The sequence below is a fragment of the Chelonia mydas genome, chromosome 8, assembly GCF_015237465.2.
Source record: "Chelonia mydas isolate rCheMyd1 chromosome 8, rCheMyd1.pri.v2, whole genome shotgun sequence".
Classification (NCBI taxonomy): Eukaryota; Metazoa; Chordata; order Testudines; family Cheloniidae; genus Chelonia; species Chelonia mydas.
This window is the reverse complement of record NC_057854.1, coordinates 10,852,564-10,909,317: the sequence shown is the minus strand read 5'-3', so window position 1 is coordinate 10,909,317 and position 56,754 is coordinate 10,852,564. Positions and strand designations below refer to the sequence as shown.

General features: G+C 44.5%; 1 protein-coding gene across 11 annotated transcripts; it reads left to right on the top strand.

The window, feature by feature from the left end:
- Positions 1-946: 946 nt before the first annotated feature.
- On the top strand, positions 947-47,730 carry SMAD5 (SMAD family member 5). Of its 11 annotated transcripts, XM_037906770.2 has the most exons (10): positions 23,324-23,475; positions 28,418-28,479; positions 35,447-35,544; positions 36,657-36,740; positions 36,840-37,207; positions 38,503-38,754; positions 39,450-39,569; positions 40,371-40,592; positions 43,325-43,581; positions 44,681-47,730. In XM_037906770.2, exons 5-10 carry the CDS (start codon positions 36,949-36,951, stop codon positions 44,822-44,824), a joined length of 1,254 nt encoding a protein of 417 aa, XP_037762698.1. In that variant the 5' UTR covers positions 23,324-23,475; positions 28,418-28,479; positions 35,447-35,544; positions 36,657-36,740; positions 36,840-36,948; the 3' UTR covers positions 44,825-47,730. The 11 variants fall into 11 exon arrangements, with proteins under 11 accessions (XP_043409077.1, XP_037762698.1, XP_037762697.1 ...); XM_037906769.2 differs by lacking the exon at positions 35,447-35,544; XM_037906767.2 differs by having other exon boundaries at positions 36,657-37,207.
- The last annotated feature ends 9,024 nt before the right edge of the window (positions 47,731-56,754 follow it).

Genomic DNA, 56,754 nt, shown 5'->3' with positions numbered 1-56,754 from the left:
TTATTGTAATTGTTAAGGGTTCATCCTCGATTCACTTAGTCCCGTGAATAATTTCACTTACTGGTGTAAGTGTTTGCAGCTGTACAAGTTGGCCTGGGACCCTGGGTACTTACTTAGGTGGCTAGCCCCTGCTGAACTCCATGCTGCCACGCCTTCACTGCTATGGGTGCACTAGCTTGCTAGATTAAAGCTAGTTCCGGTGTTTCTACATGAGCTGCCATCACACATCTGACTGCAGTGCAGATATACCCAAAGCATGAAAATAGCTATATAAGTACACTGCACCTGGAAATCTCCAAGGACTCTGCTGTAAGCAGGATAGGCAGCCATATTTTGTTCAGTTCAATACATTTACCGAGAGCGAGCATATACTTTGCTCTCTCCTAGAGACTTACCTTTTGTTCTTCTTTGTTCTGTTGTCCTTTTAATCTAATCTAAAATAAGGGTCATTCAGCCCCAAAGTATCTATTTACAGGGAAACATAAAACAAATAGTCAATACATTTGAGAATATCACTGTTGGTTCGCAGTTGGCAAACCAGAAAAAAAATGCACTGAACAAATTATTCATTGGGGAAAAAAATCGATAATTTCTAGTAATGATATGATTTAATACTTATGTAGCATTTTTATGTGGATTGTATGAAAGACGCCCTACAAAATATGGCTACATTGTACTGGAATTAAGGACAATTATTTCAAGATGGAAGAAGGAAACAAAAATAAAATTGAGGGATAACTTTTCCACAAAGTTTCTAAAGTGGGAATTTGAACTCTTTCTCTCTTACACATACACACAGATTTCCCAGCTTGACTGCCTCTGCTCCTTTGCTGTGGAGTATGTGTTATCTGATACCTCAGTTCTCCCAGCAGGCAGGGGGATACTTTGCTTAGGGCTCCACCCCTAGCCTCTCTGTCGCCAGTATGAGAGAAGAAGACAGAGAAATAGAAATCACTTGGAAAGGGACTAGAGAGAAAAAATAAGTGCAGAGAAAATGGACCAGCAATAACATTTTCCAAGGTAAAACTGATTTTTGTTAATGTGGTTATTTTTTCTACAACAGTGGCTTCTACTCCCTAAGTTGTTAAACTCTGAAATGTATGTTGGAGAAAGGGGAAGGAGATCTTCTGACATGGCATAAGTTTCTAAAAGTTTGCAGATTTTACTGTTTCAGCTGTGATTTGTACTCTTTTTAGGCACCTCAACAATGCAGCAGAGGTCTAAATATGTGCCTGTGAAAGTGGAATCCCAGAGATAGTATATGTTAGCAAGGTCATTGCCGTTAACTTCTGGGATTCCAGTTAAAGCATGAAGTGATAAAGATTTATTTAATACCAATACTGTAGTTGTGTAAAATTCCTGACATCCAGAGTGGGTTTGGAATAATGCAGAATCGAAATATAGAGAAGCTGGAGTTTTGAGCTGAAACGTAGCTTTCGAAAATGGATACGAAAAGATTCTCGACTAAAAATTATTTTGTTTTAATGGTTTTAGGAGTTCTATTCCAGCTGGTTTAGCAAATTGTATAATATTTTATTCTTCAACATCTTTTAGCCCAATCCAAATACACCATTCCGTAGTTACTACAATAGGAAGCAATTAATATAGAAAATATATTACAGAATAACACACGCTCACAACAAATGAAGTAGTTTGTGTATTTTAAATATGATCTAAAAGTGCCTCGAGAACCCAAAATGTCATTCTGTAGAAGATGTGTGCACTGTAATTAGGGTTGTGAACTATTTTGGTGACACAGCCTTACATGGGGCCCATCTACGCATCTGAAGCAAAAAAGTTTATGAACTTTTAACTTTTCCTCTGCAATGCCAAATGTAGAGGAGTTTAAACATTAGTACTTCCAAACAGAGAAATATTTTCATCCAATTTCTTGCAGCATTCTAAAAAGCATCTTAAATTTAAAAGCTGTTTTTCCCCATGTATCTTTTTTTTTAAATACTTGCGTAATAGAGCTGTTTCAAAAGGGGTGGGGGAGAAATGGCACCACTGGGGAAATGATGAGAAGTCCAATTTTTGGCTACTTTCTATGAAAACTGGATTCTTTTCTTCACTTGTTTGTCAGGCAACATTTAATTTTCATCTCAGTAAATGTCCCACTTCTATTTTTTGACTACATAAAAAGCTATTTTTGCTGCTGAAAATTGCTCCAGTGAAAACGAAAGTAATTTGTAAAATTTGTGCTGAAAAGTTGCAAAAGTTATGCTCCTCTTTTACTTTCACTATTACACAAAATTCGGTACTAAAGGGAATAGCATTTGTTTTTTATTCTAAAAGTATTTGCTTATATTTGTTCAAAACAGAAAAGGCCAATAACATTTTTGCTCTTTTTCAGCAGTTTCATTTCCTGAGATAGACATTAGTGTACTTATATTAGCAGACTTTGATACTGGAGAGGAAATTATTAAAACAAAACACAATCTTTGCTTAAGGGTCAGAAAAAATACAGTTGTGTCACTTTGTGCAAAGATACATTTAAACTCAAACGGGCCTAATTCTTGATCATAGAATCATAGAATATCAGAGTTGGAAGGGACCTCAGGAGATCATCTGGTCCAACCCCCTGCTCAAAGCAGGCACAATTCCCAATTTTTTTTCCCCCCTCAGGGATTGAACTCACAACGCTGGGTTTAGCAGGCCAATGCTCAAACCACTGAGCTATCCCTCCCCCCAAAAGCAGGACCAATCCCTAAATGGCACCCTCAAGGATTGAACTCACAAGCCTGGGTTTAGCAAGCCAATGCTCAAAACCACTGAGCTATCCCTCCCTCCTTACCCTGGTTTTGCACCTGTGTAACTCTAAGGACATCAGAGGAGATACTCTACATTATTTAAATCAGCATGAGAGGAGACTCAGGCCTGTGCAGCTCAGATGTGGGTGATTTTTGACTCCTGGGAATATTGACATCACTAATTGTACCACTGTCCTGATGAATGGCATGTCACAGTAATGGCACTGGACTATTTTGTCTTGCTGAATCATTTGGATTGATAACTAAAAATAAATTTGTTAGTCTCTAAGGTGCCACAAGTCCTCCTTTTCTTTTTTTTAAAAAGAATTGTGTATGCATGTATATGTATAGAAGGTTGGTTTGGTCCTCTTTAGCATTGTTTATCTTTAACGTCACTCATTTGCTCTTAAGATAAAGATATAGATATATCAATGTGCTTTCTACTTGCTCTAGATTGTTTAGTCATAAGAGCCCACCATAAAATGTAATATTCTTGACAGTTGCACTCCATGACAGCCAAAAGTATCTGCGTAATGAATGGATTGATAGTTTAGCTGTAAGCATCATGTATGCACACATGTGCTGTGGGCTGCGTTAACTTTATTGTAACAGATATGACAGACCGCCACAAATACAGCTATAAATTGTATATTTTTGTGGAAAATATTCCTTTGTTTTAAAGAATAAGTTGGTTTCACATATTAAAAAAGAGGAAAACTTTTTTATCTCTGCGGCAGCGTAAATCTGCTCTGTTACATCCAAGCATCTCCAGAAGGGTGGGTGTAACCCAGAGAATTTGGCCCACTATGTGAGCAATGTGCTGTATTTCCAACGTTTCCACTATTTAGGGCTCAAAATAGTTTTCCTGTGGCTTTGGCTGTGCAGCCACAGGGACAACTTTCAGTGCATAGCTATTGTCAACGTTAGCCCTAACTCCACGACTGAAAGTGGAAAAGTGGACATCCAACTCAGTGGTTTGTCAACAGATTGCTGTAATGAGTATGATGCAGCATGTTAGACCTCCCCACCATCCCTTTATGGAATGTGACCCATCCAGATGTCAGACACTTTCAAAATTGAGTATGCTCAGGAGAGTATATTGACATTTGGGAGTGACAACCTTTCAGAAACTGACAACATCCCTGTAGCCAATAACCTTGGAAGTTATATACCCAGGGTTCTGTGCCGGACACACAATGTACTACACATTTAGAGGAGCCATAAGGTATGCAAGTTGCTACTTTCACTGGGAGGTCGATAATGCGACATCCAGTGGCCAGTTGCTGATGTTGAAATATTAGTGAATTTGCACAAAGCACGAAAAAACACCAGCGCTTAACAGGAGCACCATGTGAAGGTTGTTGTCTTGCAAGTGAGTAAATCTGTAGTGACTTAAAAATCTGACAGCAGAGCTTAAACCTTAAATAAAGAAAAAAAAAACCTGATAATGAGCTACCTGAGTATAATAATAGGGCAGGAAGTTTATAGTGATGTGGGAATAATTTCCCTTGTATATTACAACTTTCTATAACTTCCGTTTCATGATCCAGCATTTCTGTTCTCAGTGATTTAGAGAACAGGTTCACAACCTGGTGGACACAAAAAGCTCCAGGCAGAGTTGTGGCATCTCTCCTGTTCCTTATAGCCAGAAGGGAGTGGGTCTTAAAATTCTGGAAAGTGTTGTTATGACATGGGAACACAGTATAGAAAAGGTTGAGAACCGTTGATTGAGAGTTAATAAAAGTGAGAGTACACCATCGTTCTCTCCATGAAAGCTAAAAGGAGTATAAGATGAAGGATGATCTATGCAGTGAACAACATTGGATAGATATTCTGAGGAATCAAGCAATTTTAAATTCCTCTCTCTGGTATTTCCTCTGTGAGAGTGTTTTATTTTGAGTTAAGCAAATGGGACATTTTATCTGCTCTTCCAGGAAGTTTTTCTCTTCTTCAAGGACCACATCCAATTAACAGTGTTTTGCTCCAGCAAGATTCTTTCTTTAATGGGAGTTGGATCATGCTGTAATACAGAAACTTGAAACAGTATTCAAACAAAGGGTCCCCTTGTTGGTAGCTTCTTCTGTGACCTACTCTGTCCTTGATCCTATCCACGTTTCACTTCCCATGGCTTTGAGTAGTATTTTTATGCGTAAGACTCCCAATCTACTTTTGTACTCTATCTCTGTTCAGTCTTGCACTTTCACCACCTTCCAGACATATCAACATGGATATCTCATCAACAGCTCATGCATGCACTTCTTCTGTGTTCTTTTCAGTGCAGAGAAGTCCTTCGGTGCTCAACTGAGAATAGTCATATTAATCTTGCCATAATGTTCCTTGTTTATAACATCTTCATTAATATATCAGTGTTTGATCGCATGCTTGGTCCAAGTCATTTTTCCAGTCAATTAATAATAAAAAGTTTGTGGCTTTAACTTTATTCATAGATATAACATTAGCTTTCCCTCCACTGCTCTACAACCTCATTTTAATACCTAGTATCACACATCTGTAGCATCAGCACACAAGGAGATACTGTTGCACATCCTTTCCCTTACTGTTCAGTGAGCTGTCATTTGTCATTCAACAGCAGATCGCCAGCAGGTGGGCAATGATAGCAACAATAATGTGGAAATGCTGTCTAGTAATGCAAGCAAAACTATTTCCTGACATTTTTTTCTTCACATTCGGATAGGTCACAGGGACCTAACAGGACATTTCATATTGCTCCAACTAACTTTAAAAGGAGTTTGTTATACTTTTTGTTTCTGTTCTGCAAAAGCGTCCACACTGTACCATTATAGAACTCAAGGGCCATACACCTGATAAGTTAATATCCCATAGTAGCCCATAATTCACCACAGATGAATGGTTAAACATTTTACTCCCTATTTTGAAAACACTTATAGTACATGTGGGGGGAAAAGAAAGTCTAAGACATACTAAACCTCTGAATTTACTTTCTTGCTGGGAAGTAGCTATTCTTCATGTATTTTGCTTGTTTTCATCAAGCAGTGAATAGTGGGGTTACCTGAAAAGATGAAATGGATAAAAAGAGGAACAGCAGCTCCCTCCCGATCCCTTAAGCTTTCCTCAAAAGTTGATCCTATTCTTCTGCACAGACACCTAAAAAGTGATGATTCCTCCCCACCATAACACTTGTAGTATAAGTGATATGTTTGCCCTTCCCATCTTGGTAAACTCAGCCAAAACACAGATGGATTGTTTCAAATTCCTCTCCCCTCCCTCTTTTTATGTAGCCCTTCCCTCACCCCTATTGCCCAAACAGGCAGCAGTGAGAGGGAGTATGCTTGTAGATTCATCGATTCCAAAGCCTGAAGCAGGACCGGCTCTAGGCACCAGCAAAGCAAGCACGTGTTTGGGGCGGCACAATTCCAGGGGCGGCATTCCGGCCGTCCCTTTTTTTTTTTTTTTTTTGCTTGGGCAGTTGCGCTCTCGGAGCTTGGGGCGGCAAAAGATGTAGAGCCGGCCCTGGCCTGAAGGGAGCATTGGGATCATCTAGTCTGACCTCCTGTATAACACAGGGCAGAGAACCCCCCCAAAGTAATTCCTAGGGCATGTCTTTTAGAAAAACATCCAATCTTGATTTAAAAATTGACAGTGATGGAGAATCCACTGTGACCCTTGGTAAATTGTTCCAATGGTTAATTACTATCACTGTTAATATGTATGCCTTATTTCTGGTCTGAATTTGTCTAGCTTCAACTTCCAGCCATTTGGTCATATTATACCTTTCTTTGCTAAGTTTAAGGCTTATTGTTAAATATGTGTTCCCGATGTAGATTTTTGTAGACTGCAATCAAATCACCCCTTAACCTTCTCTTTAGTAAGCTAAACAGATGATTGAGCTCCTTGAATCTGTCACGATAAGGCATGTTTTCTATTCCTTTAGTCATTCTTGTGCCTCTTCTCTGAACCCTCTCCAATTTATCAACATCCTCCTTGAACTGTGAGCAGCAGAACTGAATACAGTATTCCAAAAGCAGTCGCACGAGTGCCAAATACAGAGGTAAAATAACCTCTCTACTCAAGATTCCCATTTAGGCATCTTAGGCTTGTATTTTGGTCACAGTGTCACATTGGGAGCTCTTGTTCAGCTGATTACGCACCATGACCCCCAAATCTTTTTCAGAGCCACTGCTTCCCAGAATAGAGTCCCACATTCTGTAAGCATGGCCTACATTCTTTTCTCTCCAGTGTATATATTTATACTTAGCCATATTAAAACCCATATTGTTTGCTTGTGGTCAGTTTACCAAGAGATCAAGATGGTTCTGAATCAGTGAGCTGTCCTCTTCATTATTTACCACTCCCCCCATTTTTGTGTCATCTGCCAACTTTATCTGTGATGATTTGATGTTTTCTTTCAAGTCATTGATAAAAATGTTAAGTAGCATAGGGCCAAGAACCAGTCCCTGTGGGACATGACTGGAAACACCTGTTTTATGATGATTCCCCATTTACAATTATATTTTGAAATGTATCTGTTAGCCAATTTGAAATCCATTTAATGTGTGCCATGTTAATTTTATATTGTTCTAGTTTTTAATCAAAATGTTGTGTGGTACCTAGGCAAATGCCTTACAGAGAACTCAAGTATATTACATCAACACTATTATCTTTATCAACAACTTGTAATCTCACCAAAAAAAGAGATCAAGTTAGTTTGAGTCTATTTTCCATAAACCCATGTCAATTTGCATTAATTACATTACCCTCCTTTAATTCTTTATTAATCAAGTCCCAAAACAGATGCTCCATTGTCTTGCCAGTATTGATGTCAGGCTAACAGGCCTCTACTTACCCATGTCATCCCATTTACCTTTTTTAAAAATTGGCACATTAGCTTTCTTCTAGTCTTCTGGAACTTCCCCAGTGCTCCAAGACTTGTTGAAAATCAACATTAATGGTCCTGCAAACTCCTCAGCCAGCTCTTTAAAAACTCTTGGATGCAAGTTATCTGGGCCTGCTGATTTAAAAATATCTAACTTTAATAGCTTCTGTTTAACATCCTTCAGACCATACTACTGATATGGAAAGAGTGTTATCATCAGCATATAATGAAACTATATTTCCCCCCAAATACAGATCAGTAATATTCATTGAGCATATCTACCTTTTCTGCATTATTATTGATAATTCTACCACTTCCATCTAGTAATGGATCAATACCATGGTCAGGATTCTTTTTGTTCCTAATACATTTAGAAAGCTCCTTCATATTGTCCTTAACTCTGCCGGTCATAGACTTCTTCTTATGTCCCTTTGCTTCCCTTATCAATTTTCTACAATTCCTAACTTCTGATTTATATTCATTACTATCAACTTCCTCTTTCTTCCATATGTTTATATATATAGTTGCTTTCACCTTCCCTCTAAACCAGGTCATTTTTTACACTAGTAAGGCCTTCTTTCCCAGTTGGCTGATTGCGGCTTTTGGGGCATCTAGTAAGGTGTTCTTAAATGATTCCCAATTATCATTCATATTTTTCTGATTAAATTCTTCCTCCCCGCTGATTTAGCTCATAATTGTCTTCAGCATTATGAAACTGGCCCTATTAAAGTACCAGGTATTATATATTACTGGTATGAACTTTATTCTGCTTGCACAGTATCAATATGATCAAGTCATAATCACTTGTACCTAAGTGATTCTGTGATCAGTTACTCTTTATCTGTTAGGACAAGGCCTAATAAAAAAAGTCTCTTGTGTTGGCTGCAACCCTTTTTGAGATAGGAAATTGTCATCTATAACCTGTAGAAAATCAAGGATGTTTTAGTACTGGCAGCGTGAAACCTCCAGCATATGTCACTCATATTGAAATCCCCCATGATTACATAGGTTTTTTCCCCCTACACATTATATATAGGCATATAAGGAGGCAGTCATTCTGTTCCCATTTGTGATTTGGTGGTTTGTAGCAGACATCAACTTTAATACCCCATCTTGTGCTCCCTAATGTCTATCAAAAATGGTATTACCTCTTTCTGAGAGTGCCACACCCCCTTCGCTTTTGCCCACTTGATCCATCCTAAATAGTTTATAGCCATTCATTTTTACAATCCAATCGTGTATCCTCCCACCAGATTTCAACTAGATTGAATTTATGCTCATAAATGAGAAATTCCAATCTCCCCTATGCTATCCTATCCTCCCCACACCCTTATGCTTCTAAGCTGAAATGAGGAATACCCCATCCCCACCTTGCAAGAATCAACCTGTTACTTAACATGGTTGTAAAATGGTTTAGAAAATGTGTAATACAAACACGTTAACTATTTTTAAACTGTTCCTGCCCCCTCCCAGCAGTTTTAAAGTTCAATTTAAACAATGTAGTCATTTTAGGAGTCACAGGAAGGCCAAGCTTTTATAATTCAGTAACCTTTTTGTAGACAGTTTCCTTACAATTCAAACATCTCATTTAGTTATCAAACTGCTAGTTTCCAGCTAAACAAAAAGAAATGCGATGTTCATATCCTGAATATGACGAGAAGATCAGAATAATATAACTTGAGGTGTACATGTTGCTTCTAACAATTTGGGGCCTGATCTTATCATTGATTTCAATGGGCTTTGAATCAGGCCCTGTGGCACTGTATTAATAATAAATATTAATAATAAATATTACTGTAGCACCTAGTAGCCCTAGTTACGGACCAGGACCCCATTTGTGCTAGACGCTGTACAAACATAACAAAAAGACAGTCCCCAAGTTAGCCCCAGTGTGAAGAGGGCATAGACTGTATTATATGACTGACAGGGATGGTTTTAAGAGACAGCTGTCACAGTAATCTGTCCTCTTTACTAAGACTGGAGGAATCTATTAGCAAATGGAGGCGAGATCATCAGAAAACATTTGCCTGAGTTTAGGAAGCAAGAACAAGATTTTTATAAATGTGCATTTGCAATTGCTTCTGCATAATCTGGACTCTCAATTACCGATTAAATGTCCGTAGGACTAGATGTTTAAGTAGTGATTTCCATGGAAATTCCTACAACTGCATGCCTGCATTTCTATAAGTCTGGGCCTGTGAGTATGAAAAATAGTAGATTGACTTCTTTTTGGAATTCAAATGGTTTCTGTCAACAATATATTCAGGGTGACTTGAGTTCACTTGTTGCATGTTTTATATTAACCTAGTTATGTTATTCATGATGGAAGTTCTGAAGCATAGGTGGGAAGAAAAACGTATTAAGTACTGCACTTGAGATCCGCCCATCTGATCTAAATTGATACACACCATGTCTGAGGTGGTCTACTATTTTTTGTGACCGCGATTTTGTAAGGGCCTTAAGAATATACAAAACTTGAATTAATGTTTATAACATGTCATTTCTACCTCCCTGTTGACTGGAAGGAGGGAGTCCAAGTTCTGCTCATTTGATCTTTGGACACTTGACGTTGGCAACATTTTTCTCACTGAATAATTCTTTGCCTCTACTGCAAAACAAGGAGAGAAACTTTCCTCTCACCTGCTGGAATATATTCATCATTAGCTTGATCCAGAATGTTGAGGATACTCTTCAAAATAATACTTTGCCTTCAGAGATGCTATGTGGTTCAAGCATTGTGCCCAACGCAACCTCCTCTGTAGGTTGAAATTAAAAATTGCATACCTCTTTATGTTTTGTCTCTCCCACTCACTCCCCAACTTAGAGTGCTTTAACCTTCTCCATCAGTAACAGGACTCTGGCGTTTTTGTACAACATACACATAATAATGCTATTGTATCTTTCATCAGGCTGTGTAAGACTGTGTTTAGTAACTCTCCAATAGGAGTGCATTTTGTTTCATGGAGACATGGCTGACACATGAACAACGCCTAAAATGCCTGCTGCCTATTTGTTATTCACGTTATTAATTAAGCTAAACAAAAGGGTTGGAAAAGACCCAGCTTTTTTATTGTTGTTGTTCCATCTTCAGACTGGTTGCCTAAGCCAGAAAAATTGTTATCCTAATGGCTACAAAGAAGGTGATGAAGCTCCTTCGAAGAACTTTTATTTTTGCAGGATAGCTATTTTATTTTTTAAATTCATACTTCTAGCAGGATCTTGATAAAGTACCTCCACAGTAAAAAGAAAAGGAGTACTTGTGGCACCTTAGAGACTAACAAATTTATTTAGTCTCTAAGGTGCCACAAGTCCTCTTTTTCTTTTTGCAGATACAGACTAACACAGCTGCTACTCTAAAACCTCCACAGTAAGTATTTTGTAACTATAGTTTAATTTCTGCAAAAATAAATATTAGCATATTATTTTTCCAGCTTTGTCGTTGGTGCAGAGATGTTGTATCAAAAGGAGGTTGACAGCGTTCACTGGTTAAACTACCTCTAGCCTTTTTCTCCACACTTACTAAATTGCAATAGAAACATATGCCTGGAGAATTACTTGAGCCCTCTGTGGGTGTGTCTACACCGCAATTAAACACCCCTGGCTGGCCCATGTCAGCTGACTTGGGTTCCTGAGGCTTGTGCTGCACAGCTGTAAAATTGTGGTATAGGGACCATGCCAGGGGGGAGGGATCCAGAGCCTTAGCTCCAGACAGAGCCCAAACATCAACACTGCAGTTTTATAGCCCTGCAGGCTGAGCCCCACAAGCCCAAGTCAGCTAACATGCGCTAGCCGTGGGTGTTTAATTGCAGTGTAGACATAGCCTGTGTCTGTCTAGTCACAACATGCTGGGGGAAATCATTCTGCTGAAGATTTCTATTTACACTAGACATAATCCTGAGCCACAGCATTTGGATCTGGATCCAAATGTTTCCAAAGCTCAGGTGTTTGAATCTAAAGCATAAGTTTAGTACACTGCAAAGGCAGTAGAATGACACAAAATTTAGTTTGGTTGGGTTTTTGATTTAGTTCAATTTCTAATTTACACAAATAAAATGTGTGGGTCTTTTTGGCTTACTAGTACATACTGTAATGCTCATTATATTTTCCTGTCTCTCTAACTCTATTTTCTAATGAATACATTGTACTGTTCTATGAATGTCTACCTTCTTGCGTTTCCCTGCAATACTCTATCAGCTATTGCGTTGCTATAGTTCTTCAAGAAAGGTGTCTGTCCACTCACATTTCAAGGAAATAAGAACTGCAAGAAAAGTACAGGACACAATTTAATTTTATGAGACACCATCCCACAAGTTGTTTTGTTTGTGGTACAATAATTACATAATGTATGATTCTTTACAGGATTATTGCTGGGCAACATCCTTTTTTTAAAATGCTACCAAACATTTCTTAGTATCTCCTTATTAGATTACAGGTAGGGCGTTCAGAAATTTAAGAGAAGTCCTTCATCCACTGTAGTTTTACAATACTCAGCTTGCCACCAAAAAAACACAACAAAAACTCCTGTGGGCAGGGAAGTTATCGTCAAGCCCTGAGTAGTGTTTCATCCATGACGGAAGCCAGTGCTAACTCTCATGACCAGAATTTCCCAAGCTTTGGGCTAAATTCCCTCCTTTTGAGTTTGGAAAGGGACAGCACCCAGCACACAATGGCCTCCACCAGAGTCACAGCCTGAGTGTCTGAATAGGGGGCGGTATGAAACACTGAGAGGCTGAGGAGGGTTTAAAGTAGAGGAGGTGGAAAAGGTGTTTCCCCCCACCCCGACAAATAATTGAAATCGGTAATTTTATGGCCAAATTCTTCATTTTGGAAATACAACCATGATGCCTCCTGCGTGTCATAGTTTGATTGCCGCATGCCCCATGGTCACACTACATCTCCCAGCATGTGCTATGGCCTCCCCTCTTGCTGAGCCACAGTGGTGCTTTATGGGAGTCCCTGGCCCACCATATGCATAATGTAGCCAAGCTGGGGAAAACAGCCCATGGAGGAGGGAATGAGGCAGCTCAGTGACATCACCCCTGGGGCACCAGTGCAGAATCTTGAAATTGAAAATGTTCCATTTTCATGGCCTCCCAACCCCCAAATAGTTTTGTCAAAAATCCAATTTTCTGTTGAAAAAAATAATTTTTGATTAAAAATATCCACCCTGCCCTAAAGACTGTTGCCCTTCCCCATCCAGCTCCCTGCTTGTCATCCTCCCTGCTCTCCACCCTTACTTCACCCGACCCTAGCTCCTCTTCAACACTCCCCTATCCCCACCTCCTCCCACAGCCCTCTGTCTGCCCCCAAACCTCCCTGCTCTCCACCCTGACCCTAGCTCCTCAACACTCCCCATCCCACCTCCTCCCACAGCCCCCATCTGCCCCCCGACCTCCCTGCTCTCCACCCTGACCCTAGCTCCTCTTCAACACCCCCCCATCCCCACCTCCTCCCACAGCCCCCATCTGCCCCCCGACCTCCCTGCTCTCCACCCTGACCCTAGCTCCTCTTCAACACCCCCCATCCCACCTCCTCCCACAGCCCCCATCTGCCCCCCGACCTCCCTGCTCTCCACCCTGACCCTAGCTCCTCAACACTCCCCATCCCACCTCCTCCCACAGCCCCCATCTGCCCCCCGACCTCCCTGCTCTCCACCCTGACCCTAGCTCCTCTTCAACACTCCCCCATCCCCACCTCCTCCCACAGCCCCCATCTGCCCCCCGACCTCCCTGCTCTCCACCCTGACCCTAGCTCCTCTTCAACACCCCCCATCCCACCTCCTCCCACAGCCCCCATCTGCCCCCCGACCTCCCTGCTCTCCACCCTGACCCTAGCTCCTCTTCAACACTCCCCCATCCCCACCTCCTCCCACAGCCCCCATCTGCCCCCCGACCTCCCTGCTCTCCACCCTGACCCTAGCTCCTCTTCAACACCCCCCATCCCACCTCCTCCCACAGCCCCCATCTGCCCCTCGACCTCCCTGCTCTCCACCCTGACCCTAGCTCCTCTTCAACACCCCCCCATCCCACCTCCTCCCACAGCCCCCATCTGCCCCCCGACCTCCCTGCTCTCCACCCTGAACCTAGCTCCTCTTCAACACCCCCCCATCCCACCTCCTCCCACAGCCCCCATCTGCCCCCCGACCTCCCTGCTCTCCACCCTGAACCTAGCTCCTCTTCAACACCCCCATCCCACCTCCTCCCACAGCCCCCATCTGCCCCCCGACCTCCCTGCTCTCCACCCTGACCCTAGCTCCTCTTCAACACCCCCATCCCACCTCCTCCCACAGCCCCCATCTGCCCCCCGACCTCCCTGCTCTCCACCCTGACCCTAGCTCCTCTTCAACACCCCCATCCCACCTCCTCCCACAGCCCCCATCTGCCCCCCGACCTCACTGCTCTCCACCCTGACCCTAGCTCCTCTTCAACACTCCCCCATCCCACCTCCTCCCACAGCCCCCATCTGCCCCCCAACCTCCCTGCTCTCCCCCCTGAACCTAGCTCCTCTTCAACACTCCCCCATCCCACCTCCTCCCACAGCCCCCATCTGCCCCCCAACCTCCCTGCTCTCCACCCTGAACCTAGCTCCTCTTCAACACTCCCCATCCCACCTCCTCCCACAGCCCCCATCTGCCCCTCGACCTCCCTGCTCTCCACCCTGACCCTAGCTCCTCTTCAACACTCCCCATCCCCACCTCCTCCCACAGCCCCCATCTGCCCCCCAACCTCCCTGCTCTGCACCCTGACCCTAGCTCCTCTTCAACACTCCCCCATCCCACCTCCTCCCACAGCCCCCATCTGCCCCCCGACCTCCCTGCTCTCCACCCTGACCCTAGCTCCTCTTCAACACCCCCCATCCCACCTCCTCCCACAGCCCCCATCTGCCCCCCGACCTCCCTGCTCTCCACCCTGACCCTAGCTCCTCTTCAACACCCCCCCATCCCACCTCCTCCCACAGCCCCCATCTGCCCCCCGACCTCCCTGCTCTCCACCCTGACCCTAGCTCCTCTTCAACACCCCCATCCCACCTCCTCCCACAGCCCCCATCTGCCCCCCAACCTCCCTGCTCTCCACCCTGAACCTAGCTCCTCTTCAACACTCCCCATCCCACCTCCTCCCACAGCCCCGCATCTGCCCCCCGACCTCCCTGCTCTCCACCCTGACCCTAGCTCCTCTTCAACACCCCCCATCCCACCTCCTCCCACAGCCCCCATCTGCCCCCCGACCTCCCTGCTCTCCACCCTGACCCTAGCTCCTCTTCAACACTCCCCCATCCCACCTCCTCCCATAGCCCCCATCTGCCCCCCGACCTCCCTGCTCTCCACCCTGACCCTAGCTCCTCTTCAACACTCCCCATCCCCACCTCCTCCCACAGCCCCCATCTACCCCCCGACCTCCCTGCTCTCCACCCTGACCCTAGCTCCTCTTCAACACTCCCCATCCCCACCTCCTCCCACAGCCCCCATCTGCCCCCCGACCTCCCTGCTCTCCACCCTGACCCTAGCTCCTCTTCAACACCCCCCCATCCCATCTCCTCACACAGCCCCCATCTGCCCCCCGACCTCCCTGCTCTCCACCCTGACCCTAGCTCCTCTTCAACACTCCCCATCCCATCTCCTCCCACAGCCCCTCATCTGCCCCCCAACCTCCCTGCTCTCCACCCTGACCCTAGATCCTCTTCAACACCCCCCATCCCACCTCCTCCCACAGCCCCCATCTGCCCCTCGACCTCCCTGCTCTCCACCCTGACCCTAGCTCCTCTTCAACACTCCCCATCCCCACCTCCTCCCACAGCACCCATCTGCCCCCCAACCTCCCTGCTCTGCACCCTGACCCTAGCTCCTCTTCAACACTCCCCCATCCCACCTCCTCCCACAGCCCCCATCTGCCCCCCGACCTCCCTGCTCTCCACCCTGACCCTAGCTCCTCTTCAACACTCCCCATCCCACCTCCTCACACAGCCCGCATCTGCCCCCCGACCTCCCTGCTCTCCACCCTGACCCTAGCTCCTCTTCAACACTCCCCATCCCACCTCCTCCCACAGCCCCCATCTGCCCCCCGACCTCCCTGCTCTCCACCCTGACCCTAGCTCCTCTTCAACAGTCCCCCATCCCCACCTCCTCCCACAGCCCCCATCTGCCCCCCGACCTCCCTGCTCTCCACCCTGACCCTAGCTCCTCTTCAACACTCCCCCATCCCACCTCCTCCCACAGGCCCCATCTGCCCCCCGACCTCCCTGCTCTCCACCCTGACCCTAGCTCCTCTTCAACACTCCCCCATCCCACCTCCTCCCACAGCCCCCATCTGCCCCCCGACCTCCCTGCTCTCCACCCTGACCCTAGCTCCTCTTCAACACTCCCCATCCCACCTCCTCCCACAGCCCCCATCTGCCCCCCGACCTCCCTGCTCTCCACCCTGACCCTAGCTCCTCTTCAACACTCCCCATCCCACCTCCTCCCACAGTCCCCATCTGCCCCCCAACCTCCCTGCTCTCCACCCTGACCCTAGCTCCTCTTCAACACTCCCCATCCCATCTCCTCCCACAGCCCCCATCTGCCCCCCGACCTCCCTGCTCTCCACCCTGACCCTAGCTCCTCTTCAACACTCCCCATCCCACCTCCTCCCACAGCCCCCATCTGCCCCCCAACCTCCCTGCTCTGCACCCTGACCCTAGCTCCTCTTCAACACTCCCCCATCCCCACCTCCTCCCACAGCCCCCATCTGCCCCCCGACCTCCCTGCTCTCCACCCTGACCCTAGCTCCTCTTCAACACTCCCCATCCCACCTCCTCCCACAGCCCCCATCTGCCCCCCGATCTCCCTGCTCTCCACCCTGAACCTAGCTCCTCTTCAACACCCCCCATCCCACCTCCTCCCACAGCCCCCATCTGCCCCCCGACCTCCCTGCTCTCCACCCTGAACCTAGCTCCTCTTCAACACCCCCCATCCCATCTCCTCCCACAGCCCCCATCTGCCCCCCGACCTCCCTGCTCTCCACCCTGACCCTAGCTCCTCTTCAACACCCCCCATCCCACCTCCTCCCACAGCCCCCATCTGCCCCCCGACCTCCCTGCTCTGCACCCTGACCCTAGCTCCTCTTCAACACCCCCCATCCCATCTCCTCCCACAGCCCCCATCTGCCCCCAAACCTCCCTGCTCTCCACCCTGACCCTAGCTCCTCTTCAACACTCCCCCATCCCACCTCCTCCCACAGCCCCCATTTGCCCCCAAACCTCCCTGCTCTCCACCCTGAACCTAGCTCCTCTTCAACACCCCCCCATCCCATCTCCTCCCACAGCCCCCATCTGCCCCCAAACCTCCCTGCTCTCCACCCTGACCCTAGCTCCCCAACACTCCCCTATCCCATCTCCTCCCACAGCCCCCATCTGCCCCTCGACCTCCCTGCTCTCCACCCTGACCCTAGCTCCTCTTCAACACTCCCCCATCCCATCTCCTCCCACAGCCCCCATCTGCCCCTCGACCTCCCTGCTCTCCACCCTGACCCTAGCTCCTCTTCAACACTCCCCCATCCCATCTCCTCCCACAGCCCCCATCTGCCCCCCGACCTCCCTGCTCTCCACCCTGAACCTAGCTCCTTTTCAACACTCCCCCATCCCCACCTCCTCCCACAGCCCCCATCTGCCCCCAAACCTCCCTGCTCTCCACCCTGAACCTAGCTCCTCCTCAACACTCCCCCATCCCCACCTCCTCCCACAGCCCCCATCTGCCCCCCGACCTCCCTGCTCTCCACCCTGACCCTAGCTCCTCTTCAACACTCCCCCATCCCATCTCCTCCCACAGCCCCCCATCTGCCCCCCGACCTCCCTGCTCTCCACCCTGACCCTAGCTCCTCTTCAACACTCCCCCATCCCACCTCCTCCCACAGCCCCCATCTGCCCCCCGACCTCCCTGCTCTCCACCCTGAACCTAGCTCCTCTTCAACACTCCCCTATCCCCACCTCCTCCCACAGCCCCCATCTGCCCCCCGACCTCCCTGCTCTCCACCCTGAACCTAGCTCCTCTTCAACACTCCCCCATCCCCACCTCCTCCCACAGCCCCCATCTGCCCCCCGACCTCCCTGCTCTCCACCCTGACCCTAGCTCCTCTTCAACACCCCCATCCCACCTCCTCCCACAGCCCCCATCTGCCCCTCGACCTCCCTGCTCTCCACCCTGAACCTAGCTCCTCTTCAACACCCCCATCCCACCTCCTCCCACAGCCCCCATCTGCCCCCCAACCTCCCTGCTCTCCATCCTGACCCTAGCTCCTCTTCAACACTCCCCTATCCCACCTCTTCACACAGCCCCCATCTGCCCCCCGACCTCCCTGCTCTCCACCCTGAACCTAGCTCCTCTTCAACACCCCCATCCCACCTCCTCCCACAGCCCCCATCTGCCCCCCGACCTCCCTGCTCTCCACCCTGACCCTAGCTCCTCAACACTCCCCTATCCCCACCTCCTCCCACAGCCCCCATCTGCCCCCCGACCTCCCTGCTCTCCACCCTGAACCTAGCTCCTCCTCAACACTCCCCCATCCCCACCTCCTCCCACAGCCCCCATCTGCCCCCAAACCTCCCTGCTCTCCACCCTGACCCTAGCTCCTCTTCAACACTCCCCCATCCCATCTCCTCCCACAGCCCCCATCTGCCCCCCGACCTCCCTGCTCTGCACCCTGACCCTAGCTCCTCTTCAACACCCCCCCATCCCACCTCCTCCCACAGCCCCCATCTGCCCCCCAACCATCCTGCTCCCCACCCTGACCCTAGCTCCTCTTCAACACTCCCCCATCCCCACCTCCTCCCACAGCCCCCATCTGCCCCCCGACCTCCCTGCTCTCCACCCTGACCCTAGCTCCTCTTCAACACTCCGCCATCCCACCTCCTCCCACAGCCCCCATCTGCCCCCCGACCTCCCTGCTCTCCACCCTGACCCTAGCTCCTCTTCAACACTCCCCCATCCCCACCTCCTCCCACAGCCCCCCATCTGCCCCCCGACCTCCCTGCTCTCCACCCTGACCCTAGCTCCTCAACACTCCCCCATCCCACCTCCTCCCACAGCCCCTCATCTGCCCCCCGACCTCCCTGCTCTCCACCCTGAACCTAGCTCCTCTTCAACACTCCCCCATCCCCACCTCCTCCCACAGCCCCCATCTGCCCCCCGACCTCCCTGCTCTCCACCCTGACCCTAGCTCCTCTTCAACACTCCCCATCCCACCTCCTCCCACAGCCCCCCATCTGCCCCCCGACCTCCCTGCTCTCCACCCTGACCCTAGCTCCTCTTCAACACTCCCCATCCCACCTCCTCCCACAGCCCCCATCTGCCCCCCGACCTCCCTGCTCTCCACCCTGACCCTAGCTCCTCTTCAACACCCCCCCATCCCCACCTCCTCCCACAGCCCCCATCTGCCCCCCGACCTCCCTGCTCTCCACCCTGAACCTAGCTCCTCTTCAACACTCCCCATCCCACCTCCTCCCACAGCCCCCATCTGCCCCTCGACCTCCCTGCTCTCCACCCTGACCCTAGCTCCTCTTCAACACTCCCCATCCCACCTCCTCCCACAGCCCCCATCTGCCCCCCGACCTCCCTGCTCTCCACCCTGAACCTAGCTCCTCTTCAACAGCCCCCATCCCCACCTCCTCACACAGCCCCCATCTGCCCCCCGACGTCCCTGCTCTCCACCCTGACCCTAGCTCCTCTTCAACACCCCCCATCCCACCTCCTCCCACAGCCCCCATCTGCCCCCCGACCTCCCTGCTCTGCACCCTGACCCTAGCTCCTCTTCAACACTCCCCCATCCCCACCTCCTCCCACAGCCCCCATCTGCCCCCCGACCTCCCTGCTCTCCACCCTGACCCTAGCTCCTCTTCAACACCCCCCATCCCACCTCCTCCCACAGCCCCCATCTGCCCCTCGACCTCCCTGCTCTGCACCCTGACCCTAGCTCCTCTTCAACACTCCCCATCCCACCTCCTCCCACAGCCCCCATCTGCCCCCCGACCTCCCTGCTCTCCACCCTGACCCTAGCTCCTCTTCAACACTCCCCATCCCCACCTCCTCCCACAGCACCCATCTGCCCCCCAACCTCCCTGCTCTGCACCCTGACCCTAGCTCCTCAACACTCCCCATCCCACCTCCTCCCACAGCCCCCATCTGCCCCCCGATCTCCCTGCTCTCCACCCTGAACCTAGCTCCTCTTCAACACCCCCCATCCCACCTCCTCCCACAGCCCCCATCTGCCCCCCGACCTCCCTGCTCTCCACCCTGAACCTAGCTCCTCTTCAACACCCCCCATCCCATCTCCTCCCACAGCCCCCATCTGCCCCCCGACCTCCCTGCTCTCCACCCTGACCCTAGCTCCTCTTCAACACCCCCCATCCCACCTCCTCCCACAGCCCCCATCTGCCCCCCGACCTCCCTGCTCTGCACCCTGACCCTAGCTCCTCTTCAACACCCCCCATCCCATCTCCTCCCACAGCCCCCATCTGCCCCCAAACCTCCCTGCTCTCCACCCTGACCCTAGCTCCTCTTCAACACTCCCCCATCCCACCTCCTCCCACAGCCCCCATTTGCCCCCAAACCTCCCTGCTCTCCACCCTGAACCTAGCTCCTCTTCAACACCCCCCCATCCCATCTCCTCCCACAGCCCCCATCTGCCCCCAAACCTCCCTGCTCTCCACCCTGACCCTAGCTCCCCAACACTCCCCTATCCCATCTCCTCCCACAGCCCCCATCTGCCCCTCGACCTCCCTGCTCTCCACCCTGACCCTAGCTCCTCTTCAACACTCCCCCATCCCATCTCCTCCCACAGCCCCCATCTGCCCCTCGACCTCCCTGCTCTCCACCCTGACCCTAGCTCCTCTTCAACACTCCCCCATCCCATCTCCTCCCACAGCCCCCATCTGCCCCCCGACCTCCCTGCTCTCCACCCTGACCCTAGCTCCTCTTCAACACCCCCATCCCACCTCCTCCCACAGCCCCCATCTGCCCCTCGACCTCCCTGCTCTCCACCCTGACCCTAGCTCCTCTTCAACACTCCCCATCCCCACCTCCTCCCACAGCCCCGCATCTGCCCCCCGACCTCCCTGCTCTCCACCCTGACCCTAGCTCCTCTTCAACACTCCCCCATCCCACCTCCTCCCACAGCCCCCATCTGCCCCCCGACCTCCCTGCTCTCCACCCTGAACCTAGCTCCTTTTCAACACTCCCCCATCCCCACCTCCTCCCACAGCCCCCATCTGCCCCCAAACCTCCCTGCTCTCCACCCTGAACCTAGCTCCTCCTCAACACTCCCCCATCCCCACCTCCTCCCACAGCCCCCATCTGCCCCCCGACCTCCCTGCTCTCCACCCTGACCCTAGCTCCTCTTCAACACTCCCCCATCCCATCTCCTCCCACAGCCCCCCATCTGCCCCCCGACCTCCCTGCTCTCCACCCTGACCCTAGCTCCTCTTCAACACTCCCCCATCCCACCTCCTCCCACAGCCCCCATCTGCCCCCCGACCTCCCTGCTCTCCACCCTGAACCTAGCTCCTCTTCAACACTCCCCTATCCCCACCTCCTCCCACAGCCCCCATCTGCCCCCCGACCTCCCTGCTCTCCACCCTGAACCTAGCTCCTCTTCAACACTCCCCCATCCCCACCTCCTCCCACAGCCCCCATCTGCCCCCCGACCTCCCTGCTCTCCACCCTGACCCTAGCTCCTCTTCAACACCCCCATCCCACCTCCTCCCACAGCCCCCATCTGCCCCTCGACCTCCCTGCTCTCCACCCTGAACCTAGCTCCTCTTCAACACCCCCATCCCACCTCCTCCCACAGCCCCCATCTGCCCCCCAACCTCCCTGCTCTCCATCCTGACCCTAGCTCCTCTTCAACACTCCCCTATCCCACCTCTTCACACAGCCCCCATCTGCCCCCCGACCTCCCTGCTCTCCACCCTGACCCTAGCTCCTCTTCAACACCCCCCCATCCCCACCTCCTCCCACAGCCCCCATCTGCCCCCCGACCTCCCTGCTCTCCACCCTGAACCTAGCTCCTCTTCAACACCCCCATCCCACCTCCTCCCACAGCCCCCATCTGCCCCCCGACCTCCCTGCTCTCCACCCTGACCCTAGCTCCTCAACACTCCCCTATCCCCACCTCCTCCCACAGCCCCCATCTGCCCCCCGACCTCCCTGCTCTCCACCCTGAACCTAGCTCCTCCTCAACACTCCCCCATCCCCACCTCCTCCCACAGCCCCCATCTGCCCCCAAACCTCCCTGCTCTCCACCCTGACCCTAGCTCCTCTTCAACACTCCCCCATCCCATCTCCTCCCACAGCCCCCATCTGCCCCCCGACCTCCCTGCTCTGCACCCTGACCCTAGCTCCTCTTCAACACCCCCCCATCCCACCTCCTCCCACAGCCCCCATCTGCCCCCCAACCATCCTGCTCCCCACCCTGACCCTAGCTCCTCTTCAACACTCCCCCATCCCCACCTCCTCCCACAGCCCCCATCTGCCCCCCGACCTCCCTGCTCTCCACCCTGACCCTAGCTCCTCTTCAACACTCCGCCATCCCACCTCCTCCCACAGCCCCCATCTGCCCCCCGACCTCCCTGCTCTCCACCCTGACCCTAGCTCCTCTTCAACACTCCCCCATCCCCACCTCCTCCCACAGCCCCCCATCTGCCCCCCGACCTCCCTGCTCTCCACCCTGACCCTAGCTCCTCAACACTCCCCCATCCCACCTCCTCCCACAGCCCCTCATCTGCCCCCCGACCTCCCTGCTCTCCACCCTGAACCTAGCTCCTCTTCAACACTCCCCCATCCCCACCTCCTCCCACAGCCCCCATCTGCCCCCCGACCTCCCTGCTCTCCACCCTGACCCTAGCTCCTCTTCAACACTCCCCATCCCACCTCCTCCCACAGCCCCCCATCTGCCCCCCGACCTCCCTGCTCTCCACCCTGACCCTAGCTCCTCTTCAACACTCCCCATCCCACCTCCTCCCACAGCCCCCATCTGCCCCCCGACCTCCCTGCTCTCCACCCTGACCCTAGCTCCTCTTCAACACCCCCCCATCCCCACCTCCTCCCACAGCCCCCATCTGCCCCCCGACCTCCCTGCTCTCCACCCTGAACCTAGCTCCTCTTCAACACCCCCCATCCCATCTCCTCCCACAGCCCCCCATCTGCCCCCCGACCTCCCTGCTCTCCACCCTGACCCTAGCTCCTCTTCAACACTCCCCCATCCCATCTCCTCCCACAGCCCCCATCTGCCCCCCGACCTCCCTGCTCTCCACCCTGACCCTAGCTCCTCTTCAACACTCCCCCATCCCACCTCCTCCCACAGCCCCCATCTGCCCCCCGACCTCCCTGCTCTCCACCCTGACCCTAGCTCCTCTTCAACACCCCCCCATCCCACCTCCTGCCACAGCCCCCATCTGCCCCCCGACCTCCCTGCTCTCCACCCTGACCCTAGCTCCTCTTCAACACTCCCCATCCCACCTCCTCCCACAGCCCCCATCTGCCCCCCGACCTCCCTGCTCTCCACCCTGAACCTAGCTCCTCTTCAACACTCCCCATCCCATCTCCTCCCACAGCCCCCAAGCTCCCTGCTCTCCACCCCTACTTCAACTCCCCACCTCCTCCCCTGTAGCTGGGATCGGGTCAGAGCCCTCCCTGCCCAGCCGGCGCCTGCGCAGTGCCGCGGGAATCTGCCTGCGCGCGCGCTCTCGCTCTCTCTCTCTCCTCCCCCGCCCCGGCCCGGCCCAGATTCACATCCGGGGCTCTGGGCCCGGCTCTGCCCGAGCGGAGGCGCCGTGTGTGTCCCGCGGTCTGAATAAAGTTTTGCCGAGAGCGAGGCTGGGGCCCAGCGCTCCCCGGCCGCGCGGCCGGTAAGTGCGAGCAGCGGCCTTTCCCCCTGGGGCGGGAGGTTCCGTTCCCCCCCCCCCCCCACACCCCCCGGGGCTTCTGCAGCGGGTCCCTGACCCCACTGGGACCGGCCCCAGGAGAACAGGGTGCCCCCTGGAGCGGGCTGGGCTGGCTTGTCCCGTGGGGAGGGAGAATGGGGGGGGCTGAGGAGGGCTGGTCCGGGGTGGGGGGCCGGGGAGGGCTGAGGAGGGGTCCGGGGGTCGGTGGACGTTGAGGGAGGCTGGGCGTGGTTGGGGGGCGGGCGGGGGAGTCGTGGGTCCTGTGATTCCGACGTGTTTTTTCCAGCAGCCTGTGGAGGGACGGGGCGTCCCGGCTCGGCAGGTCTGCTCGAGGCTTCGCAGTGAGTGAGGAGCTGCAGCCTGGCTTCACACACCGGGGGTGGGGGCGGAAACCCAAGGGGCGCTGGGACCCGTAAGAAAGATGACCCCCCTCCCCGTCTCAGCGGGGTACCCACAGAAACAACGAGGAGTCCGGTGGCACCTTGCAGATTTATTTGGGCACAAGCTTTCGTGGGTAAAAGACCCTCCCTTCTTCAGACGCACGTGGAGGAGAAGTGGGCTTTTTACCCACGAAAGCTTATGCCCAAGAAAGATGACAGAGACGCTTCCCTGTGAGGGGAGTGGAAAGAGTGGGGCTGTTTAGTTTAGTGAGGAGACTTCAGATGAGACGTGAGAGGTGAGTAAAGTACTGATCAGTTGCGCCTGTTTACACTTTCTGGTAATGCAAATGTAAGGGGGCGGGCCATTCAGTGAAATTGCAGATCAGCTCACTTAATGCTGATAACTGGAAATATGTTTTATGTGTTCATCCCTGTGGAGCTCCTTGCCTCAAATTGTTGAAGCTTAGGATTTAACAGGATTTAAAAAAGATGAGAAACTAATAAGAACAATCCTAGTTACATTATCTACAACGTAAACAGGGCTGTAAACCCTCATGATTTGTGGCATACATTTGTGGAGAGGTGGTTATTCCGTAATTATAAGGATATTCCATTAATTATTCACTATGGCAGTGGTTCTCAACCTGTGGTGTCCACAGACTATGTCTAAGGCAGTGGTGGTCCCCCAACATTTTCAGGTCATGCCCTCCCTTATCCCTATTTACAATTCCTCCCCCCAGGCTGGTAGCAGGACCACCGGTGGGGTGGGATGGGGGCATGGGCAGGGTAAGGGTGCCGAGGCTGGGAGCGGCGCCATGGGGCTGGCCCAGGCCTCATCTGCACCCCTGTGAACGTTCCTCCACGCTCCACAGTTTGGAGACCTCTGGTCTAAAGGGTCCATGAAAGACTTAGATTGAAAACTCACTGAACAAAATTCTTCTATATATATATAGACAATAGATTTCCAATGGGGTCCACACCTTCACTGGAAAATTTTTAGGGGTCTGCAAATAAAAAAAGGTTGAGAACCACTGTACTATGGGATTTCTTGTACCTTCATGCAGTACAGACCATGGCCTGATACAGGATATTGGATTAGATGGACTACTCTGATCCATTAAGGCAGGGGTGGGCAAACTTTTTGGCCCAAAGAGCACATCTGGGAATTTAAATGGTATGGCGGGCCATGAATGCTCACAAAATTGGGGTTGGGGTGCGGGAGGGGGTGAGGGCTCTGGCTGGGGGTGCGGGCTCCAGGGTGGGGCCAGAAATGAGGAGTTCATGGTGTGGAGGGGGCTCCGGACTGGGGTGTGGGAATGGGTGCAGGCTCCGGCTGGGGGTGCAGGCTCTGGGGTGGGGCTGGGGATGAGAGGTTTGGGGTGCAGGAGGGTGCTCTGGGCTGGGATTGAGGGGGGCAGGAGGGGGATCAGTGCTGGGGCAGGGGGTTGGAGCATGGGGAGAGGCTTAGGGGCGCAGGATCCGAGCGGCACTTAAGCTGCTCCCGGAAGCAGTGGCATGTCCCTTCTCCAGCTCCTACACAGATGCGGGTCCAGGTGACTCTGCACGCCACCCCTGCAGCTCCCATTGAAGCATCGGAGGGGGGCATGCCGCTGGAGTGCATGGGAGCTGGAGTGGGGCCATGCCACGGCTTCTGGGAGCCACGTGGTGTGGCCCCTGACCCTGCGCCCCGGCTGGAGCGCCAGAGTGGGGCAAGCTCCAGACCCTGGTCCCTAGCGGGAACTTGCAAGCTGGCTTAAAACAGCTCAGGCCTGCGGGCTGTAGTTTGCCCACCACTGCATTAAGGCAATTCCTGTGTTTCCATGGCTTGTGGTCTGATTAGGGGGACATAATAGAGGAAGCATGGTCTTGTGGTTAAAACACGAGACTGGAAATCAAGTGACCGGTGGGTTTTTTCCATTTCTGTGACTTCCTATGTGTACTTGGGCAAACTATTTAACCTCTTTATGTTTAATTTTTCTCTTATGGAAAGTGGGGATAGTACTTCCCTGCCTCCCAGAGACATAATTCACTAATGTTTGTATAGTGCGTTATGGTTCTTTAATGGAAGGTGCTATGAAATTGTAAAGATTATACTTAATGAATAACTTGGAGATCGGATCCAATATAATGAGATATCCAGGGAATAACTTGCAACGTTTGTATTATTGTGCTATACTTCCATGTTGTCTTGTTTATAGCTGCAAAATTCAGTTGTAGATACCATGTCATGCTACTCTCCTCTTGCTGTAATAGAGCAACTTACTTTAAACCCCAAATATTCAGCTATGGTGGTCAGCACTTTTTTTTCTTTCTTTTTTTTTTTTTTAAGAAGGATTATTCAATGCACACTTTTCCCAGCTGCAGTAATGCTTAGGAAGCCTGATGTTCATGAGTACCATAACTTTGTCAGATTCTGTATCTTGTTTTTGGTTGTGTTCAACCTCATTTCCCCCCTTCCCTCTATCTACATTTTGCTGCCACTTTCATCAAAAGCTGCTATATTTCTCACTAGTCAGCAAACAATGGTGCTACAAGGTGATGGAAAAGCTAGTAACTTCAGTAAAGGAGTTCTAGTATAATTTTTGAAAACATTAAAATGTAGGTCTTAGATTAAAATAAACTTTATGTAGTTGAATAAATATGCTGCTTGATTTCTTAATTTGATCCCCACAGTAAGACAGTAGAGGTTCCACGCTTACCCTCACTTGAATCAAACTTTGCTGACTAAGCCTTGAAATTACTGTTAATTGCCTCAAGGCATTTATTTTTTAAAAAACATCTGCCCAGTGGTTTGCCTAACTTAGTGAAACCAGCATATTTTGCTTCCCGATATGGAGGATGTATTATAGAGGGGAGAGGAAATTTTGAAAGAAAACTTTTTCAATGAAAGCAAAGGAGACACAAGATAAATAAAGTAAAGATGATTAAAAAATGAATGGGGGAAGGATAAAGTAACTTCTTATACTTTCCCTCTTCTCAAGGGAATTTTAGAACTATGAGGAATGCAAAGGAAGGATGGGATGCATTGAGAGAATGTCATCAGTGGGACTTGGATTGAATTGTTTCTCTGATATTTTTAGTTACTGAAGTTAATACATTTGAAGACTACACACTACAGTGTTGAATAACTTCCTTGCCCTCCTGAATTTTAACCCATGGCTGAACCTGAAGGAGCTCAAGCCTACAGACCATATTTTTCTTTGTTTCCTTATTTTTGCTATGAAGTCAGACTTGTTTTGATGACCTGCTTTATAATCTTTATATTGATAGAGTACTTATCTTAATGCCTAGTATTGTTCTCATCTCTCAATGCAGAATGCAAATAATGGTTTATTAAATGCACTATACACATTTCAAGGCTTGCTTGAACAGTCTTTACAGAGGATTAAATCTTTAATATTAAGAAGCAGTTCTTTGTAACTGGTCCGTTTTTAGATTCTGCTGTTTAGGGAGGTGTTAAGTGAAAGTGCCTTATTGTGTAATAGTTCTTTGCTTTTAAAATAGAGTTAAACCATTGCATAGAGATGGTCTTTGTGACAGTTATATATAGTGTTCTCCAAAGACCTTTAGTCTTCTCCATTCTTGGGAGGTGGGGTGGGAGGAGCATGGGTGATCTGATTTGAAATGCAAAGTAAATGAAAATCTCTTCGAACAAATCAGTATAGCTGTTACAAAGAACACTGTAAAAGACTTTAAAAACTCATCTGCTATTGTCTGTAAAATATGTCATCAAAGTGAAGCTCCTGCAGTAAGGGAACAACCTCATACAAATTAATGGTATTTATCCTTATCACATGGAGTATTTGTGCATTTCATGGCTCACATTGATAACTCATTTAAAATTACTTTAATATTTAATATTTAATTTTAATATTTAATACATTATCTCACGCATCCGTGGTCTTGTAAATTCTTATGCTGCTCTTTGATGGAAACCTCTTCAGCAATGTTCCTGGATCCATGCAAAAGAGTTTGGCTGGCACATCAACGTACTTGTCCAGTGCAGATTGGCAAGGTGTAGAGCAGTGTCTGCCAAGTTTGTATCCCTGTTGACCTACTACCAAGGATAACTGTCATCCTTGACATAGAGGACCTTTGTCAGACTAGTTGACGCTGATCCACCAATTATGAGGTAGTGTCTCTGAGTTCTGGGTCAGTGGATGTCACAAACTGACAAATCCAGAATGTTTTGCCATTAACTCACAGTGCAAGGGAAAGAAGTATGTTAGTGAATTACTATTGTTAGTCTTCCCTCTAAATTCTGGGGCTTTTGTAAGCTTGTAACAGCTTTAACATAGTGGAATCTTCTGTATATATTTCCTCTTTTTTAAAAGAAAAAATGTTAATGGAAGTTTATAAAATCCCTCCTTTTTGGTGAAACTAGGACTGTGTTTGTGTACAATTCATTTTCTCATGGATAGTGTTTAGTGTCTTGTACTGTATTTAGGTTCTTGCACGTGCACAGCTAAACTTTTGGAAGGGTTCATGCAGCTTCTTAAATGTCTTTTTATTTTAATGTGTTGTAGGGCTTTTGAAAAGGGCTGCCTTGATAGACCTGGAGAATGTCTTCCATTTTTCCACAGAACAGGTATAGTATGGACTGTAGTTGAGTAAATTTTTACCATACTTTTTTGGAGAGAGTGCCTGTAGTGATGAGTGTAGTTCATTTTAAATGACCATCTGGTCCTTGGTATCTTAACTGCTAAAACTGCCCACATAGGCATCAGTTTGTATCCTTGTTTTGGTGACTTCCTCAGGTCAATAGTTGTTAATTGCGAGTTGTCCACTTATATAGACATCTGCCATAGTTTACCGATTTACAGTGGTAGACGTGGATATCATTTAAGACGATAGTGATTAGAATGACAAATTTATATTTACCTTTGTTGGTAAGCTTCATTTAAAAAAATCTGTTTCAACTGATGTGGGACTATGGAAATAAAAAAAAACAAGTATTGAATTGGATTGAAGCTTTTATTTTTAAATCATTCAGTTGTGGATGTTAAAGCTTGTTTTTTAAGATCAAGCTATTTTTTTATTTCTAATATCTATATTTTTACACCCCCTCTCCCCCCCCCAAAATTGCCTTACTTTGGATGTTTGAACAGAAGCAAGCGACTTTAATGGTAATGTGAAATCAGTTGTCATTAAGGTTTATATGGAAATCCAACTGGCTGAAAGTTAAAACCATTTTTCTAAAATCTGCCCAACTTCCAATTTAGTAGTCTGTAAGTAGATTATTTTTTAAATTTAAGGTTATATTGTGTTTGTGAAAGAAGCTGAATTTTTAGTTCTGAAGAGGAAACTTGATATTCACAGAACAAGTATGGCACAAGCAGCGGTAATGCAGACTTCCTTTTAGCCACCCCATGAAAGTTCATCATTCATTACTTGAAATGAAACTGGTTCAACATGGGAAAGTGACTTGTTCTCAGGCCAGGACGACACTACAGATCTATATCGGTATAACTACGTTGCTCAGGGGTGTGGATATTTTACACCATGTAGGCAGCGCTATGTTGAAATGAGAGCTTTTCCTGTCAACATAGCTACCGCCTCTTGGGGAGGTGGATTAACTATGCTGACAGGAGAAGCTCTCCCTTTGGCATAGTAGTGTCTTCACTAAAGCACTATAGTGGCACAGGTGCAGCATTGTATGTGTAGACAAACCTTCAGTGACCATTCAAACCTTCATATATGTGGTAGAATTACATGGACAACTCTACTACTGTAACCATCACTTCCTAGAAACAAGCAAGGAATTATTTGTCCTCAGGAAAAGACTATAATGAATCCTGTGACATGGGTACAGTGTAAACTAGCAGTGAATATGAAATGAGTTAGCTCACTAGGGACCCTTGTGAGTTGGCAAAGTGATGCCAGAAAATATATCTGCACAGAGGGCAAACATCAACAGAAGGAATGGACTCTAAACAAAATCAGGTGCAGTGGAAGAACAGTAAAGTTGCCTCATAGTTTCAAAGATCTTGTTAATCAAGTTATTTAGTTTCCATCATAGGAAGAGATGGTGTAAAGGGTTCATGTGTTATAGATCAATATATATACAAATGTATGTATATAGTTAATATAAAGAAAACCATCTATGGCACATAATATTTGTGGAACCAATAAAGTTGTTGTGAACTGCAAATGGCATCTATAGTACGCACCTTGTAACAGACATGACTGCGGAGATTCTAAACAAATTTGCAGTCGTGTAGATAATTCTAGTGGGCAGCTTGTTGTTTATATTATGAAACTGAGTCACTAAAAGCCACTTCTTTACTGACAGATACGTTCGTTGTTTCAGATTGGACATGGTGTTCAGGAATCCTTATGTTTCTGTCTCTTGCATTTTTAAACTACTAAGTAGACTAATTTATCAGGAAGAGGATAGTTCTTCTGCTCCTGCAGTGTAATCTGTTATGCAATTCTTGTCCATTTCGTCCATCTAACAGTTCAGATGGAGAAATGGAGGGTTTATCTCATATCATTATATACCAACCACGTCGTCTTTTGTTGATATGTTCTGGCATGCGTCTTGTTCAGGTCCTATTAATCCAGAAGCTTGATTGCCATGATACTGGGCCAGTGGTGTTTGTAATGAAAGGTGTTGGTAAATTTTTTTCACATATAGGTAAGTGTGAGGGGAAGAGAAATGTGTAAAATCAGAGCTGTGAATTGTTTAATTTTAGTGATAGGGCAATTGTTTGTTTCAGCTACCAATCTCATAGTTGTTTCGTTCAATAGCTGAAAGACTTACAAATAAAATATTTCCTTGACAAATGAAACTTAATCTGCCATTTCTACTGATAACCAGCTTTGTTTATATTCAGCTGGCCTGATATGGTACTAAGAAGGGGTTCAAACAATGGACTTGTTCACACAGATTGTTTCCTTCCATTTGCTGCAACTATTAGAAAGAACCCTAGATCTATAAATCAAGTCTGCCCCAAAGTCTAGTTTGGATATAGAGATTACTTCCTCTTGTGTTCAGTAATGAAGCACACACCATGCCACCTACCAAGTTACATTATGTTTTTATACCACAAGTAAAGAGCCATGTGCATTACTTGGGCATGTTAAAGTACTTTTGTATAGTTTAGGCTATCAAAATATTACGCAAACAACCTGACATTCCAAGTACTTAAATAGCTGAGTAGGATAGATGTTTGTGAAATGCATTGTGGATTCTCTAGATTTCAAGGGATTTTATTTGGTCTGTTAAAACCGTTCATGATTACTTTTTTTTTTATTTGTGAAAAGGAAACTAGGCACAGTGAACACACTTGGTTTTTGTCTGAGATGAGCTCTTGGGTAATTTATGTATACCTTTCTGAATAAGCACCTGAGCTTAAAGTTCATTTTTGAACAGATGATCATCTTGGTGAGACACAGTGTTGCACTGCAGCCACAACTATTATAACAAATATGTCCTTGCTTTAAAGTATCAGAAAAGCTGACTTTTGAACATGGATGTTCCATTGAAATATTTAAAGCAGCGGTCACTGTGGTACCTCAGAACCTTTTTATAAATGTCTTTTGACCCTATATTATCTGCATAAAATTTATAAACTACATACATATCCTACATTTAGATCCTTCACTTGTGTTTTAACAACCTTTAAAAACTGCAGTTTTTAAGATAAAAACACATTTCATTTTTTTAGATAAATAGCTTAAAAGATTTTAATGGCACTAATAAAGATCCAAAGAAATAATCGGGATTTTAATCTACCAATAAATAAAACTTTTTTTTGCATTCTGTGTTTTGTATTAAAATAAGGCTTTTTAACCTTCATCAATATTGCTCTCTCTAAATGCCATCTCCCAAGGGATTATAATGAAAGCAAAATTCACAGTACCATTTAACCTGCTGGAAGCTTTATTGATTTTACACTGCTCTTAAATGAAAAGTGGAAGTGAATTTTCCTTAAAGATGACCAGGAAGTCTGATCACGTTGTCATTTAGCCAAAATTGATTTATGGTATATGAAGTTGAGTTTTTTATGGTGTACAAATTATATAGTTCTATTCAGTTAACAGAATCTTCTTAGTTTTAGTTTGTCTATCTAGTTGAAATTCTTAGATCCTCATCTTCTGTGAAGTTAAGGGGGATCTTACAGGCCAATCTAGTACAATAACCACCTATAAATTGACAATGGGTACTTGCATCAGTTTTACTACTGTGTTGTATAAGACTTTGTTTCGAGCACATGTATTGGGAAAAGTTAGGTGTACTTGAAATTCCTGTGTGTAAATGAGTCTTTATTCTGCACTTCATGAGCTGTCCGTTGTTCCCTTCCATTTGAGAGAATAAGGGCAAGTCTTCACTAGCAACGTTGAATAAGGGCATGTCTTGATTAGCAACATTAACGTGGCTGTGTAGTCGCAGCAAAAAACCCACCTCCACGAGGGGAATAGCTACCAGCGCTGGGAGCGCTGTCTACACTGGCACTTTACAGCGCTGAAACTTGCAGCGCTTAGGGGGTGTTTTTTGAGCACGAAAGTTGCAGCGCTGTAAAGTGCCAGTGTAGACAAGCCCCTAGTATAAGGACCCCTGCCACTCAAGGTCTCTGAGCCAAATAGTGAAAAAGGAACTTTCTTCATTTTAAATCTTTCCCTTTTGATGGTGCATACATCCCAAAATGCTGCACAAAGTATGGATCAGTGTAACTGTCTAACAGACTCTGTTGGTGCATTCCAGTACTGAGAGATGGGAAAAGATAAGACCAGTTTGAAATGGTTTGTTGAACACCATGATCTCATACTCCAATATGAGTTTTGTTCCTCTTTCCGTCATACTGTGTTACGCAAAGGGAGGAGATGGTCTTTCCATTACTCCTATTCTCTTCAGCTGTTCTAAAAAACAACCCAGGATTGTGCAGAAGCAATATTTTAAATAAAATGTTTTCCCGAATGATATCCTTTAACAATTTATAACAACCTGGCCTTTGTAGACAAGTTCTTGGTATGTTATCCCTTGTAGTCTTTGTCATTCTCCTGAAAAATGGGAATGGATATGGTCATTTTTCTCAAAGACGTACAAGAACCATAAAAGCCTCAACCTTCTGTTGTGAGATCTCAGGAACACAGCACCTCTTAGTTTTGCAGTCTGAGCACTCTGAGCAGGAAAGCAGACAATATCTACTCCAACATTTTTTCCTAAAATCATGTATGTGGAAGACAGAGAAAGCTAACAAAATTCTGTTGATGCTTCCTTCCAATTGAGTGTCTCTTTGCCAAAATTGAGACCACTAAAGCACTTCTAATAGGAAAGCAGTGTTGGAGCTGCTTAGGTTGGTTATGAAGGACCTCTTTGCCTTTAATGCCCTTTTTTCTAACTTTCATTATGCTTTTAAATGCCACTTGCTGACTGTATCTGTATCAAATGTTTCACAAGGAATATAAAATTGGTAAAATTTCAAATATATATTGCATGTTGTCATGGCACATACCAAATAAAATACTATTGCTCGGTACATGATCTGCACTTCTATTGCGTGACACACAGGACAGCCATATCAGAACGGTTTAGAAGAAAATGTCTAGAAATGTCCTAAAATCAGATAAATGCTAAGGGATCTCTAGGGTATGCATTTGTAGTAGTAATCCATTATAAGTGTTTCCTATGGCTATGCTCTGCCACTTGGTAGTATTTGATGTGTTTGGGACAGAAAGATGGCTCTAATTTAAAATGATATAAATAGCAAAACTTGTAATTTGCTTTTTTTTCCCCTCTCACAGGGCTACATTTAAGCTTGTGAAAACATGTCAAAAATAGAACATGTTTGGGAAATTTTTTTTTTGTTCCTTTCACTGATATTCTATGTGGACATGTATAGTGGTTTTGTCATTTATTTATTAGAGGTGGTGTGAGCAAGGGCTAAGACCTTAAAATTCCTGAAAGTTTATTTTGTGGGGTTTTGGTCTGGTTTTGCCACAGAGTTGCTTCTTAGCTTTGGGTAAAAATGAGCATGATACTTATTTACCTTACAGAGTGAATTAATGCTTATAAGGAAGCTTGAAGGTGGAGAGTATTAATAAGAGCTAGCAAATGAGTGGTACTCATACCTGGAAAGTAAGTTATTTATGACTGAGCAGCTTTTACTTGTCTTTCACTAAACTTGCATTCTTTTTAAGATGATAAACTTAGTCTGTTCTTTTGGCCAAGCTTTGTTCCTTTTCTGTGTTTCCCGTTCCTTGTAACGATGCATATAGGTAAAAGATTTCTGTGTGCATGATCGTTCAGGCAGAAAACAAACTTTTCACTGAAATAACATGAAAGCCATTTGTCACATCCCTCTATTTTGCCTGGCAACTAATTATGAATAATTGCTGTTTAAAATATAGCTCCTGTAACGTAAACATGGTTATGGAACACAGAATAAGTTCTTATCAAAGCCATGTAACATCTATCTTTCTTTTTTGTTAGTATAGTGTGTATTTAGGAGCAAGTAGTATTTTTAATAGGGTTTCTCCTGACGCTTTTTCCCAGTTTTGAATTCCTTATTACTTAGGCACACCTCCCAGAGCTTCCATAGAAACAGATGCTGCATTGAGAGGTAGGCTATCTAGGATAGTTTTTCTTCCTGTAGAAAGTCTGTCCAAAGTAGTGTTAACTTCTTTCATCTTTATCAGGGCAAAGTGTGTTCTTTTATTTAAAAAAAAAAAAAAAAAAAGCTGAATGTGGCTAGAGTATTGATGTTTTGGTTTTGAATTGCTTACACTTGGCTGATATTAAAAATGGTTGCTTGACGTAGGCTTAAGTTAATGTTTTAGTTGCAGTCATGAAGTATAATAACCAGTGCCGTAAACTGGGACTTAAACAGTTTTTCTGGTGCTTAAATGTTAAATATTAGGAAGGTACCAATTGGTATCTCTAGATATTTTTAAAGCTGTCTCACTGACAGCATGGGGTCTGAAATTTAAAAAACACCACAAACTCTTTTAGGTAATCTAATCTACTTTTATGGGTCGTAAGAAAAGTAACAAGTTCTGATGATTAAAGACAGTGGTATGAGAATAGTGACATATTGAAAATGAATAATTTTATCTTGTTTAGTACTGAAATACTTAGATGGATTTCTTTTCTCTTGTATGCGGATTCAGTGTTCCAGAGTATGTTAGATGTTCTCATTCACCAGAGTTTATCAAAAGCTGAGAGACAATATTGTTTGGCAGTCTCTGTAGCAAGAAAGGAAGCATCTTTTGTTATTGACATCCTTTCTCTTAGCTCCGCTCTTGCTTTTCGCCAGCTGCTCATTGTCTGAACTTGCTTGTGTAGTAATCACAAGGGATTTCACGAGCTCTTATCAGCTAGTTGCCACAGCACATCATTTCCTCATGTCATCTTTACTCCCTGTTTTAAGAAAAGAAAAAAAAAGATTTACACCAGAATCTGGTGGGTATTCAAGAAAACAAAGGCAGTGTGCGAACACTGTTTCTTTATGACATTGTGTATCGAACAGTACTGTTCAAACTAATTCCCTCAAACATTTTATTGTAAAGGTCTTATTTCTGGCACTTATTCTGCAGTCTCTTCACCTTTTTAGGAAGAAAACATATTGCAAAAACCTGAAAATCTACTGCTTATAATCCCTATCCCAGGAGACTGGGGGAAATGGCTAAGCGTATAAGTGAAGTGGCCAAGGTGATTGATTATGTCTAAAATCTTTTTTTATTAGCTATCCTCGGTTGTTCCTCCGATCTCATCACTATTAGCTACAAAAAACTGAATGTCCAAGAGCAGCACCCTGGTAGAAGCTTCAGCATACTCTCCCTTCTCGGCAGTAAGGTGATGGCAGGATAGGATTCTCCAGAGCAGTGGCTCTCATCCTTTCCAGACTACTCTACCCCTTTCAGGAGTCTGATTTGTCTTGCGTTCCCCCAAGTTTCACCTCACTTAAAAACTGCTTGCTTACAAAATAAGACATAAAAATGTCACAGCACACTATTACTGAAAAATTGTTTGTTCTCATTGGACCATATGATTATAAAATAAATCAATTGGAACATAAATATTATACTTATATTTCAGTATATAGAGCAGTATAAACAAATCATTGGCTGTATAAAATTTTAGTTTGTACTGACTTCACTAGTGCTTTTTATGTAGCATGTTGTAAAACTAGGCAAATATCTATATCAATGAGTTGATGTACCCTCTGGAAAACCTCTGCATACCCCTGGTTGAGAACCACTGCTCCAGCATATTGCCCTTGGAACTTGCTGGTTACCCATATCCCTCAATTTGTCTTTATCTAGCTTTTGGTGAGTAGAAGTAGTTCTTCTGTTTGTAGTCTAGTAAACTTTTTACCTATTAAGCAAATAAATTTTGTACGTGTTTTTTTACCTACGCCATATCTACACTAAACTGCATATTATAAAAAGCTAACTTGGAAAGCTTTGCATTAAAGTCCTATTAAACCAACCAATGTCAGGAAATCCAAAGTTACAGGAGATGGAGAGGAGTACCTTCCATCTCTTGGAAACTACCCTGGCCTCCCTCGAGCTAGCACTGATAGTCTGAAAGGAGTCCTACAAAAATTTCCTTCAGTGAGAAGAATGGTAGTTATGATGTGGGACTTCAGTGTTCTTTTAAAATATTAGATCTAAAATCAAGGGTAGAAATAATCACTCTTCCTATTTAATATCCGAATTGTTTTCAGCTCTGCCTTCCTCTTCCCTCCCACCAAAAAACCCCAAAACAAAACATAGTGCCTAACTACTTGCTGTTTTTTGTTTTTTTTTTGTTTTAAACAGGACTAAATTAGAAGAATCGTCCCTTTTGATTTATAAGTGACATCTATTCAATCAGGTGTTGTCTTCCAAGAAATAATACAGTTGGTCAGTTGCTTCTTGTAGACATTGACATTTATTTATAGAAAGGTTTTCTGAAGACTTGTGTCAAATGACGTCAATGGCCAGTTTGTTCTCTTTTACTAGCCCAGCTGTAAAGCGTTTGTTGGGCTGGAAACAAGGAGATGAAGAGGAAAAATGGGCAGAAAAGGCAGTTGATGCTTTGGTAAAAAAGTTGAAAAAGAAAAAGGGTGCTATGGAAGAATTAGAAAAAGCCTTGAGCAGTCCCGGACAGCCCAGCAAGTGTGTTACTATTCCTCGTTCTTTAGATGGGAGACTTCAAGTTTCCCACAGAAAAGGCCTGCCCCACGTTATATACTGTCGTGTCTGGCGTTGGCCTGATCTACAGAGTCATCATGAGTTGAAGCCATTGGATGTTTGTGAATTTCCATTTGGATCTAAACAGAAGGAAGTTTGTATTAATCCATACCACTACAAAAGGGTGGAGAGCCCAGGTAAGTTTGAGCATCGCTGTCTATAAAACTGAACAAATTGCCCACAGACAGTGTTGCTTTGCCAGTTAAATTGTCAGGGGAAGGGGTGGGGTGGAGTATAACATTCTGGTTAGAATAGATACAGTTTTCCTGGTAAAAACCTTACAACTACAGTTTACTGTGTAGCATATGATCTGTGGAAGGGATTTCTAAATCCTGGTTCCGATAGTCAATAACAAAGTCATCATTGACTTTATTATGACCAGTATTGGGCTCTAAATGCAAAAGTAATCAACTGAAGACTTCATATTCTTTGAGAAATTTAGCTATAAACCTCAGAATTCTTATTAGTAGGTCAGTATGTTTTTTTAATCACTGGGTGTTCTATCAGTCACAGTGGGCATGAGACAGGAAGAAGAGATGTGGAGAGACTGGTGCTCCCCAGTCAAGTTCTAGACAACAAGTGATTGTGGGAGGGCAGACTAGGAATGATAGGTATAGCCATGTTCCTGGTACAAGGTTCCAAAAGGTAAGCATGGTGGTATGTAAAAGCATGGGTCCATGGGAGACATTGAGGAAAGTAGAGTTGTAGTTGGGAATGGGAAAAGGCAGTCTTGTAATTTCTGGGAAGTATGTTTAGCAGGGGAATCCGCTTTCCACTAGAGTGGGCATAGGAATATGTAATGCAAGGTTAAAGTGGAGAATTTGCGCACACAAGTCAGGAATTTGTAAGTTGCTGTTCTCCCACTATCTCAGCAATGGTGCTGGTAGGAAGGTGTATATTTGAAAGCGTGTGTACACAATCCAAAGTAACATATATCAGATGTGACTTAGATTGCTAATGTTGTTGTGGAAACATTGACTTTTGAATTTCCTTACTTGAGTTTAGAGTTCAATGTATTAATGTAGCTTTTTGCACTTAATGGTATGTTAGGAGGACACTAATCCTTTAAATTCATTAGTACTTTCCACTTAGTATGCACGCTCTGCACAAAAGGCTCACTAAACTGGTAACAAATGACTATTTTTCATGCTGTGAAGTATAAATTAAGTCTGGCAAGAAACGGAGCAGAAGTGTAAAATAGTTTTACAAAGTGTGTGTATTTATTTTTTAAATCCACAAATTGTAAGAAGCACTTAAATCTTGTAATACCTTTTTCTTGCTTCTCCTCAGCTGATAATGGGAATTTTTATTTTTATTTATTTATTTTGGTGGTTAGTGAATCGTTTGCGTTATTTTATGCTGTTCGTTCTAGCTATATTTTTAACAATTTTGTTTTGTCTGATTGTTTTTTTGTTTGTTTTGTTTTTTTTAGTTCTACCTCCAGTGTTAGTGCCTAGACATAGTGAATTCAATCCACAGCACAGCCTTCTAGTTCAGTTCAGGAACCTAAGCCACAATGAACCGCACATGCCACAAAATGCTACATTTCCAGATTCTTTCCAGCAACCCAACAGCACTCCATTTTCCATTTCACCAAACAGCCCCTACCCACCTTCTCCAGTGAGCAGCACTTACCCAAGTTCCCCTGCCAGTTCTGGACCATCTAGTCCATTTCAGCTACCAGGTGAGAACAGTCTATATGCGAACTCTGCTGAGAAATTAAAATATGCTTGTAGAGTAATACCAAAAGCTATTGCAATTCCCTTTTGCCTCTCTGTTTGTTTCTGGTATCAATTGATATTGGCTTAATATCAACCAATTCTGGTACTATGTTAATCATTCATTACTACTTTTCCTTAGTCTTTGATATGGATCAGAACGAGCTCTTGTGAATTATTTGTTATGGTTTTTATTTTCCAAATACCATCTGACTTGTGGCTAGGATATGGAAAAATGGGGTTACTAAATGAATTCACTGTCTTTAAATATGAGATGCAAAGCAGAGAGGAAGTATTTTAATATGTAACAGTCCTCTTTTAAAACAGAAGGAATTTGACATGAACAAATTCTGAGTTCACAGAGGGCATAGCTTATATTAAATATCATCCAGTAGTATGGAATGGTAGTTTCTTATAAGACCTCAAATACTCCAGCAATGAGTTGTGCTGAAGAGTATTGAATTGGGACTCTTAATAAATACTCTTAATAAATCTAACCAAGCATGTGTATTTACTCATTACTCTAATAACCAAGCACCCGACAACATTTAAGTGTGGCCTAGCTGAGTGAGCAAAGCAAGGCCTTACGCTCCGCTTGATGGCATCTGTTTGTCAGTGTTCATTTATAGTTTTAACTTGTGCTTTTTTTTCTTATTTGAAGCTGATACTCCACCTCCTGCATATATGCCCCCCGAAGATCAGATGGGGCAGGATAATTCACAGTCTATGGACACAAGCAACACTATGATTCCTCAGATTATGCCAAATATATCCAGCAGAGGTAAGATAGTATGGTATATAATTAATCTTTAGTTGGCTTATTTAATGCTGAGAGCCAGATTCAGTGGTAACTTAATTGGAGTAATTGATGTGGTGTTAAGTAGATATAACTTGCAAATGAAAATGGAAGAAGTCCAGGGTTGTACCAGAAGGAGCAGCCACCATGAAGAGAATGCAAGATGAAACAACCTCTATCTAGTTCATTTTTACACCGTTTTGTTGATTGGCTTGTTTTTAAACCACTTAAGAAGAAAATAACAAAAAAACCTCCCCTTCTTCTTGAATTGAGCTTCTTTTAATAACTAAGGGTCTGATTTCCGCCCCCTGAATTGTTCAGACCCTATCTTTTACCTTTGATTGCACATGGAGTTGTACTTGCTCGGCATCCCTGAAGATCAGGCCTCAACATGTCAATTATAAATAAGTTTATACAGAAAAACTTTCTCTTTGTTTGTTTGGCAGCACTTATTGTATAATTTTCCACTTTGTTTACATGAGTCTTTCACATAAGGCTCAGGAAGAGGGAAAGGCACCAAAATAAGAAAATATCGTGAAACAAAACTTTCAGAGTAACTCAGAGCAGGTGTAGTACCTGAAGATGCTCTTACCTTTTTTTAAACTGACTAGATTTCAACAAATTGGTAGTGGCCTTTTTAACCATATCCTACTATCCTTCAAACTCTGAGCATAAGATACAGACATGGGATTGCGGGAGCAATTTTTTACTGCTATGTGAAAGGAATTGTTAAACGCCTCTAAATTGAAATACGTATTGACCGGTTTTAATTCCATTTTATTATAGATGTTCAGCCTGTTGCTTATGAAGAGCCCAAGCACTGGTGTTCAATTGTGTACTATGAATTAAACAATCGCGTTGGAGAAGCTTTTCACGCATCTTCCACCAGTGTCTTAGTGGATGGATTTACAGATCCTTCTAACAATAAAAACAGGTTCTGCTTAGGTTTGCTGTCCAATGTTAATCGCAACTCAACTATTGAGAACACTAGGCGACATATTGGAAAAGGTAATTCATAAGTGTACGTTATGTCTCCTTTATGATTGCTTGTCAACCTATTGCTATTAAAGACTTCATTGAAAACAGGCATATTGTAATGTGCAAAAATTGAAATTATATATGGTGGTTGCAGTGGTAAATAATAAGCCTGGAGAAAAGGTTTATTTAAACAAATTATATATATGTGATACGCATTGAAGAATTCTGGTCACAGAATCCATCCAATTAACTTAAATGATGTACAATATAAAAATTGCCTGCTTCTAGAATAGGTAGAATACTGTTGGTAAACAAGCCTGCCGTGACTGTACTGTATTCAGTGCCAGCACTTCAACAAAATTGTAGGTCCTGGGAGTATCTGTCAAGTTCCATATATACAACTACCATTTTAGATATGTTCCTCAGAAGAAGTTCTTGCTGCTGCTTAATAATATTTCAGAGTTTTTTGTTCTCAGTTCATACAGGATATTTGAGTGCTGTCTAGTATGTTTAAATATCGTACGTTGAAAGCAAAACTAAAATAAGGCTTTAAGGATCTGTTTTGTTGGAGTGAATCCAAGATGGGTGGGGGTAGTCCTGGGTTTGACAGGTCTCGCAGGATCTTGCAGTTTTCCCCTGGGTCTGCCATGCTTTTCAGCTGATAGCACTATATGAGCACACAATTTTCACACAGATGAAGCCTGCTCAATCTCTTAAAAGTATTTTAGTGAATGTTTAAAATGTCCCTTCATATGCCTTTCCTTATTCATGTCTTGAGAAGAGAACCGTTTTCTTACTGCTCTGCTTTATAAAGATCATTTTAGTTCTTAAAATTGTTTAGATTATTCTCAAAATTGCATTACCGTTGGTCAAACTGAAACAGTTGCCTAGTGCCTTAGAAAGCCAAAGGTACTGTAACAAGGTACTTTTGGGCTACTTCTGATGTGGACTACTGGAACCATCAATAGATTAGAAATGGAGACAATATTACAGAGCTGTGCTCATGAATATTAGTCCTGAGGGCGTTCTGTGCCAAAACATTTTAAAATTCTGCAGGTTTTATTTGTCAGATAAATGTGGCGGCTCCTGCATGGCATTGGGGAGCACAGGCCACTGGATGCACAGAAGTGGGACTCTGAAGGGGGGGTCCAGATGAAGGTGGTTGGGGGCCTGGGTGGGTGCGGAATTCCCCTAGGAGTACTAGGTAGATAGGCTTGCATAAGTTAAAACTTAAAGTTAAAATCTGTAATCTTAATAATGGAATTTTAACTCTACGATAAGTGTAGAGTCACTGTTCCTGGGACAGTTGAATTTTCTAGGATGATTTCTGTTAACTTCACAAGGGAATACAGTTACATTATCTACTTATGAAATTTATTCTGAATGTCTCCCCTTTCTATATACAACACAGCCACCAAAAATACCAAACTTCTCACATTTTTGTAAAAGCACTGCACCCTAGCCATGGGTCACTTTTGAAATTTCAGAATTAACTTTTAAGCTACTTATTTCTTCATCTTGAGTTTTATTTTCCCCAGGAGAAGCAGACATTTCTGTCGCAGCCTGCTATGTACCTCTGTTCTCCAACTCAACACAGCCTACCTCTCCAATTCAACTCCTCAGAGATCCCCAATCAATACCTTACCATGGGAAGGTCAACTGACTAGTGGGGCAGGAAAGAAGCAGAATAGAACAGAATTACATGAGAGAGAGGCCTGACCCCAAATCCACTGTGAGCCACTTGCAGTTGATTGGCTGACCAAGCAATCTGCTTCAAAGTTACTTTCCCCAAACTTCATCTCACCCCAGACTCACAGTGGACCTGATGAGTTCACCGATAGCTGTCAGTCTGAAAGATTAGTTCAGGTCTTCCTTTATTATATGCAGTGTTCTAGCTGTGTCCATCTCATGATACTAGAGAGACCAGATGAGTAAGGTAGTATCTTTTATTGGACCAACTTCTGTTGGTGAGAGGGACAAACTTTTGTCCCAGTCATCGGGAAGAAAGGAAGGGGGAGAGGGAAATCGGCTGTGGGGAGGGGTTGTTAGAGGGTTATAGATTGTTGTAAGCCATAAATCCAGTGTGTCTCTTCAGTCTGATTTTTAGTGTCTAGCAAAGTTATTAATTTCAGCTGCCAGGCTCATCTTTTTGAAAGTTTGCAGGTTTCCTTTTGAGGATGAGGACTAATAGGTCAGATACAAAATGATTGCTTTGTGAAAAATATTCACCCACAGGTGGTATGGTGTTTCTGTCTTTTATCATTTTCCTATGTGAGTTCATTCGAGAGTGTAGTGATTGTTTATCTGGTTTCACTCACACAGTTGCTATTGGGGCATTTAGTACATTGAGGTACACCGCATATTGTGATAAGCATGTATAGGACCCATGGATCTTGAAAGGTGTGTGGGGGGGGGGGGGGATGGTGGTGATGATAGTCGTAGCAGTGAAGATAACATCTGTAGGTTATGCATCTGTTCTGGGAGGGTCTAGTGCTGCTTTGAGCTGGACACTAGGCATTCTGTCCTATAATTGGTGAGAGAAGGCCATCTAGTGGCTGATATAAAATGAAGTCGTCTGAGGTGGAAAAAGTGTGTTGAACTGCTTATGTGTATATGACTAGAAAAATATCTTTTCAGGGAAGTTCTTCAAATGGAAGTCTGACTAAATTGTCTCAGAGCTCAAGGAAGTTATTTACAGTAATACAACTTGATTATAATTTGAAAATTTTTTAATCTGGTTTTTTTTTCCTTTTGTTTTTAAGGAGTTCATCTCTACTATGTTGGTGGGGAAGTCTATGCTGAGTGCTTAAGTGACAGCAGCATATTTGTACAGAGCAGGAACTGCAACTACCATCATGGATTTCACCCTACAACTGTGTGCAAGATTCCCAGTGGCTGCAGCCTTAAAATTTTTAACAATCAGGAGTTTGCTCAGCTTTTAGCTCAGTCTGTCAACCATGGATTTGAGGCAGTGTATGAGCTTACCAAAATGTGCACCATTCGAATGAGTTTTGTAAAGGTAAATAAATTCTTTATCTAAGCATTTAAATTTACTGTGGAATGAGAGAGGTTCAAGCAAAGAATTCAGATTCGCACTGATACTATACTGCAGAAAGTTTTTGCAATGTAACATGATTTTTACATTTTAATCTGACACCTTGTGTTGGAGTATTATTACTGGTTTATGTGTGATACTTGCCAGGTGAGTGTGTTGGCCATAGTAGTTTAGTAGGTCCCCTGCTCCATCTGGTCCAGTTAAATGCTTCCTTTCTCAGATCCAAAGCATGCTATAAGTCTTCGCAAAAAGAAAAGGAGTACTTGTGGCACCTTAGAGACTAACCAATTTATTTGAGCATAGACCTGTAGCTCACGAAAGCTCTATGCTCAAATAAATTGGTTAGTCTCTAAGGTGCCACAAGTACTCCTTTTCTTTTTGCGAATACAGACTAACAGGGCTGTTACTTTGAAACCTGCTATAAGTCTTGTAAACTTCCATTTCTAAAGGAGACTTGCATTGTGCACTCACATTTCAATTTGAATGATGGGGTAAGAATAAAGTGACCTGCTGGACAACTAACGTGGCTGTGATCCATATGGTAAAACTGAAGGAATACGTATATAACAGTTTGACTCCTCCTTGTGCCTTCCTCAATTCCTGCTCCCCAAAAGAGTTTGAGTTCTTAGATAAATGAATTTCATCAACCTTTTGAGCCTTCAGTATACCTTTTTGTAGAATGAAAGCAGACTTATTTTTTAAATTTATGCAGCCAAACTGTATTCAGTGCCTTTTAAAATAAATAAATAAATTTAAAAAAAAAATCTGCAATATCTGTAGTTCTCAAAAAACCTGGTTTTCTATTAGTAAATGGTCTGACTCTTACTTTTACTGTAGTAAGAGGTGAATTGTGCCACTAAGCTCTTCTGTATCTGGTCTTTAAAAGGATGTTCAATATTGGGTATTCAAGGTTGAACAACACAATTGTTCTTGCTTATTTGGGGGCCTCTAATAGCTTAAAATGTCCTACAGCCTAACTTTGCATTTCCTGTTGCTAAAATTAGTTTGAATTAAGAGTATACACTCATAATGTCAAAGGTATAACATTTGTTCATTTTTATAGGGTTGGGGAGCAGAATATCATCGGCAAGATGTCACAAGCACCCCATGCTGGATAGAAATTCATCTTCACGGGCCCCTTCAGTGGCTGGATAAAGTACTTACACAAATGGGCTCACCACTTAATCCCATCTCTTCAGTTTCATAGTGCTGCCGTATTACCTTCAACTCTACCTTTAGTGAACTTATTTTAATTCTAGAGAAACTTCGAGTGTGGATACTGTGAGCTAGATGGAGAACAGATATGGTTTAACTTTTTACCCCCTTTGTGACCAATTCCATTACATATTGTTGATTTATTTTTACATTTGTTTGTTCTTGTGATACTAATGTGACAATTGAGCCCTATTGGGGGAGAGGGGAGCGCGACAAAGTTTTTTGAAAAAATCGCAACACTTTTCCCCCTCTTCAAATGAAACTTAAACAGGTATATGTCTAACTGGAACATATTTTCTTCACTGTCACATAGGGACAAGAATTTTGAAGACAGATTTTAGGAGTAAATACAGATCATAGATTTTTAGTGTTAATAGAACTGTACATTCTGTTTGCTGAACATGTGCAGCTCCAGATTTCAGTCAGTATTTTATATGTAGCTGTGTAACATCTTACGGAAGACTTCTGTCATAAACAAAGTTAGCCTTTATTACAGCTAAGTTTGCCTCAATTTGAACAGTGTGAGTTAAGTGTACACCTCTTGAAATACTTTTTTTTTTTTTTTAAACGGATATGGATGGTATAAAAACACTTGCATTAACTTTTGGAAAATGCAGTCATAAACACACTATATACATTGAGGAATATAAATTATTAGCCTTGTCCCATTCCAATTTTATAACATTGCTTTTAACCACCATTTAACGAGTAATTGATACAAGGTAAACTCTTCCGCACTGCTGCGGACTAGTCAGTCCTTGTTTTGCCTTGATATGCACCCATGCTGTTTTGGATGTAATTGCCAACACCTAGCTTTTTAGGTACCCTTTTGTATTTTAGTATACACACCACTTTTTATAAATGGCAGTACTTACATTGCAAAGGAGCTAAGTTCTCTAGCTGTCTGTTTTACCTATTCAGAATTGGCATGTTTTAGGTCTCGTAAATCACTTAGCAGTTGTTTTGCAGTATTAGTAATGACCCTGTACTTCACTTCCAATACAGATTTGATTAATCTCTTTCTCATACTGTTTTGAAGACTGAATGGCTTAGCAAATGGTAATTGAGTGCAGAGCCTTTTATTTCTAGATCAAATGCAGATGTGGTAGATAATTATCAAAAATCATGACTGTAAAGACTTATGTCCTGTGTGAAATGGTGGTCTTCATCCCAATCCTGATGAATGAGTTTCCCCTCACATAGTCTAGGCCTACAGTTGGCATTCTTAGCAGAGAAGCTGACGATTGCATGTAGATGGAGATTAAAGGTTTCAGAGGAGCAGCTGTGTTAGTCTGTATCCGCAAAAAGAACAGGCGCACTTGTGGCACCTTAGAGACTAACAAATTTATTAGAGCATGAGCTTTCGTGGTCTACCGCCCACTGCATCAGATGCATAGAATGGAACATATAGTTAGAAGATATATACACACACACATACAGAGATGGTGGAAGTTGCCATACGAACTGTAAGAGGCTAATTAATTAAGATGAGCTATTATCAGCAGGAAGGGAAAAAAAACTTTTGTAGTGATGATCAAGATAGCCCATTTAGACAGTTGACAAGAAGGTGTGAGGATACTTAACTTAAGGAAATAGATTCAATATGTGTAATGACCCAGCCACTCCCAGTCTCTATTCAAACCCAAGTTAATGGTATCTAGTTTGCATATTAATTCAAGCTCAGCAGTTTCTCCTTGGAGTCTGTTTTTGAAGCTTTTCTGTTGCAAAATTGTCACCCTTAAATCTTTTTACAGAGAGGCCAGAGAGGCTGTTCTTTTTGATGGAGATTAAATTGCCCTTTCAACCACATAGGAAATCCTTCAGGGTCGGGGTTGAAGCACGCTGGTGTAAGGCTGTGAGAAGGCTTGTACTGCAGCTGCCTGCTGTATTTGTTGTGTCACTAATTGGAGGACTTTTGATGCCCAGGCTGTCAATACAAACACTAAATAAAAAAGGGGGAATCTATGGGTAATGCCTTTTCCTAAGAAAATGAGGGAAAGAAATGTATTGTGGAGAATACTAGGTGAAGTGAGTTATGGCCAGACTCTTTTTTTAATTCTAAAGTTTTTAAGTGCAGAGTGCAGGGCCTGTTATATATAATAACTATTCACCTTCCCCTTTCCCTATCGCAAACACACATTGTTTACCCACCCAGATAAAATGTTTGGGAGGTAGGCTGAAAACTCTAAAACTCAAGTATCAGAAGGGTAGCCATGTTAGTCCACATCTGTAAAAGCGGCAAAGAGTCCTGTGGCACCTTATAGACTAACAGACGTATTGGAGCATAAGCTTTCGTGGGTGAATACCCACTTCGTCGGATGCATGTAGTGGAGATTTCCAGAGGCAGGTATAAATATGCAAGCAAGAATTGGGCCAGGGATAAGGAGGTTAGTTCAATCAGGGAAGATGAGGCCCTCTTCTAGCAGTTGAGGTGTGAACACCAAGGGAGGAGAAACTGCTTTTGTAGTTGGCTAGCCATTCACAGTCTTTGTTTAATCCTGAGCTGATGGTGTCAAATTTGCAAATGAACTGAAGCTCAGCAGTTTCTCTTTGAAGTCTGGTCCTAAAACTCAAGTACTTATTAAAGGATGCTTTGTAGTTAGCTACTGGAGCCCAAGGGTATTGATCACATAAGTTCTTCTTGTGTCCTTTTATTGAATGACAAAGTTTGTGCTTAAATGTGGTAATCCCTGTATCACATAGTACATAAGTAAATCTTTTTAAAGGAACAAAATTGTTTACATATCATGATAAATTCTGTTTCTTATGAAATGCCTTAAAGGAATAAAGCTAAACTGATAACGTTCACAGATCTATAATGCTGTCTTGTACAGGAATAAGTATTTGTACTTAAACACTTTCTCCAGCATTTTAAAAATAAAACATTTTCAGGAAAAAGAGGAGTAACATTACTTTGTCATTTATCTTCTGGACCACTCTGTATTCCTTTGAACTGTAGCCAACAATGGTTTTATTGAAAGAGCAACAAATTCAGCTGTTACCCACAAGATCAGGCCTTCCAGAGTCAAAATGAACATTTTCCTACACCCGTATTTGAGTTTTCTTCGTAAGTTTGTAACTCTGCATATATTTAACACTGTGGTATCTTTTCTAGAATAATTTTTATGATTAATGGCATGACACATCAGGTTAAAAGAGTAAAATCTCAGTTGCAGTACCTCTAAAAGATTTCACTGCATCCAAGCTTGAGGGTTTTTTTTTTTGTTTTTTTTGTTTTTTTGTTTTTTTTTTTATTGGCTTCATCTACGCTCATGTATGTGCCTAGCTGAAACTAAGTAAATGATTCAGGAATGGCTGCATGGGTGTGCATGAGACAGAACTAGTGCTTAACGTGGCCAGGCTGGCTATATGTGCATCAGTACTATAATCTTAGCAATACAGTAGAACCTCAGAGTTACGAACATCAGAGTTACGAAGTGACCGGTCAACCAGACACCTCATTTGGAACCGGAAGTATGCAATCAGGCAGCAGCAGAGACGCACCAGAAAAAAACAAAAAGAGCAAAGACAGAATAGTACATTGTGTAAAATGTAAAATACAGGTTCAACCTTTCTAGTCCAGCACCTTCAGGACCTGACCAGTGCCGAACCAGAGAATTCGCCGAACCACAGGAAGTCAATGCAGAGTGCCAGCGGGTCTCCATAGGTGTAGGAAGCAGCGGTCCAGGGAGTGCTGCAGCACCTCCAGGCTTTGTGCCCACTGTGGCCCCGCGCCTGGGGGCCCCACTGCCACCCAGGGTCCTGGATACCAGCCCCCCATCTGGGGGCTCCGAAGCCAGCCCCTCGCCCAGGGTCCCTGCTGCTGGCCCCAGGTCTTCCCTCCTCCGTCCCAGAGTTTTAATGTCGCAAATCAGCTGTTCGCGGTGCTCCGGAAGCGCTGGGAGGGAGGAAGAATTGGTAAGCACAGGGCTGCCTGTGTATGAGGAGAGGGGGGAAGAAGCTTGGTGCTGGTGGATGCTCCGCATTCACTAATTTTTCCCGCTGGGTGCTCTAGCCCTGGAGCACCCACTTAGCACCTATGCTGGACCACACATGTTTCCAGACCGAGGAGTGCGGGATTAGAGAAGTTCAACCTGTACTAAAAAGAAAAGCAGCATTTTTCTTCACAGTAAAGTTTCAAAGCTGAATTAAGTCAACGTTCAGTTGTAAAGTTTTGAAAGAACAACCATAATGTTTTGTTCAGAGTTACGAACATTTCAGAGTTTGGAACAACCTCCATTCCTGAAGTGTTCATATCCTATTGCCTTGCTCCTACATTTTCTTTTGCAGAGGCAGGCTTGCAAAGTGCTGCGCTTGCAGTTTTTAAGTGGTGCTTATCATAAATACTAGGACTCTGCACCACACAAAACTAAAAAGCTCTTACAGAGAGTCATGATATATTAGTTCTGTTTAGTTTTACTTGTGTCGGAGTATCACCGTTCACACATCTATGCAAGGACAGGCTGGCTGAGAACTGCTTGACACGAAATATGTTTAAATTCTGTGATGGCAAAGATGGAAGCACTGATCACAGTATACCTGTGAGTGCAGTTGCTGTTTAATTACATTGCTAACAGGTACAGAGAAACTGGATGGGTCAGGGTCTTGGAAATAGGAGATCAAACCTAGCCCTGCTCAGACTCTGTTACCATTTTATGAAAGCAATTTTGCCCTATGTAAAATTTAAAGTAAAACTTCAATCTTTGTTTGGTGGGCATGTTTCTATATCTCACTAGCCACCAGCAATTAATTGTTAGCCTTGTTGGTAACACCAGCAGAGAGCCTAAAGATAGAACACCTATATGCATATAGATTATAGGCATATACTGAACTACCGTTTTGGCTGGCTCATAAAGCTGCTGGGGCATGACAGAGTGAAGTGAAAGTTTGGACAGAGGACTTTAGCGTTACAAGCTGTCAATCCAGAACTTTTCATGAGTATTAAATTCATTTAATTGTACATGAAGGGGCAACATTGGGTTATGAGAGATCCTGTAGAACCAATATGTAACTTTTTGGTATGACTGAACAGATAAAAATGGCTGGTTAGTCAAAATAATTGAGCAGCCTACATGTTGTGATTGGTATAGGATTTCTTAAAGGAAACCTTGGAATTCTTGACGTTTTGCCTGAAGCTATTGGGGTTTTTTTTTTCCCCACAGTATTACAATGTAAAAGTTGTACAGTATACCTGTTGGGCAAATACTCTTGTAGTCTAGGGCTGGCAAACCCATGTAAAAATGTGTCAGGATTTTCCTAGCTTGAAATACTCTGAAAACTAATGTTTTAGTTTCCCAAACAGTGGTTAGGTAGCAGTTTTCAATAAGTAAAAGCCATTTTACATTTTTTTTTGCCTCAAAGAAAAGTTAGTTTGTTTTTATTTATTTATTTTATTTTGTAGTCATGAAGTTTTTCCTTACGGAGGAAACCCTTTTTGAATTCAAATTGATAGACTAAACTATTGTGTTACATTGTAACTGTGCTTTCTTATGCTGCTCCAGAAATCTACTTTTATGTTTGTTGCTAGCATAACCTTTATGCTTCTGTTTACATGGTAGGAAACATGGTTTTTTCATTTAACTCTGTTATCTTCATTTTGTTAACTTTAACTTGATTAGGTTTTGTTATGTTTTTAAAAATATTTTTTGCATACTGTTGCCCATATTTGAATAAACATGAAAAATTCCCCCATTCAGAATGGCTTTTTTCCCTGTTTTGCTCTAAATATAATTCAGCGGATGCCTCCTAGTACTTATAAATGTATGTCTATATAGGTATGTTTTAAAAAGTATAATTTGAAAGTCCTACAAGATATAATGACCCATAAACTCTTAATTATTCTTGTAATTGTCACTATTGGTGTGTTTAGTTATCTAGGTATTGCTCCTTATTGAAGTGAGAACAGGGAATTTCATTCCATAGGCAGTTTGCCTGGAACACTTGAGGCTATAATGTAGGGTTGGTTTGTTTTTTTGTTTGTTTTTTTTTTTTAAAGAAGATTTTAATTAAAAACTTAATGTATTTGAGAATTCTTTTGTCAGCTGGATTGTGAGGTCAGTTTATTAAAACATATTAAGGTACATCACAATCACAACAATATTGGCTTATATGTACAATGTATTTTTGTATATCACCCACCATACTGTGGACAACGAATACCAGCAATTTGACAACAGTTGTTTGCCATCCATAAAATCTTAGCTGTACCACCTATTTAATGAGATTCTGGCAAGTAATTTTTTGAACATACGCGTGGCTAGCATAACAGTCTTAAACAACCCAGCATCCTGCCTAAGCCTGTAAAACTTGAAACTAGTGATTGACAGCTTCCTCATGCGAAGAAGAAAACTGAGAATATTCCTTTTGAAACTGTTTCCTTAAATATTTCAATAAAACTTAATGTCAGTGTTTTTAGGATCAGAGCAACTGCCTTCATTATAGTTTGACCTGTTTTTACAGACTTTTTAAAGCGGGGGAGAAGTTAACATTCTTGTCCTAACTTCCACATTATCTTGGTAACTAGAGCAAAGAGTAATTAGAGTTTAGGGTTTTAGGGTAACACTTGGAGTGGTGAGGGGAGGACAAGTTAAGGGAAAAGTTAAAGCTTTTGTAGAATATACCCAAAGATACCTGCAACATAACATTTTTTTGCTGTGTTAATTTGGTTGTGGACGGAAGAGTTGGATTGCAAAGATCCTGAATGCTTCCTGTGAGCTCTATTCAGCAAATACAGAGGGGTGGAGGAGGTTGGGATAACTTTTGAAAACTTGTTTCTTTGACTTTATTAATGTTTGATTTTTTTGAAAACATGCCAGTTTAATAATTTTATTAAGATAATGTTGAAATAAAAAGGAAACGGTAGAGAGTTCAAGCACAGAAGTTTCTGGTTATCAGGGAATGAGGTACAGATTATCAATGGGTGCGAAATTCAGTTAGGAGCTGGTGGCGTAAGGAATACATAATCTGCAATCTCCCTGATTGGGGGTAAAAGTTTAACCGGTCAATGAACAGACACTGAGATATGGGGGTATGTTGTCCATATAATGGCTATGTTCAGGTGTGGAGTATAATGAGCGGATATGATGATGGGGATGGATCTACCCTCATTTGGTGGGATTTAATGTTCATTGAGTTTATGGTTCCAGTTCATACAGTCCAATGGAAAAAGCCTCTCAGTCCCTTTCCCATAGTGGATGCACGATGTCGTACCGGCTCACACCTCCTGGTACTGTCGGTGGCCGGTGATGTGTTCGATGTAGATGTCCCTGGACCATCGGATGGTGTCCAAGACCACGAGGCGCCGCATGAGCCGTGCGTAGCGTCGACCGATCCCACAGGTCCACAGCACACGCTCGTTGCAGGGGTCCCAAGCGCCCAGGGCTCCGACGATCAGGGCATCCATCTGCACCTCGTAGCCCTTCGCTCTCAGGGTGTCGGCCAGGGGGGCGTATTTTTCCAGCTTCCAAGCTCGGGCTTCTCGGAAGGACGGGGTCCTGTTCTCGAAGGGGACATTGATGTCGATGAGGATGATCTTTTTCTGGGCCTCGTCGGTGACTACCACGTCGGGTCGCAACGGGCTGTCAGTACTAGGGATGGCGCAGTTCACAGCGACCTCCCCCAGGCGCGGTGCGATGGCTTTCACTAGGCGGTTCTGGGTGGCATTGTGGCACAGCTGCCAGGCTCTGGAGTGGGGCCTGCAGCTGCACAGGACGTGGGGCAGGGTCTCGGAGTAGCCTCACTTCCTGCAACGCTCGTCTCAGTTCCCGCGGTGGACAGCTCCGTTGAGCGGGATGCAGTTGAGCCGGGCACGGTGGATGAACCGCCAGTCGGTGAAACGGGTGAAGCCGCCCCCGGCGAGGAAGTGGTTGCTGGCGTCCCACTTGCTGGTCAGTTCGAAGGCTTTACCCTGGTCCGGTTTACGCTTCAGGGCTTCCATGTACAGTGAGTGGATGGCTGCCTTCAGGGTCCTCACCAGCATGCCCCTGGTGCTCGGGGTGATGATGGTGTTGCCCTCAGACCTGATCTGTGGCACCAGGACTCCCAGCTCCTGGCGCTCCTCGCACCACTCCCAGCAGCAGCCAATGCGCTTCCTAGAACCAAACTTTACCTAGAAATAAATGCTAATACTGGGAAAGCAGATCTAGAATATATCTGAAACATGCATCCTTTAGCACAGTTGTTTCCAACCTGTGGCCCACGCACCCGTGGGTAGCCGTAGACAATGTCTAAGATTTCCAAAGGGGTCTGCACCTCCCTTTGAAATTTTTTAGGGGTCTGCAAATGAAAGATTGAAAACCACTGCTTTAGCACAACACAGACTCATCTGAGCCTTTCATAGAGTTTGACCTGATTAGCATTTTACTCTCTGAATTTATGCAGTTCTGATCATACTCAAGGGTACCCCAATAATTTACAGGAAATAGCAGAGAATTTATTGTCAAGGTAATGTACAGAGTTACATGCTATGCCAGTCCACATAAAAGCAACAGGAGGGACCCATTATTTGATTAGTTAGTACAAAGCTGAAACAGCAGGATGGCACTGCTTGATCTTGTCAGCACTTCCTGCTTAGGGAATTGCTGTGGGCAGGCACCAAGCTTCTTATCGTAAAGCTGCCTATGATTTTCAAAGGCTTTCTCAATTGAAAAAATTATTGGAAAAAAAAATACAAAACCAAGCTGATAGCTATGAAAGTATGAGAACTGGTGTAGAAAAAGACTTGGGCATTTTTAATACCTTCACACAGCTTTCAAACTTGATAATACAATAAAATGACATTTGCTCCTGTTTCTCTCGGCTATCAGAAGTCAGGATCTGATGTTACTATACACAAAGCCAATAACAGTGCCGTTTTCTCTTCAGAAATCTTGGAGGAGTAGAGTGGGTGGAGAATTTTTCAACCTAATGTGTTCGTTGGAAAATTGCAACATTTCCCAGAAATGTACTGTTTTTCAACAAAACTTGTCTGGATGTTTTCTCACGTGCAGGATACAATTTTAGTCAAAATGAAACCCCCTCATCCCAGAATAGCCAGTAGCCCAGTAATTAAGGCACTCCCTTGGGATGTACCCTTTCCTGTCTCAACCTACATCTCCCATATCTCAGGTGAGTGCCATAACTGCTGGGCTATTGGCTGTTCCCATTTTTTGCGAAACTTTTTGGAAGGTCTTGGTTTTGTCCTGCTGTGGATTAAAAATAAAACGTTAAAATTTTTTGCCAAACAGAATTCTTGTTTTTTAGCAAGCCCTACTAAGGAGGCTATTAAAAGGCAGTTAGAACAATGTCAGTTTGGGACAATGTACAGAAATATCAAACATCAGGGTTAAACTAAAAACAACATTAAAAATGTCCACCTGTAATATGGTGGGGTCTTGCCATAGCTATAGCTGAGACTTGCTGTGACAGGATCCCCGGGGTGCAGCCTGGGACTGTGGGACCACTGTGTCCCATGAACCTCTCCAGCCTGGGCTGTCTCTCACAATGCCTTGCTCATGCCCAGCAGCAAAACCCTACAGGTGCTGTGATCACTCAGCGTACAACAGCATGTGGAGACCCACACCCAGCTATATTGCATGAATGCTCCCAGAGCCACTCATAAATCACACAGGGAAAGGCACCAGCCAAATCCCTCCCAGCACTGTACTCCAGGAATATACCATCTTGCACTGCTCAAGATGAGCAGTGCACATTTATTAATTGGTTCACCACTTCATCAATGGAAAGTGGACATACACCAGCCTTTGCAAACTTGAGCAGATTTGCCACACACTTCAAGCAAACTCACTGCTAAAGATAAACAGTTAAACAAATTTATTGATTACGAAAGATAGATTTTAAGTGACAGGCAAAAAGTCAGAGTTAGTTACCAAATGAAAATAAAATATAAGCACGCAGTCTAAACTCTCAACCCTATTAGACTAGGCAACATCTAGATTAAGCAGTTTTTCTCAGCCCACTGGATATTGCAGTTCATAGTACACAGATTTCACCCTTGAAATCTGGGCCAGTCTCCTCTGCTTAAGTCTTCCCAGTGTCCTTGTTGCTTGCAGCATGGGTCGGGGCAGGAGGAAAGGCCAAGCATGAGGCCCCTGTGTTATTTTATACCCTCAGTCCCATGTGCTTGGAGAATACAAGTCCAGGCATGTCTGGTGGGCATTGCTGAGTCCATAGGCAAGGTTGAGCAATTCCCCTGGTGTGGCCTCATGCAGGTGAGTCACTGAGTTGTAACTCCCTTGCTGGACAATGGCTGGTGATGTCTGTTCAGCAGCATCCACCCAGCTGTTGGTTACTTCCCTTGTCATTGTCTCTGTAAAGCTAGTATCTGGGCGGCTCCCAAACCCACAGCATATTTTAGTGAAAACCATACAATGCAATTCTTATAATTTCATATACATTGATGATACACATATTTAGATGGGACAGTGACTTTCAGCCGATCATAACCTTTCCCCTGATACCTTACAAGGCATGCTTTATATGCAATATCACAATTACATAAAAATGAGGAATATGTGGGTTACAGGGTGCTCCCACAAGATATAGACTTGCTTTTGTCCCACTTCCTCCTAAAATCCTCAAAGGTCATTTCCAACTTCACATTTTACATGTGTAGCTGGTGGGTAGATTTCTTTGCCCAAACGCTTGTCATTTGAGAGAGACAAGAGTTTGTGGTCAGAGAAGAAGCAGTTGCTGGTTCATGTTTTGGACTTTCTTCTAATAACGTGTCTTCTCATCTTTTCCCCCCACCCCCTTCCAAAAAAAAAGAAAAAAAAAAGCCCTAGAATGTTCAAATAAAATTTAATTAGATCCTACTGCACAGAACCATTTCTGAGCCGGGGCAATTATTTTTGCAAGTGAAGAGCTAGCTTTCCAAAATGGCAATGTCAAAATGGCCTCTTGGGCTCTAGTGTACTTTTAAAGGGTGTCAAATGAATGAAAACCTAAGCTTTCATTTAAAAATAAAATAAAGCCTCTTCCTGGTGGAGACAGCAGTCAAATTAGAAACCTTGCTGAGTAATTTGTTGCAGATCTTTATTTTTAAAAGATCGAAACCCATTTCTCTATGGTAGTTGCTCTCTTGAATGATAACCCATCACCATAACTTCAGAACTTTGGGTTACTTTTAAACTTAACCCTAACTTTAAAGTTTCAGGGATTCTAATATTAGTATCTGTAATAATTACCACCTTCTTGTAAGGCTTTTTACCCTTGATTTGCTATGTTTTTCTCGAATTGCAGCTGAATAAGCTTTTGTCTGGAAAATAAGCTTTTGTCTTTAGGCTCTCTGCTACAGCTGATATTACTCTCAGTTGAAACTTATATGTTGTTAGAACAAAATGTAAAAGCTTTATTAGTCCTGTCTGTTTTTTCCTGTGAGGGAATTTAGAAGTATTGTAACAATGGATACATTTCATACCTGCTCATTAATAACGATCCAACTAAACATTGCTCATGTAATAGCTTTAGTCTGAAGACAGTGCTTTAAACAAAAATACTTCACATTCTGGGTTAAGTGCCATAGTTCCTACGCTCAGTCCTAATGGAGGATGACAGCCAAATTTCCAGTTGGCATATAAAATAAAAATTAAGTACTTATGAAACCAAGCTCTTAAATGTGTCTGAAGTCTTGCTTGTTTTGGCTAATCCATGTAACTTGAACACTCACATGTCAAATATATGAATACAGGTTCTCTTGAAATTTAGCTAAAACTGTCACTTATGCCTGTGGCATTTCATGTCGTGTACAGCTTACAATTTTCTATTTAGTATAAATATAAGTGACATTTAGAGTCTATTTTCTATAGCGATTTCTTTAGTTAACCCATTGGATGAAAAAGCTCACTGAGTGAGATACTGAAACAAAGAACACATGCTCAATAGCATTCTCAAATTCAGTAATGAAGATAACACTGTCAGCTTTCT

Excerpts from the sequence above, each read along its gene's own strand:
- SMAD5 (XM_043553142.1), top strand. The coding sequence starts at position 36,805 with ATGACGTCAATGGCCAGTTTGTTCTCTTTTACTAGCCCAGCTGTAAAG. Across the intron at positions 37,208-38,502 it reads CAAAAGGGTGGAGAGCCCAG|TTCTACCTCCAGTGTTAGTG; the intron begins GTAAGTTTGAGC and ends TGTTTTTTTTAG. Across the intron at positions 38,755-39,449 it reads TAGTCCATTTCAGCTACCAG|CTGATACTCCACCTCCTGCA; the intron begins GTGAGAACAGTC and ends TCTTATTTGAAG.